General features: G+C 36.3%; 4 protein-coding genes and 1 long non-coding RNA gene across 6 annotated transcripts; 1 reads left to right on the forward strand and 4 right to left on the reverse strand.

Annotated features, from left to right (window-relative positions):
* Positions 1-1,756: 1,756 nt before the first annotated feature.
* LOC119075482 (RNA-binding protein 1) lies at positions 1,757-10,455 on the reverse strand. Of its 2 annotated transcripts, XR_005087405.1 has the most exons (5): positions 10,298-10,455; positions 9,030-9,255; positions 8,857-8,964; positions 4,563-5,743; positions 1,757-2,293 (listed from the first exon to the last, which is right to left on the reverse strand). XR_005087405.1 is itself a non-coding variant. In XM_037181933.1 (4 exons), the coding sequence occupies exons 2-4, from the start codon at positions 9,239-9,241 to the stop codon at positions 2,206-2,208; spliced, it is 408 nt and encodes a 135-aa protein (XP_037037828.1). In that variant the 5' UTR covers positions 9,242-9,255; positions 10,298-10,455; the 3' UTR covers positions 1,757-2,205. The 2 variants fall into 2 exon arrangements, 1 of the variants encoding a protein (XP_037037828.1); XM_037181933.1 differs by lacking the exon at positions 4,563-5,743.
* A 4,524-nt stretch (positions 10,456-14,979) lies between these two features.
* LOC119075437 lies at positions 14,980-43,863 on the forward strand. The gene is made up of 3 exons (XR_005087398.1): positions 14,980-15,138; positions 25,784-25,792; positions 43,853-43,863. It is a non-coding gene; the product is annotated as an uncharacterized LOC119075437 (long non-coding RNA).
* On the reverse strand, positions 16,135-27,419 carry LOC119075436 (rhythmically expressed gene 5 protein). Its single transcript, XM_037181875.1, has 3 exons — positions 26,938-27,419; positions 21,582-21,762; positions 16,135-16,932 (listed from the first exon to the last, which is right to left on the reverse strand). The coding sequence occupies exons 1-3, from the start codon at positions 27,037-27,039 to the stop codon at positions 16,277-16,279; spliced, it is 939 nt and encodes a 312-aa protein (XP_037037770.1). The 5' UTR covers positions 27,040-27,419; the 3' UTR covers positions 16,135-16,276.
* A 6,281-nt stretch (positions 43,864-50,144) lies between the features above and the next one.
* Positions 50,145-54,070, reverse strand: LOC119075438. The gene is made up of 5 exons (XM_037181877.1): positions 53,703-54,070; positions 51,996-52,288; positions 51,330-51,880; positions 50,528-50,768; positions 50,145-50,463 (listed from the first exon to the last, which is right to left on the reverse strand). Exons 2-5 carry the CDS (start codon positions 52,285-52,287, stop codon positions 50,435-50,437), a joined length of 1,113 nt encoding a protein of 370 aa, XP_037037772.1. The 5' UTR covers position 52,288; positions 53,703-54,070; the 3' UTR covers positions 50,145-50,434.
* Positions 54,071-63,418: 9,348 nt separating this feature from the next.
* On the reverse strand, positions 63,419-65,413 carry LOC119075439 (esterase B1-like). The gene is made up of 2 exons (XM_037181878.1): positions 64,970-65,413; positions 63,419-64,743 (listed from the first exon to the last, which is right to left on the reverse strand). Exons 1-2 carry the CDS (start codon positions 65,329-65,331, stop codon positions 63,462-63,464), a joined length of 1,644 nt encoding a protein of 547 aa, XP_037037773.1. The 5' UTR covers positions 65,332-65,413; the 3' UTR covers positions 63,419-63,461.
* Between the last annotated feature and the right edge of the window lie 6,676 nt (positions 65,414-72,089).

The raw sequence follows: 72,089 nt of genomic DNA on the forward strand, positions 1-72,089 counted from the left end.
ACCTAAGATGGTAGATATAGATTCAATTGCACACATGCTTCGTGTCAACATTATTTAAATTTAATTAACAAAACATACTTTTTAAAAAGAATTTCAAGGCGGAAGAAATAGTTATTTACATAACAAAGGATAACATTTTTCCCGAATTATGTGATGGATTTTACAAGCTTTTGAAACCTAAACCAAATTTCTTGTTTTCCCTATGTGTAATAAGCCACTTTCGACTCTGGGGAAAACAAAAGCATGTAAAACATATTAGATGTAATTACCGAAAAGTGAGGTTAAAATGAAATTTGTTAGCAATACTGTGTGTGTACACGATGTGTGTATATGTGCGTGTTATTTTGAAACCTTGACATTGGACTACGCATCTACATTATGACACCTGGCTCAAAATGTCGAACGCCTTAGGTGGTGCTTCCTGTTTACAAATAACTTTATTTCACTTTTGTGTTAGTAGGACGTCTGGCCACTGTCTCGATCTGAGAGAAAATACGTCCTTCGACGTTTTGCATTAATATATTGTAGAAATTGTTGTCGTCACTACCACAATAATCAGAGATGGCACTGCCTTCGAGTCGGTCTTTTGCTATACGAAATTTAAAAATCAAACTCGTTATGAAATTAAATTTTCGATCCATTGTCCATTGAAAGTCCTGGGAAATAGTCCTCAAATCTAAATGCAGTTCAAAAACACAATTTCTCATCAGGCCATGGCTACAGTGGTACTTTATACAATGCTCTAGGAGCACATATCAATTTGCACACGAACAAGTATAGCGAATTACAATCGAAATGAAATTACATTTCACCACTATCCTTGCAGACTCGTGGCAGTCTGTGATTGAGCCCCCACAAAAGCTAAACAAAGTTTTGACACTTGTGTGTGTACTCAGTCTCATACTATGTGTTCATCTTTTGGTATGATATGAACACGGAACCTTCTGAGTTGTCGAGATAATTCGAAGTAATCAGACGTTTTCTCAAAGTTAATTCAATTTCTAATGGAAGGATTAAATGTGTATACAGAAAGGGTTCCTTGTTTTATCTTGGATTCGCGGATGAATCCGTCAGTTCCTGTTTTATCCGAATCGAGCCGAACGGATTGACAAAGAAGAGGTCCCATAACGGCCTCCAAATTACTTCTAATAAATCTTTCAAATTTGATTTCCGATCAGAGATTCTACTATTCGAGGATTTGCGCTACAGAACTGCGTATTAAATGGTTTTGTGGAAGTTGACCTCTTCCCGGGAATTAAATCTTTCCAAGGCGACGAAGGAGATGACGCTGCAGCCAATCTTGTGGATGGTTACGGCGATCGTTTAATTGAAAAGGTCCACCGGGAAGTAGTGAAAGAAATTCGCAGCACTTTACAAGTGGACATATGAAACACGGGAATGTATTACTGGCGAGTGCCGGTGATTGAATGAATTTATGTACAAAGAATGCCCAGTATTTATAGGCTCTTTCTAGGGTTGCTATTCAATGACATGCTATGATCACCACAGGACCAACGGATATGTTTAGTACTCAGGGCATCGAGAGTACTATACCACCATTTGTACACATTCGGAAAGTGCCAAATTGTCGCCTTATCGTTCAATAAATGAGTCGTTGCTATAACAATCGATCGGTGCAGCAAACTAGAGTAGAGTCTTACCTTTTAGCTTCTTATTGGCTAAGACGTCAGATTCCTGGGGATATTGAAACGCCTGAAAATCGCTCCTTGCCCAAAATAAAAGCCAACAAGACCGATTTTTCATTAATTACATCACTTTTATTTATAAAATAATTGATGAACAAAAATACTCTCATGAAAAATATAAGATCAGCGAGTCAAATGGTTTGAAAATAAATTCATTTTGTCTGTCAATCCAATGAAAGTGTCCGTGTTATCCGATCATTGAACTGATTTTTGTTGGATATTTTTTCTTTGCTTTTTTTTAATACTTTTTTTTACCTAACGAAGTATTTTCTGATTAACTTAATGAACTTATTTGATTCTTAAACTAAGAAGAAAAAAAAAATTAGAGAAAAACACTTTCCCCATTCCAAGAGAGTGTTCGCGCTATTATAATAGTTTAAAATTACGTTGAATTTAGCCAGAAAAAAAATAGTTAAAAAAAGACGTCCTGTGAGCTGTATTCAAATGAAAAAAAAATTCTTTCTCTTTGTCCTCAAATTTTTCTCCTGCTTTGCATCCATCAGTAGCGATCCCTTGAATCGGATCGACTTCGACGCTCACGCGACAAGCTGCGGGAACGAGAGCGGGATCGACGTGGCGAACGAGACCTGTTATCGAAAGGAAGAGACAAACAGAAAACAATTTGTTAATTTCACATTAAATGTGTAACAGGCGAACATGGTCATGTTGTTAAATTTTCAATTTTTTTTTCTAGTTTTCCAGACGAAAAACAGTGTGCAGTGTATTTTGTGTGTATAGTGTGTATATAGTCGGTGTGTGGACTATGAGAATCTAAACAAAGAACGTAATTTCTTCGGCATTTCTTTAGCTTCTTCTCTCTTTTTTAGCTAAGTGTACTTGTTGGGAGCGAAGCGAACGACTGATCAATCATGAACCATCAAGCTTTATGGAGATTTTTCGAGCTTTATGATGAAATTGAATGGAAACTCCATTTCGTTATTGGATTTCAAAACAAGATGAAAGCTCTTGAAAGGAGCCAACAACAAAAATGCTTTAACGCTATAAAGCTTTTACGTCAACTGATCTCTTCGCTCCACAGCACTGCCGTCTTTAGCCGAAATAACGCATTTTGTATCTCTGCTTTTTAAGAGCTTTCGAAAGCTTTTAAGAGCTTTCGAAAGCTTTTAAGCTGCTTTTGGATTCCACTTAAATCTTTCCCTTTCCCTATGGAATACAAAAGAAACTGAAAAGCTTCCGAAAGCTCTCCAAAGCGCACATAAAATACGATATGTTATATCGGCTTAACACGTCAGAGCACGCATTCGTTTTGAAGAACTTTGCAGATTAAAATGTGTCCATGATATAAATGAGGTGGCGCTGTCATCTTTTCTTTTCTTTACTTGAAAAATGTAAACCTCGATTTCGAATCTACAAGTCCAGCGCCATCTCGTCTAATTCTAACGTAGAATTGGTAAAAGAAATGCCAAAGAAATTAGGTCAAAATTATCACATGAATTGGGCAAAAAAAAAATTCTTTTTTTTTGATGAGAAACATTTTTTGAAATTGAAATTAAAAAAATTCATTGCGGTCACAATAGCATCAGAACCGATACATTCCCCATTTACCCTTGGTAACAATGCCAAAACGAGTTACAACTTAAGTTGATTCAACGCACAAAGTTATTACGGGCTCTGAACTTAGCGTCCAAGCAGTTTCAAGCAACTTGAATTGTATTCCATTTGACGTTGTTAGCCCCCATCAACAGACATTTTCTTTTGAACACATTCAGACATGTCGCCACCAGTTTGAAAAGCTTCTTTGAAACTGTAAATATTTAAGAGTTTTCCAAGCTTTGAATAACCGACACGAACTCTAGCTGCACATAACGCGACGCGAAAGGGACCTAAATCAAATTTTTCTTTTGTTGTACTGTCAAACTTGACAGAGGGACAAAAGGAAAATTTGGTTTAGGTCCCTTTCGCGTACACTTTTGCGTTATGTATACAGAAGCTTTTACAAACTGGTGACGACTTTCCACATTGTAACTACTAAACGTGCATTACTCATGGCAGGATTTTAAGTATGTGACCTCAACCCACAAATGAATCAATATTGGAAAATTGGAAATTTAGCGATGTGAGTTTCTTGTTATTATTGTCTGAAAGACATTATGGGCCAAGGGATTTATTGATTCTTACACTGACAGGACTTTGTGCGGCAGTACGTTGCGCGCATAAGTGAATTAATGAGTTTTTGGTAGGGCCAACAAAACAGTAACAAATTAGAATAAATTTTGTCGGAAGGATTATTTTCCGAAAGAAATTGTTTGACGAAAAATTGGTCTGCAGACATATTTTTGTGGCTACTCTGCGCTGACATTTTACTTTACTGTATAGGCTTGCCACGGTACTTCGGAATTTGAAAAAAAAATATTTGAAATTTGAAATACGTTGAAGCCTTGCACAGCCAAGAAACCTTAGTTTTGAAGAGGTTCTCGGAACAGCTGCAGTTTTCTTAGGACTAATGGCCGTACTGGATGTGAAATGAAACACGAAAACGGGCTGTCTGCCAGACGGTGTCTGGCTAGTGTGTACACAAGACACTGGAATTTCCACCTCAGGCTGGAGGCTCATATTGGTGTGAGAATCTTTGTACCAAGGAAGCATTCATATGTCTCGTATTGTTGGCCCTAAAATCGTCCTAAAATGTTGCGCATGAATTAATCGATTTGGCTAGCCAGAGAGCGGACCCTACCAAAAATAATTAACTGACAAAAATTGTAAAATGTTTGATCCGTACAACATCCAACACGAAACAAATAAACAAAAAAAAAATGATTTTCAAAACCACAAAAAGAAAAATATTTCAAAAATTAACAAAAAAAAAACCAAAAAAAAAATAATGAAACAACAAACCACTAAAATGATGCCGTGGAAGAGTGGTTGATTTCGATGGTGTTGATTTTTGGTACTTTTGGTAGTAGTAGTATAATATAGTAGTAGTATAGTAGTAGGATGCAGTCAATTTTTAAGTAGAACATCGGGGAATGTGAATTATTTACAAATTTTTTGCTTTCTCATTTTTTTGCGATTTTTTTTTCTTTTTTTCATGTTGTTTGTAAAATTGTTGTTGAGGTGGTTGGTAGTAGTAGTAGTTGTAGTAGTAGTAGGTAATTACAATTTTTTTTTTTGATTTTGTAGTGGTTGTGACGATATATTGATGTTTTGTGGCTGATTATTTGGTAGTAGCAAAAAGAAGAGGAGAATTTGATTGATGCCCGCAAAATTTGAAAACTTGATCGGTGTGGACACGGTTGTTTATTGTAGCGGTGACTGTGGGGACACTGTACGTGACGCTGATTAAATTTTGTGACTTTCGGATCGCTTCCTATTCCCAATCGAATGAATCGACGGTTTATTAACTTTCTATTACGTCGACGATACATTCGGATGACGGACGCATACACGCGGCTTGTGTGGTGGTAAAGAGGTTATACTTGGCGATGGATCGTTGATGGATATCGTTGGTTAATATTAAGCGCCTATTTACGTTTCGGTTTGTTTGTTTTTTTGAAGATAAAAAAACTTAATTTCTAGAACGCAGGATGGGTGGTGGTTGGTTGTGGTTGTGGTAGTGGTGGTGGTGGTTGGTAGGTGATGTGTGATTTATCGCTATAAAGGGAATGATAGTTTCGCAAAGCGTTCCAGCTACATTTTGCTCTTTGTTTGTTAAACATTCGGTCTGAGGTTGAGACGAACACACAATTTTCGCATTTCGTTTTCGTTTGACTTAAATTTTTTCGGTCCCGTTGCAAACATCGCTATGAATGCGTATGTGTCATGTAATGCGCGCGTTGCATGTGTGTGTCTGTTGTGTGTGCTTCGCAAGCACAATGTTTTCAATTGTTGGAGCTTTTGATTTTATACATTTTGAGCTGATGGTGCGCTACGTTCAAGTAGGCGACAGAAAATTGAGAATAAAATGTGGAAAATGAAGAAGCATCGCTATCGATGGACTAGAAGGCGTAGTTGAAGTTGTGGCGGTAGATGTAAACTTGTGGATGTTGAGGTAAAGATGTTTGAAGATGGAAAATGCCCTGAAATTTTATAACACCACATCCATTTAATTCGATCTTTTTTTTTGATGTTGTTGTTGTTGTAACTAAATTTTTCTTTCTAAATCATTGCTCAGACAAATTCATTTTTAATTTTGACGAAAATTCAATTGCTGCAGTGTGCCCGTGTAGTACACACACAGTTTTAATACTGCAGAAGATGCGTAAACAGAGAACATTTCGGATAATTGATTGTGAAGAGCAGGGTCGGTCGGCTTGGCTAACCAACAGTTTTTTTGGGTGCTGAAAGACGCAAATTTGTGGAATCACCTTCGTTCATACAAAGAATCAAAAATCCCTTCGGCTAGCCAATTACCAACTGTGTCACCTAATGGAGAACGTATTCGTTTTCAGTTAATACTGTAATGATTAGAAATCGTAAGAGGCACTAACTTTGGAGTCATTGACTTGGTAGTCAGAAAGCGATGGAATAAATTCGAAAACTCTGATGCGGGTAAAAATGGCTTTATATGTCGATGCTGAAGGCAAGAGTACGACTAGACCTTAAAACCGACTCTGATACAATTTCTGAGATAGAAGTGAAGTGGAGACACAGTCTCTTCTTTGATCAAAAACCCTATTCTCCATAGGCTCCAAACCCGAACAGTTTTGAAATTATGAAAGAATCTCAGGCGTCGGTTGTACCTGTTATATGCACCAGACAATTAACAAGATGACTGGACTACACTTAGCATAATCCTCACACATCAAGCCCAGAAATCGAGCATCAGACTTTATCAATATATAAATGATACTTCGGACAGTTAGCACAGTTTTCGAACAGTTCATGCTGCTGAGAAAAATAGTTGTATATGAAGTTAGCACAGTTGACGCTGCGGGTAAACAATGCATTATCAACATAATGACAATTGCGTTATATCGACGTAAAACAATCAATAAAGTTAACTGTTCGAAAACTGTGCTAACTGTTCGAACTGTGACACTATATTACCCTGTACTGTGCATATTGAATCGGTCAGTGGAGAATGGAAGTCTTTTTTAACAAATGTTTTATTGACCCTTACAATACGTTTTTCCACAATCTAATCAACAACCGGCAACTAAAGAACAAATCGTTTTGGGGCCTTCTGCAGAAGTAAAATATGCTTTTTTACATGGAGACCTTAATTTTCTGCAGCAATTGAATTCCGTCAATTTAATAAATGAAAAAAAAAAGTTTTCGTAAGGGGCCGTTCATAAATTACGTAACGCTAGAGGGGGGAGGGGGGGGTATGAGGCAAGCGTTACGGTTCTAACAAAATTGGGTCAAACTTGACCCTTTTAGCGTTACAGACCCGGGGGGGGGGTCTGAAAAATGTTGATTTTTGCGTTACGTAATTTATGAACGGCCCCTAACAAACATTTCAAACCAAAATAAACAAAAAAAAATCATTTTTGGAATTCGATTCCATTTGCCACCCAATAAACACGTTTTATAACAACAACGCAACGCAACGAAATTTCTTTTTAAAAACGAGAAAAGAAACAAAACTAAAATCATTATTTTCTCCGGTTATCGATGGCTCTATATCCGCGACCCGCGCTTCTTTTCGTTACATCGAACATCTCTTTCCCCCTCAATTCTATTTTGAATATTTTTTTTTCTTTGGTTAAAAAATAAAAGCGAACAATGCAGAGTTATAAATGACACGTAAAATCATAATTGGGGAAAAAATTGCTAAGAAAAAGTATGGTCGATTCTGTCCAGACGCTTGTGTAACGAACAGCCGATCTGTGGTAATCAATTTTTATGTTCCATTCGATTGTCGTTGGTTGGAGGGTGTGAAGAGTCGTGGATTTAAATTTAATTTGGGTCCAGCCCTTCCACAAAATCAGTTAGAGACTCACGACGTTCATGCAAGAAAAATAGATCTCAGTTTGAGGTCACGAATAATGTTTGTTCGGGCACTTTAATTTCAGAGAGCTGGTAGAACCCTAACAAGGATATGTCTAGCGTATAACTCATGGTAATAAAGCCAAAATTGGTGTCAAAATGGCGGAGGTGACACATAAAGAACGAAATTTAAAATTTTTAACTTTTACTAAAAAGTCTGTCGTACTCATGACAAGTAGAAAAGGCACGTGTGGCTTGTTAGGCCGACAGTCATTCCATAAAAAATTTATTTTAAAATTTTCAAAACTTCATCTGGCAATAGCCTTTTGATTTTTGACATCAACTTGGTTTCACAATGGAGTGTTTAAAGGGGGCAAAAACCAGTTAAATTTAACTTGTCTCGCTGTCAGCTGTCAAAAAATCATGACTGAACGAAAACAGTAAGAGTAAGTCCACTCCGAATTTCTATACGATTTCTCTCATTAAGACATGACCCCGAGACCAGTTGTAATACACCAGTCCGAAATAGCTCTTCTTGAACACAACGTAGACTATTAACGGAGAGCGAAGATCAGTTAAATATAACTGGCCTTGAGGACAATGTCCGAAATTCATCAATGAAAATTAATCGAAATTTAAAGTTCGAATTTTCGAAATACAAATTTCATGCGTGTTTGACCTCTCATTTCGACATTGTCATCAAGGCCAGTTACGTTTAACTGAGCCGAAATATCTCTTCGTTAACGCTGAACCCATCCTCGTTATGGCCATGCAATAGCCGAAAAATCAAATGTCAGAGCAAACATTTCTCGTCTTAGACTGACTGATTGCCGTTACACGAAAAATGATTTTTCCGTTTCAACAGTTAAAGCTTGAAAAGTCGCGTAATGGGGACCGATGGATATTCAGGGTCTTGACACATCTGAAACTGAAACTGTGGAATCTGTGCTTACTGTGTCGCGTGACAACTTATTCGAATTAATTAAGAATGTCTTAGTGGTAAAAAGGTTGTTACTGGACCGAACAAGGACCACAACTTTTCATCGACTGACAAGGGATCAATTATAAAAATGAAACCGAGAAACCGAACTGAAATTATTATGATATCCTACACCGTTTGACACAAGCCTCTGGACACACAGTCAAAAAATAAAAAGATTTTTGAGTTCTGTTTAATATATCAAACCAAAAACAACGAAAAACATTTTCACTGTCAATTCGCAGTTAACTGACGGAAAAACAGACAATTGTCGCAACATACCTGTATCGATTACGTCCGCCGCCGCCACCACCACCGCGTCCTTTACGGTCATCACGTCGTGATCGACCCGATGACATTTCCACCCGAATACGAGTGCCACAGCATCGACTACATGAAAAGCAATCAATCATTTCATGGTTCTCAAAATTAATTCATTTTTTTCCAAAACTCACGATCCGTCCAATGCACGAACCGCATCTTCGGCATCCCGTCGATCCTCGAATTCAACGAATGCGAAACCCGGTGGATTGCGAGCGACCCAAACATTTCGCAATTGTCCGTATTTGCCGAATGCATTTTCGATTTCGTGTTTTGATGCTGACGAGCCCAGATTTCCGACGTAGACTTTGCATTGTAGGTCCCATTCACGGTAGCGGGACGACATGTTGATGGTTTGAGCTGAAAGATGGAAAAGGAAATTTATTTGGGGTGATTACACACCGGCAGGGCAAGGCAGAACCCAAATTTAGAAACCCGTCTATTACAAACTAGAGACACACTCGATCAAACTGCACTATTTATTGATAGTCTCAGTCAGTTGAGCTTTGACACTAGTGACATTGTGTACATTGGGTCATTGGAAGTCACTCCAACAGATGATACTGAAGTCCTTCATATCTTTTCGATACGAGATACTACAGTGATATCGTCCGGAAAGAAACGATTTCGGTTTTGGGGCCCAGTTTCTCAAAGTCGAGTTGAACGATTCGATTCGGTTTGCAAGCGTAGCTGCGTTATAGGTAAACCGCTAGGTTTATGAATCGGTCGGAAAATGACAAATCAAACCGATAGTCCTCTTATATCGTGCATATATTGCGATCTTGAAGCTGTAACATCATACCGATGGATCGTGACATTTTGAAAGATTTCTTTGCTTCCCTTCACATACACACCCAACTAATTCGCTCATATATCTATCCAATGCCGAACCGATATTACTCAACCCATCAGTTTAGATAACCGAATGTCAAAAGCGCGTTTTCCATAAATTAGCTAAAATATGAAACAATTTGCCGCGTCTTGTCGCCATCTCTCAAACGTGAAATGCCATTTTGAAATCCTTCTTCGTTCGTTCGTATTAACACCACACACAGGTTTCTCAAGGTCTCCAGCGATGACCTCATTAATACCAAAATGGTGAAAGTAAAGTTGTCCGAACACACCGATCCACGAATCGAATTTTGAAATGAAACGCTGAAAATGATGGCAAATTTTCGCCGGTCTATTTATAGGGACGCGATCCATCTGAATTAATTAACATTGATTTGCACTTTCTTGTTACAGGAGACTAACACACACAAGATTTTCATTCAAGAACGATTTTTTCCCCGTCCGAATAGAATTCAACATGGCCACTATTCGTGTGCAGCGTTGGGTGGTAAGTCTCCCAGGATAGAACGCAATTTACACCGTTTTCACGTGAAATTTTGAGTAGACTTACATTATGCAAATATGATTAACACTTTGGTTGTCAGGAAATCGACTTCTTTGTCACTTTTATTTACAGAATGTAGAAGCGACAAAAATATACAATGGACGACACGTCCTCACTGCTAAAATATATTCGCTACAATGACTGACACACAGACGCGTTTGCAATAAAATTGCTGGAAAAAATCCAAAGAACTGACATTTTTGGCATATTTGACATTTTGGTGGTGTCACCACTATGGTAACACTGTCATTGTCAAACATTTTACTGCAGTTGAAAGAGCGGAACTATTCAAATTCTTAACGAGATTTTTTAGGGAGAGATTATCTCGTTTGGCTCATTTTCATACATATTTTATTTACGAATCCGATATCAGTCAAGGGTCGATGAAATGCTATAGTAAAGACGTTGTTTGAACACGTACATTAAATGACATTATTGCTGCTGATCACTGTATAGTCGTTGTATGGATTGATTATTTACGGAACGTTTACGCAACGATAGACTTACGAATCAAATCGATTTTTGGCTTGTGTGTGAATGCATAAATATAGAGTTATCCAAGGTAGATATAGTGTGGAGGTAATGCCATTCAGACTAGCACATAAGCAGGCCTCTCACTCTAATTCCGGACTCCTTATTAAGGAATTAAGGAGGTTTTAGCTCAAAAATAAGGAGAAATAAGGAAATTGTTAATTGAAATTAAGGAAAAATAAGGAGAAAAATACAAATTTTTAACTTAAAATTTTCGCTATTTTACAAATTTAACGAATTTGTCATGAACTGCAAGTGTCTGTTCGAAAAGTACAAAATCGGTTTTTCATGTCCTTTGAAGTGTACTCGACTTCGGGCAACGAAATAGTTATTTATGAAATCCAGTGTATGATGTTGAGTGGTATAAATTGATATTTATCGAACCAAATAGGGTGTGTATGGTATCGTAAAAGTTTAGCAGTCAAAAGATTGCAATCAATATTTGCAGATACCAATTTGATTAGCAGAGGCTTTAGGCTCGAGCTGTTTCACGGGGGCGAACATTTTTTTTTATATATTTTGTCCGACACCTTCTGATGGAATCTTTACAGAATACGTTCAGCGGATTTTTATCTAAGAAAAATCCTGCTGAGAGCTTACTTGAGTCACTTATTGTAATGGAAAATTCAGTACGCACTATGCTACTAAACTTGCAAATGAACAAACAGTCATGTGGTTTTATTTTCATAGCATGCGAGATTGTCCACTTTTTTTGTCATGGGTAAGTTACGCAGAACTCTTTTATTGCAAGCCTCCAATTCCGATTGAAAATCGACCTTATTTTCGAATATAACTTCCTAAGATCAATCGGAACTAACCGGTGACCATAACCAACATTTGTGTCTATTAATGCCACCTAATATAAACTTAATTCATTGTCTCTTGCTTCAATTATATCGAAAAAACATTTTTGCAATCCCCGTTTTGAGGGAATGCCATTTACTTTGGCTTGGCCTCTATAAGTCCGAAAATAAGAAATTTAAAAAAAATGTGAAACAGTGTCTTTTAGAATTGAAAGGCGCATAAATGACTCATTCCATTCCATTTTAAAAACCGTTGTCTTATAAGTGATGTGAATGGTAAATAAAATAGTTCTACTCGAGAAGCAAACCACAAAAATACATGGTAAGTCCAGTAAATCAATCATATTGGAATAACTATGTGCCACCACTTATCTTTTCTATTAGAGTTCTTTGTGTTAAATAATAAAATTATAATTTAAAAATCAATTTTTGCCGCGCAGCGAATTTTTTTATTATTAATTTTTGATTTTTTGTCAGTAAAATTTGCGAAAAATAAGGAAAATAAGGATTTTTTAACAAAATAAGGAGGTTTTCATAAAAATAAGGAAAAACAAGGAAATAAGGAGGTGTGAGAGGCCTGCATAAGCTCGATACAAATGACAAAACCGATTCCATTTTCTGTTTTAAGGAGCTAAGTTTTGTATCGAACTTGCGTGCCACCGCACAGCTGATTCGGCTATTTCGTCGGCAACATAACTAAAGAGCGTATCTCCCATATCTCAGAAACCGATTTTGATAATTTTTTTTTTGCCTTGGAAGGTAGTGAGAAGTTATGCATTTTGAGTCCCACGTAAAGTCAATCGGCCATATAGTTCGGAAGATATTGTCGAAAAACTGAAAAAAGAGCCTTTTTTAAACAAAACTTGAAAGACTTTTGAGCTGATTTTGATAAAATTTTATTTTTCCGTGGAAGGTAGTAAAAAGTAATGAATTTTGAGCTCGACATGAAGTCAATCGGCCAAACGACTCAGAAGTTATTGTGGAAAAACTGAAAAGCCTCTAGAGAATACGACGAAAAGTGCTGATTTCACTGAACTTTTTTTATGCTCAAAATTCATAACTTTCATACCTCATACCTTCATACCTTTCACAGAAAAAAAAGTTTTTCTAAATCGGTTCAGTAGTTCCTGAGATATCGGAGATATGCCCTTTAGTCATATTGTCGACGATATATGACATTACCACCACGCTTTATTTACCTTGGAGTTATCGAAGCTTCTGAAAGAACAGGATAAGACACTTTCGAGTTGACCAAGAGGGCGGTTGCATCAAAATTTTCCTGTGGCGCCAACTAGGTTTGTGAAATGTATATGACGATTTCAACTTAACAAAAAAAGCTTTCAAAGTTGACTTTGTACACAATATGTAATGAGTGCGTTTAAGAAATTTTGTGTCACCCGCCTTTGTGAGTGTCTCAACCTGTTCTTTCAGAACCTTGCTCTTCTCCATGCACATTGTATATATTTTGTCTCGGTGAATATCATACTTCATTGAAGCGTGTTGAAATAAAACACAATAGGTTTCTTCCATCGTACGGTAAAAACTAATTTTGACAAGCCGAAAACAACCGACCGTCATCCGCAAAAGCAAACATAACCCCATCTTAAACAAATTTGTTCGTTAAAACTTCAAAGTGAGGTTGTGTTGGCGCCAAAATTTAAGTCCAAGTGCTTCGGACAGGATGTAACTCTATAAGCTTTATAGCATCCGAGATATAGGTGTGTTACATCATACTGTAAAAACGATATTTCACAAGCTGATAACGAACGAGAGCATCCACAGAGTCATAACCTCAACGCCTTTGCGAACAATTTGGCTCTTAATTTATCCCTTCAATTAAGGGTTTAGGTAGCTCAATAGTGCAAAGTGTTTTTCCAAGGTAGATGTAGTGTGGAGAGGTAATGTCGTTGTCGATGATTTACTTGTGGCTCACAAAATATTTTCGCTATCACAAAACAGATGGCAAGAGTTTCTATTCCATTTTTTTTGTTTTTAACAAATGGATGAGATGACGTTTCTATCGAAATACATCTTGTTCCACACTATAACTACCTCGCTTAACAGAAGTCAGCGTAATAGGTCTCCAAAATGTGTGAATAAGTCACAATCGTGATTTTAAAATATAAACTTCTAGCAACACCATCAATCATACGATTTGGAATTTGCAACATATGGTTATGCTTGGATAACGTCAGCTTTACTGTTCACTTTGTCCTATCTTAGCCCCTTCAATTAAGTTCCTAAGGCATAATTGTCACGCTGTCAAGGTTTGCAGAGAGTTGGAGAGTAGGATATGGAAAGTTGACACTTTTTTTAAACGATAAGGACGGGACTTCTTCCTTATTTTCCTTTAGTTACTTCAAAAAAAAGTCCAAAAATTTAATCGCAATTTTGTTTCTTTATTTGTTTCCTTTTAAATATTTTTAAAATTTAAATCACAATAATCGCTAAACAATACACCAAAAAAGACATCAAATTTAATCATTATAACACAAAAATGCAAAATTCCATTCAATTCTTTCATTTCGATTACAAATTATAAATTTTTCTTCTTTTTTTGTCATTCTGCAAAAATGTTCGTTTCCGCCACTTTTGCTTTCCAATAAATTTGGATTACCATTGGGTACCTTTCATCACAAAAGATACGTTATAAAATACAATAAAAACCTTTGAGTAAAAATTAAAATTACAAAAAAAATAATTTGAGTTCATAAATTAGCTACAATTAAACACCTAGAATAATAATCTTATAATTACGAAATAATAAATTTGAATGAATTTTTCCGATGTATTTACATAGATAATAGGATCGTTGAGTTGAGATGATAATTTTTTTTGTTCTTCTTCGTTTTTTTCAATCATTTTTTTTTTGCTTTTATGAATAAATCTTAAGATCTAATCAGAGAGAGATGATGCTTTTTTTGTTGATTTTCTTTTTTAATTACTAGAATAAAAAGCGCGCAAATATCTGAATAAATCTCGTGCATCGTTAAAATTGCTCTTTTTCTGTTTATTATTAACAAGTCACAGTGACTCGATGGTTGTACTGTACAATTAAACTTAAAAATTCAAAAAACAAAATGTTTTGTCTTCTATTGTCTAAGATAGAAATTGAAAAAGCAGACATTTCGATTCCATACCACATCCAATTAAAATTCAGATTTTTTGGTGACCCCCCTTTATGCACCACTCGTTCAGTTAAAGATTTTGATAAAAAAAGTTGGATAAAATTTGAATCAAAAAGTCAAGTTTTTCTGATAAAACTTTCGCATAAAACCCAATTTTTTGGGATTTTTGCAAAATCATGGAATAGATTATCTTCAAGGAACGGTACTTCCAGACATAACATCACTTAAGTTTCGTTAAATATTTCGTTCATTCAGTCACTTGCATGAATTTGTTTTACCGTGGATGACATTTCAAACGTCCTTGAAGATGATCTATTACACTTGACAGATGATCTGGATTTAGCTGTCAATTTTAAACATGTCAGGCAGCAATGCCTATTTTTAAGTTCCGAAAAAATTCCCAATTTTTTTCGAACTTCAGAATTACAATTCATTTAAATAAGCCCAGTCAGGAGGTCCATATTTAATTTTTGGGTGTCAACTACCATTAGCGCCACCACGTCACCTCTTGATTATAGCTCTATGTTTAATTCAATTATTGAACGGGCTAAAGGAGTTGTCACACTCACGGTTCTGAAAGAACAGGTTAAGACACTTTCGAGTTGACCACGAAGGCGGTGGCGTCACAATTTTCCTGTGGCGTCAACTAGGTTTGTGAAACGTATATGACGATTGCAACTTCACAAAAAAAAATTGGTTTTCAAGTTGACTTTTCACACAATGTGTAATGAGTGCGTTTAACAAAATAGATGTGACCTGCCTTGGTGAGTGTCTTAAGCTCTTCTTTCAGAACTTTGGTCACACTAACACTAATAAAAACTTTTATGTGGAAAACACACACACAATTAAAACGCTGTTTCGATCAAACCTTTGTTTGTTAAACGTCAAAAGTGACATTAAAACAAAGAAAGTTTTAATCGAAACCGATTTGCAATCCTTCTTCATTTAGATTCGACATTCACACTGTTCATTCATTTCACTTTACAAACGCTCCAAGCATATACTAACTTTAGGTACACTAACCAGTGCCGTCCTCATGTCAAATCATTTAAATTCCAGCCAGAATTCAAACATTAAACACTTGCGTGAGACAAGCACTTTTCATTCTTTTTGGATAGACTTACAAACTACGAATCGGTTTCTCTTTGCGTTGGATATTTTATCGTAAACAAAGCACTAGCCAACAAAATCAGACATTGATTATCCACAGTCTACATATGTTTGGGAATATTTTCGTTAAAATTCGCTAGAAATTATCAGAGGGAAATTAACGTTAAGTCTATCCCAACTAAATGTTAGACTGTGTGATGATCGCTGGCGCTACTCTATCATTTAACATAAAAACACTTTTTTCTTCCACTTAAATAAAACACCAAAAAAATTTGAAATAAATTAGCAAAAATGAATCATAAATTAAATAAATTACAAATTTAAATTATCTTCGGTGTTGGTTCATCTGTCATCTATGTATACGAATATAGTAAATGTTCCTTCTCCCTGTCGTCGTCGCCGCAACACAGTTTTCAATGCGAATTACTTAACCTTCTATCCGTCGTCCGGTAACTGGCGTATATCGTTCGTCTCGTATTCCGACCGGATGACGATGGATAGTAGCTGGTCGGTGCTGTTTGATAACTAGTCGGCGCAATGCGATAGATTCCCACCTGTGGCTGAAAACCGATCGGTGGTGGTACTTGGAAGTTGGCCGATATTTGCTGAGCCGTTGGCAAACGATTCTTGCCGATGGTCATGGCTTCGCGATCGTCATCACGCGGTAATGGTTTGTGTTGATCCTCTTCAACCGGTGTACCATCGGGTCGGACGCGAATGATCATCGGACCGCTCAAAAAGTTTGTCGTCGATGCAGCCGTTTCGGATGGATAGTCGAAGTGCAGGTCGATGTTGGTGGCGGCACCTTGAGCCAGATTATTCGGTGGATCGGCGAAATCACGTTCGGCTGCGGTTGGATAGTTTTGTGATGAGTACGCACTGTCCATGCCGTTGGCGTATGATGATTGTACAGACGATGCGGCCTGATTTTGCTTGTAATCGTTGTCATTGTCATCGTCGAACAATGGATTTTTTTCGTATTGACCGGTTGGCTCACGAATGGGACTGGGTGTACTTTCGTGTTTCTTCGATGGCCTTGATTGATGACCTTCCATCATTGAATCCCATACTGTAAACAAGAAGAGAATCTGTTAGACAACGCTTCTTCAATTAACAACAACAACAACAAAAATAAGTTTTTTCTTCTCCAATTTTTTTGTCCTTTCATTTAACATTAGAGAATTAGAATTTAAATTGGCAATTGACATCGATTGTATGTATACGACTATGACATCGAATACAATATCTTCTGATGAGAGTCTTATGATATTCAATGAAATAGTCTGGTGAGAGAAAGATCTTTTTTCTAGAATAAAGATTTGTAAATTAGGTGTTGAAAGTTAGCTCAGGAGAATCAGACGCAGACAAGAATTATTTTGATTCTTTCATATTCAACCTACAACTGGCGCTATGAGCCACCGTTAGTAAATTGTGAGACCGTTATCTTGATTATAGAGTGTTATGATGAAAGAGAAGAAGATATTTTGACAAGTACCCCAAGGCCAGTTAAAATAAACTGGTCTTCTGTCCTCTCGCTCTCAACGTACCACGTTGAAAGAGTAGCAAATACTTTGACAAGTACCCCAAGGCAAGTTATAATAACTAGTCTTCGGTTTTCTCGCTCTGATCATAACAGTCTATTAGCGCAAAAATAGTTCTTGTAGATGTAATCGACCTTCTTCTTCGATCTGTCTTTGAGTCAGAGAAAGTAAAATAACTAAACGGCGGTTCATAGTTCTAAGATTTAGCTACAGATTTCAAACAACGCACCAGACTACGAGCGACTGGTTGTTTCACTGTTTCTAAATAAGTTTTTTTTATTGTTGATAGATTCATTCAATCGTTGGTGTCAGCAGAGTTCAATGCTGACTGAAAATTATTAATAAAATTTCAATTTATTTTCAATTATACCGCTGATCGATGATCCAAGTACACACATAACAAAAGTATTAAAAAATTTAAAGAAAAAAAAATTGTATTTACGAGAGTACACGCAAAAGTATTGAAGACTGTTGATGAAATCACTTGAAGCAGTCGAAGATATATTTTTTTGAAAAATTATTTATGGGATGTGTATAAACGATGAGCATACGAGTGAAGAAGTAGAAAAAAATTCCACTTTATTATTGGAAAAATCATAAATTATCTTTTATTTATAAACATAGAGACATTCCGAGGTTACTTCCCGCTTTCCTTGTTCCGTTAAGCGTATTTTTCGCAATTCAAGTTGCTGTTTAAGAAGGTAATTTCAGTTGAATTAATCTCTCTTTTAAAAACGCAAATTTATTTTTCTGTTTTGCTAATTCTAACATAAATTCGCTGAAGATGTGTGCATATGCAAATCAGAATCCACATCGAAAATAGTCGAATCGAGATTTTATTTGAATTTTTTTTCTCTAATCTATTTTGGAATTAATTTTTCGCTTCAGAAATTGCATTTTAAATTGAACGACGAAAACATTTTGTTATATTGTAACGCTGATAGGCGTTTGGGTGTTGCTCATGCCATTTTATGCATTTTATGTTATGTAAAATACAAAATCTGTTAAATGCATTTCGATCCCCGGCAACAAAACACTGACCGAAATTTTACATCATTAAACTTGAGTGGCTGTGGTTGGTCGTAAAAAATAATGAGAGCCAACTCAGTACTAGTTGTTAAACAGCAGCGACTTGTAGAGGCGGAGAGCGAAAGCTAGTTAAATTTAACTGATCTGTGGTGTCGGAGGACCAGTTTAAATTTGAATGTGATTTCTCTCATTTTGACATGTGTCGTCAGTTAAATTCAACTGATCAAAAAGTGCTCTCCCAAAACTATATTTCGCCTCGATTCAAATGCACATTCTAGACTGCAACGGGGTGCTGCATTAGTATTTCATTGAATTCGATAACGGTGATGATTGTTGTCAAATAATTTGACTCAAATTAGAAAGAAGATCAGTTAGATTTAACTGATCTCAGCTGTCAGCTGTCAAAGATTTATGAATAAATTGAGAGTTTTACTTAACGATTTTTGAGGTGTGACCCCGAGATCAGTTGAAGTAAACTAGTTAGAAATGTCTATATTTAGCTGGAAGCTATGGGAAATCTTAGGAAATGCAATACTGGAGAGTATTGAACAACTCTAAGACTGTTGAACGGGGCATCTCTTTTTCTATATGTTCATCATTCCATATCCAATCACATATCAATATTTTTAGTATAATGAAAATAGATTCGAGCGCTAAAGGTCACAGCTTGTCACGATTTTCCATTTGAAAATGTTTCAATGAATCGCTTGGAGTATAATGTGCGCTGATGCTTCAATAAACGTTAAATGTTTTCTACATATTTAATAGACTAATGAAACGATGTGATGGGAATTTAATTTGAAACATTTTTGCGCGATGTGTTACTTCAATACACCTCTTTCGATACACAGCATTTTGAAAAATTGTTTTTTTTTCGTCTCTCGTTCGAATGTCAGATAATTTTCGGAGTATCCATTGAAGACTGAGCTTTTGTATGTTCCAATGTTTTGCATATAGAATACACTCTCATCAAACATAACAATAAATTCAACCGAGATTTTTAATTGAAAAATGAAACCGTGCAACCACAGAGGTGAAATCTGTAAAGGTTTGCTCGTTGTAGTTGTAGGACATAAAGAGACGACTCTTTTGTGTATCGATTTTAACGTTTGCTGAAACCGTCACAAACAATTAAAAGGTGTCTTCGTGAACAACGTAATTAAGGCAAACATTTGGATTTTAAAGGTCAATTTGTTGGAAAAGACATTGGGTTCACCTTTTCAAAACGATGTACCGAATATGCGATGTGATTGCCAGATAATTTGTAACAGATTGAAAAGGCAACCTAGACTGACCGAAAAATTAGTTTGAGGACTGATCGAAACTGGTTCACTAAGAAGGACTAAATGGACCATTCAATCCTTTAAGATGAATATCAATTTCAAAATGAAATTGAGATTATGAAATATTGACAAGATTGTGGTGGGATAAGAATGAAAATGAACTGCGCGATGATTCTCGTATTTTCGTAGCTCCAAATATTCGTTACTTGACAGTTGCGTGCATAAAATCCCATAAGAACTGTCAAGTTATGAATTCTTAAAGTTACGAACGCTACGAGAATCTACGCCCTGAAAAGGAGCTCAAGCTGCACTAGAGAGATTTAATTCAAATTTTTCTTTTGTTTTAATGTCAAATTTGACAGTAGAACAAAAGAAAAATTTGAAGTAGGCCTATTTCGCGTCTAATTAAACCTAAATGAAAAGCTCAATTAGTAATGATTCAACTGTAGCATTTGAAGTGGTTAGATAGGTTTTACCACAGATTGAGATTCAGATTGGAAATTTTATAAAACAAAAGATAGTGACCTTCACCTGCCAAGAACCTACTTAGACATGGTGCCTCTTGATGCATTATTATAGGAAAAAAACGAAACCTTCTAATAAGCATGCATGGCAACCATCATAATAACCCACAATAAACAAGATGATTGTGTTGCAAAATACCAAAAAACTCTCATCACTCCGAACATTACATTTTCCATGCCGATATGTAACAACGTGTTGCATCTAATAATAACATGATTAAGAATAAATATTTCTCAAAATAAATAAAAACCAAATAATTATGTGAAAGAGAAGAGTCTGATGTCGAAACGCATTTTTCGTTATTCAACGAACTGATGTGCAACACACAGAAACTTTTTACATTTTTATTTCAAAAATTGTTTTTTTTTTATAGATTTCAAATGGATCAATCCATTTTTGTCTAGATTTACAATATTGAATACATAAGAGCGCATTTACAACATAGACCAAGTTTGTTGCTTTTTTTTAATTCACTTCTCTTCTTCCATCCACAATCTCAGCGTAATAAATTCGCTTGGAATAAATTTGATCGAAAAAATGCTCATAATACCAACAAGTGGATTAGATAACGTGAAACAATTTTTTTCTTCTCTTCTTTCAAATCTTTTCACCTAGATTCAGTTCACGTAGTCGATACATGTGTCAAGAATGGAATAATTTGTCTACAGTTGAACTAGTTTCTGCATAAATGTTTTCTTGATTTTTTTTTCTTCTCTTGCTCGGTTCATTGTTTCCATTGATGGTGAAGATGGTAACAGAAAATTTTATCGAAGAAAATATTTTCATTGAAATGGAGAGTTTCACGCATTCATTGCATAAAAATCTCGCTTAACATTAACACGGTCGATTAGAGATAAGATCGTTTGAACTCCGGGAAACTAGCTGGGCATTTTTGATTGATGAGGAGCGGTATGAGTAAATCTTTTACTTCATCTAATGTTTCAAAGACTTTAGGTACTACAGTGGTAAGGTCAGAAGGCTGGATTTTATGATATTTGCACCCAGAAAATAGTTTCAATGAAAAACCGCCAGAGTCAAAACTTTATTAAAATCTGATGATCTGAATGTGTGGCAATTATGTAGGAATCGGAATAACGTAACTTAAATTCAGAAAGGAACGTGTCACATTGGCGAATTATAAGAAAAATGAAATTTCATTTATTTAGTTTAAATCCGAATGTTTCGTTGTCAACAAAAACTTCCATTGACATCGACAGCCCATTTGAAACGGAGAAACATTGAAAAACAAACGAATTCCCGCAGCTCCCAATTTTGCATTGAATATCCTATCACTTAGCCTCTCTACAGAAAAAGCGCCACTACAAATGCACAACACTTACTTATATCATTAGCACCGCGTTGATATGGATCCATTGCGTCCAAATGCAAGTCAGTCATGCGTTCCAATTTGTCGACACCATACACCAGCAAATCATGTTTACATTTCGCTACCGGTGTGTCGACGTTTGTTTTGCAATGTGAACTAACTTGTTTCGCAAACATTGAGTACAGGTGCGACATCTGGAAGGAGAAGAAAATCGAATTTGTTAAATTGAAATACCATTTGAATCACTCGAGTCTTATGTAAGTGGCAGAGGTTAACCGAAAATTTTGAAAATTCTTTAAAAATAAAAAAATCGAAAACAAAAATTTCATTTAGAAAGTTTCGTACGATTTAAATCGCGGTTTAACGGGTGAATAGACCGATCGACGATCGAATAAATTGATTAATAATAAACTGGTGAGGTGAATGATATTCCCTGCAACCATTCATGCATATGGTATCTCCTCCGACGATCTTTCACATGCTCACGTGTTATATCACACGATGAACTTTAATCGATCGATATCGTTATTGATCGTTGGATTAAACAAAATTTAAAATTTCGACAAAAAAATCAAAAATAAATTTCATTTATCTTATGGATCGCGCATAAATTGTCACTTTCAACGGTGCAATTTGAATTTTTTAACGTTCGGAATGGACGGAGTGTTTCATTTCAACATTTTTCGTTATGATACCTATTTACCACACCACAGTGTAATCGTGTTACAACGCGATGTCTGTGTTGTTTCGTTTAAATTTTTTTTAAATTAATTATCATTCCAAAACATTCTGAGCAAATATTTGCTAATACGTGACACGGGCGATACACACGCACAATTAAACTGATTTTCTTCTATTATCACATATGAATTAACAGTCAATTTTTAGAACGAAACTTCGGGAAGGTAGAACCAACGAGCTCCATAATTTAGCAATCATTCCATGAAAATCAAGAATCAGTCACAAATTGCCCCTCATCCATTCATGTAATTTATTTATTGATGACAACCCAGACGCATATGTAATCGATTTCAATTCTCGTCAATACATCGGTATTCGAAGAATTTTTATTAGAACTCATGCTGTTCGTTCAATATAAGTGTGTTGTCATTGATGGCCGGTGAGTGATTTATGTACAGTTTGGTACAGTTTTCATAATGTCTTTTGGAAGGTGTTTGAGTCATTCTGATAGAGATTTAGGTATCTTTGTGGAACACTTTAGTGTCATTTGGATATATTTAGGTGACATCAAGGTGTTATTTGTAGAAAGTTTAACTCTTTATATACATAGTGACGCGAGGGGGGCCTAATTCAAATTTTCTTTTGTTCTCCTGTCAATTTTGACAGAAGTAGGAACGAAAAATATGACTTTTCGGTCTCTTTCGCGTAGATTCGTGTAGATAGGGATGATATTAGGCTGATCAAACGATGCCTAAGTCCAATTGGGTCAAGTTGTCATATTTAGGATTCAGGTCAACATGAAAACTACAACAGGTCGAAACTAATACCAACCTGAAGCCGACCTGTTAGATGTTAGAAGCTTAACAATTGTTCGTCATTCAAACGGTTGATTTATTAAGTGAAGAATGTTTATTAAAGCAATGGCCATTATGCTTCAGGCTATGACCGCCAAAGTAGTGTTCCGTTTCGAATAGTTCACCATATCGGCGTAAGACTCTTCTTTGTGACATGAAACTTGTTTTTCTACTACGTTCAAGAGAACAGAAAAATGCAAAACTTGCCTGGTAGGTGCAATATTGTGTTCGAATTAAAATGCAACGTCTAGCAGAAAAATGATCTTGAAAAAAATGCATTTGTTTGCAACTTGACGAAATATCTTCACAGAGATTATCTCTATCCGTTAAATCGCATTCTTTCCATTCGGCTCATGAATAAAAAAGAATTTACTCAACACAAATGAAATACGAAATGTAATTTCGAATTAATAATTTCATTGTTTACAGTCATTACAATCGTCATACGAAGGGAACTGCATTCATATGCATGCATATTGCGCCAATTAATAAATAATGTCTGGTGTGTATGAGTGTGTTGATTTCATTGTTCTACGTGCACATTTCGATAAATACAAAATTTCGTTATCAACCGACGACGTGTGTGATATTCAAAAATGAAAAAAAAACGATTTTTTCAAAGTTTCAAACATAAATTTCGAATTTATGTAACTTTTTATATGGCAAATAAAAACGCCAAACGAATATTTTTCACCTATCCAAAAACCGATCCCATTACGTGACGATTTTCACTTGAACTTTTTTTTTTCGTTTAAATATACAAAATTGTCATCGTCTTTCGTCTGTTGACCACAATATTACATTGTGCAGGTTAGTGACTTCGGTTCGGGCACACCTACTCGCACTTTCGGTATTTGTTGTGTTAACAAACCTCCACTTTAACTTTGGCTTGACGGAGCGACGAGACAAACAGCAAATCCAAACTTTTCTTTGGTTGTTTGACAGAAGAACCCTAGCTAAACATTGTAACACGAAAGAAACCTAAATCAAATTTTACTTTTGTTTTTCTCACAACTTTGACAGTATAACAAAGGGAAAATTTGAATTAGGTCTTTTTCGAGTTAGATACAGTAAAGTACCACAATATTTTCCGACCCTAAATTCGACAAAGCCTGTGGCAACTAACTGTAGGTCTAGGTACACATGGCAACGCGAAAAAGACCTAATTCCATTTTTTTTGCTATACTGTCAAACTTGGCAGGAGAACAAAATAACGATTTGAATTAGGTCTCCTTCGTGACGAAGCAAAGATGAATTTCTACAAATTTGCAAGATTACAAGATTTTCAATTCTAAAATTTTTAAGGAAATTCCATTTTAGTAAATTTTATGAAATTTTGAAATTCCATTGAAAAGCTTCATTGCCACCAACAAAACGCAATCTCTGTTAGTCCCTCAACAATTTTGTTAAGGTCTAAATCATTACGCCACCCAACGCCACCTTTTTACATCAAAATGCACATTTCTTTCTCAAATTTTGTATTTAAATTCACGTCTCGTATTTTCGAAAAGAGAAATATTTCCAAATTCATTATTGCATTCGGTTTATTAAACTTCATTAAATATGTGCATGCGTTACACACATAATACGAAATCAAATAAGATTTTCTTTTGCGTCTTTTTTTTTGGTTAAATAAATTAAAAACCTTATGAGAAGCATTGCTATTGCATTTATAGTTTAATAAGCCGCTGGTTTTATTACATATACCACAAGGTGTGTATATATGCGATAAACGTTGAAACGAGCGCCTTGAGTGTTCACTCACTTGCAATGAATTCACATTCTGTCCAAGTTCATTCAAGTTTTAATATTGTGAAGAAAGAAAGAAAGAAGACGAAAAAAAAATCGAAAAGTTTCACTTTGCTCAAAGTATCGGAATTTCATTAATTTTAGTGCCTAGCCGTACCTTTTACAAAAACAAAAATATTTTTATTGAATTGAAATGGAGTTTATGTACCGCGAACCGACTGATCCAGCATTTTTATTGTTTATTATATCGAAGTGGTGTGGCGTTTAAAGTATAATTGGCTTTTGATTTTGATTCTTTATTAAATTGAAATGTTATTCGAAACAGGACTTTGGATATGGTTCGAATAATGCTCTTGGCTCCAGCTAATGAGATGAATGAATCTGAGATATTTTTAGGGTAAATACAACGCACTTCAAGCATGACAAGCATGAGTGGTACTCTAAATAGAGTATTAAAACAGGACAGTGTATCGAACAAAATTTGACACTGTAAAATCTGGAAACATTTTTCATACAAAAAAGTACTCTCTTTTGCTTGAAGTGCGTTGGTAATTAAGAAATTTCTACAGATCGAGATCCAGTTAATGGCTGGACTGTTTTCAGAACTAAAATTCATTAAATCTCTTCAATTTATCGGAAAGATTAGGAGAATTTCAAAAGTTCTGTTGCGAATTTTAAGATTTTTTTGCAATGCCTTTGCAACGTAAAGACGTTTTTAGGATTTGTCAAAGTTTCAACATTTTCGTCTACGATCTGTGCAAACAAACTTCCATTCAACCGAATTGATTCGTTTCGATTTAACGGTTTTTTGTTGATTCCTTTTTTCACTTCCAACAAAAAGCCAACACATTTGTTCCAGTATTGCAAATGAATTTCAATTTTCGGCTATAAATCGACAATCATGTCCATAGGTGATCACGTACTATTGCAGAAAAAAAAAGTTTTGATCGAAAAGTAATCTAGATTCAATAAAAACAATCAGAAACAATCGATAAAAAGGAATGAAAGTAGTCGTTGCCATGACCGACTAAGCTTCGGAATGTAAGGAACATTACATCTGAGTTAAACACTATCAAAGTTCGGTACTTTCAAAGATTCGATTTGCTCAGATGACTTAAATAAGAAAAATTCGCAATCAAGAAAGAACCGGACCTAAGGTCTGATTAACAATAACATTATTCCCTCGATCCTACATCCATAAACGAAGTCGAGAGCTCAAACCGCTTTTCTTTTGAAAACAACTGCTGCTTTCAGACCGTCTTTGATCTCAATTCTCATTTCGACAGTTCTTTGTCCTCCATGCTCTGTTCTAGATCAAATTTAACTTGCCATAATCCGGGTCATAAATTATATACACGAAAAAAACAACAACCAACAACAACCAGCCTCAACAAACCAACTCATCGTATCAATAAAAAAAACACTTCGAAAATGTGGAATGTTGTGTGCTTAAGAAATTCTCAAGTGCGCTAAATTTACGTATGAATCATTTTTAATCTTTGCCCAAAAAAAAAGCACACACCAAACAAACAACGACCGGATTCCAGCTAAGAAATGTGTTCGAAGCTTTATTTTTTCAGTCGTCTTCTTCCTCTTTTGTTTGTTATCGTATTATTAGCCATCATGATCACCACATATGACCATAAAAGTCGGTAAATCGATTTTTAATCGTTCTATTTTTATAACTGTGACTTAATCGATGGATTTGCGTAAATTGTTCAGAGAAATTCGTAAGCGAAATAAATTAATGCAAAAAAACACATCGATCGTTCGGTCAATAAAGTGTATATATATCGAATAGGAGATGAGCAGAGATCGCCGTTTAATCGTTTTCTCTTCTTTTGTATTAATCTTCGTTGCTAATGTTTGTTTTGTCTTCGATTTTTTTTATGATTTAAAATTTTAAAGACGAACTCGACCTTGCACAAAGTCAAAACATTTAAAAGATAAACAATTTTTCATTTCTCGTTTATAATTATGTTCCTATAATAACAGTTGTTGTTCTATGTTGTTGATTCTTATTCTCATTAAAATTTAGTGGGTACGGTACAACAACAAAGCAAAAAGAATTTGATTAAACCTCACCTTTTCACCTCGACTCAGAAATTCCCACATTGGAATCGCTGAACCGGAACAAAGTGTGATCAGCACAGTCATAACGATGATCATATTTAAATATTGCGCCATTTTCTTCTTCTTTAATTTGACTATTTAACAACAATCACTTTTTTCTCTACAATAGTCCTTTGGTCCTTTTGTTCCTTTCGATCCCAAATGGAGATCCTCTATTCAATTTCACTATTGTTCGATTTTTCTCAATCCACAAAAAAAAAACACTTTCAATATTATCGCTTTTCCTAGTCCACTAAACAGTGTAGCTGTTGCACAAAATCAAGAAAATCTTTTCACACAATTGTTAAACCAAGAAAAATACAAAAATTTCTTCTCTCTTTTACCAAACAAAATATCAGTACGATCAAACACACGATCGGTATACAAAATGATCACAAAAATTGTTTCCACAAAAACCTCAGTCGTTGAGTTTTCTAAATAAAATGATTGAGTTTGGTCGAATGCCAACCAGTTATATAGAGAGTCATTAGGAACGGTTGTGACGTTTTACGTATAAATAAAATACGAAAAACGACGCTTTGACGCCAGCCGATGATTATGGAGAAGCTTATGGAGAATCTTCTCCAATATTGTGTCGGAATTTTATTTTTTTCAAAACATAACATCCAATTGCGGCTTGAAGAGAATTTTTAAGATTTTTTTTTCTTCTTCAAATTTTTTGTTGTGCCTTTTGGACTGTAGTGAAATCATCATTTCTATCTCTGAGCTGTTGGTTTTTTAACACCGTCATCGTTAAGTGGTTATTTGGAAAAGGTGGATTCTCAACATCAACACCAACAACAATATTTATTATTATCAAAACAAGTACAACACCAACACCATGAAACGCAGAGGGGGAACGTAAATATTTTCAAAGTTTTTGATTTCAGACTTTTGAAGAGGTGTGTTGTTGTCGGATGTTGGAGAATATGAGAATATCAAACCATTTAAGTGTATGGATGTTGTGTGCATGTTATATGGTTTGTTGTATGGAATGGAGAGCCACAGGTATCCAATGTATTATATCCAATTTACCTGATGTTTCGATTAATATTTGTTGTTTATTGCAACATTGTTGTTTGGTTTTGGCCGATGGAAATTTTGTGATAGCACAACAAATTCCAGTAGTGTTCCATGATGTTGTCGGTGGAACTAATTAGCGATTTTAATTAAGATAAAATTTGATGATTTAAGGAGATTTTCTTTGTTGACTTCTCTCTTTTTCGATTTATTTGTTTCTGTTTTGCTGAATGGCTTCCGTGTAAACAAATCAATGATCTGCGGACTCCAGTCCAGTTAGAAATTGTTGACTTTTCTTTGGAAAGTGCCCATCTTGCATTTATTTTATGTCTACACCTAATTCGTTCGCAGATTTAGTTTGAAAAGTGTAGGGGTATTTCATACAAGCGTTCCTGAATCATTTTCCTCCAATCCCATGCTATTAGTGCAAAGGCTGCAAACTTTGGGGAGGTCACGATAACAATATGGCGGATTTTCATACAAAAAATTCTCCTCTCGTGATGCTTGTCATCAAAAAGAGTATGTTCCCGCGTTTCTAATAAAATGGCGATCTGCGTGACCTCTGCAAAGTTGACATCATTGATTAGTACGTCATCGGCTACTGTCAAAGTATGGTGAATTTCATGTTGAGAAATGCCTCAAGACAACGGCTTGGATCTTAGAAATGTCATATTATCAGACTTACATCACGCAGCGAAATACAGGTCAAATATCACACTGTAAAGATGAATTCCCATGCAATAATTCAAATTTTCTGATTCGACGAGTTGATTGCGAGAATCTCTCTGCCACAAGCTTATGCCGCATCAAGCGCACGGATCACATCATCATGTAATGGTAATATGAACTGCATCGCTCCGTGACACTCAATTCACTTTGACATAAGTCGGTGCCGCGATTGTTACGTGACACACATGGCAATGCCACGTTTAGTGTGACATAAGCTTATGTCAATTTTGAAAGTGTCAAACTGCTTGTTGTTGGTTATTCGTTTGTGAGCATCCATAATAAGCAGTCAACCAACAATTTCGTGCTTGTCAATTTAAAGGAAGTTTTTTCCGTTTTTTTAATTTCGTTTTGCAATTGGACGAGGTTGTCATGGAGCAGCCTCAAACATTAAACTCCATCGTGAGTCAGGTCAGAAATAGCAGACACTTTGTCGCTCGCCATTACGATGCTGAAGAAAATAAATTTTGTGTTTTAGACGGACGCCATACTTCCGATTGAAATGACGAATGCAACCGGAACGCACATCAACGACTTGAACGAGTATTGTCTCCTAGACATATTTTCATCGAATATCCTGACTCTGATCGATCTGTGCCCTCTGGCTGAGACCTCCAAACGCTTCAAACAAATAATTCAGCGCTTGTTCCCAAAGGAATTCGGCATTGTAAGTACAGCGTCCACAGACAGTTTCACATTCAGATGGAAGAACGGTTCAAAATTTATGAGCAGTGAGGACGTCGAACGAATTTTAAAGAATTTCGGATCCAATCTCCGTGAACTTTCAATATACGGGGATGAGGCTGTTGTGGATTTAATAGCAAAGTATTGTGGTGACGTCACGCTAAAGCGACTCGAGATTCACGGTTTGGAAAGTATTGAATGTCTCAGAGAACTGAAGTCAATCTTTGAACGGTTGCTGGTACTTACAGTGAACTATTGTACTTTCGATCAATATGAATTACCGGGCATTGCTTGTGATTCATTGATTGAATTGGAAATCACTGGTTCAACCGGTTGCTTTGCAATTCTGAAGACCAAATTCCCGAATCTGAAACGATTCTCATTTCGTCATTCACGAATATTTACTAGAGATTACGTCCACAACACCAACCATATTTCACAGTTTGTTGCTCGCCATAAGCGCCTAAGAATTCTCAATTTACAAGGAGATTTATTATACGCCAGCAAAGAGCTTGTACAAGCAATCAGCAAAAGTTACGAACAATTGGAAGACTTGACGTTACAAAGCTCTAAACGACCCAAAGTCTCATACAACTATTTCACACTGCTACGTCTTCCAAAGCTAAGAAAACTGAACGTTCACATTAACGTTGAAAATTGCGAACACATGACTACACTTTTGGGAGCATCAACGTCGTTGGAATCGGTGAACGTATTTTTTGTGGACGAAGTTCCGGTCGATATTTTTTATGTTCTTTCGAAACAGCAGCATCTACGTGAAATGATTTTGTATTTCTACTCCTTTGAACGCATTCCATGGTCAGCGTTTACTCAGCTAAGGAAACTTTGTCTGTTCGAAAGATTGGAATTCAGTAAAATTCGTGCCGCCGATCTACTTAACATAATAAGACAATTAACGAATTTGGAAGAGTTGTACGTTGATGGGTTTACACTGAGAAAAAGAGAATTTTTCGATATTGTTCGGATAGTCGCTCGTAGATCGGTTGTGCTGACACTGATGTGTAAGTGTGATTTCGATATCCTGGAACATTGTGATGCAAACCAAAGAGTCAGATTGACACGCATAACGGAAGTAGATTAAAAGTTGAAACAACGCACTTCAAGCATGAGTGGTAATCTGAATACCTAACTGAAATTTAACAGTGTGTCACACAACTGTGAAACACTATAAAAAACCATTTAATGCAAAATTGTACTCTATAATTGATGTTTATTGTTTAAACATGTCCTCAATAAAGGTAAAAATTGAATTAAAAAACAAAATCGTCTTTTCAATCTGCAACAACCGCTATAGACTATTTCTCAACACTGCAATCGGTAAATATCGTTGCTTCTAAGGTTCTGAAAGAACAGGTTGAGACAGCCACGAAGGCATGTGACACCGAAATTTATAAATGCACTCAGTACAGATTGTGTGTGAATACAACTTGAAGAAAATGTTTTTTAAAGAAAATTCGGAATTTTGTTTTTGTTAAGTTGCTCTTTTCATATAAACTTCGTAGCCGTTAACTCCAATGAAAGTCTACAACAGGTATGGTCGATCGGCGAATTCGTCTTAAACGCACTCACATTTTATGTCAAAATAATATGAAAATGAGTGCGTTTAAGTACGAAAATCAAATTTTTATGTCCTCCGGGCGGACAATAGATCATAACTGTTTTACACTTTCATTGGTTAACTCAATTTGTGTCACCGCTCGGTCCTCTTGAAATTCAACATACTTTGACATAAGCCGATGTCACACTAAACGCAGATTATGTTGCTGTGGATGTTACAGTGAAGTTGGTTCACAAAAACGTAGAAATGTTCTCTTACAAGTCATCAATGAAAGTGTAAAACAGGTATGGTCTATTGTCCGCCCGGAGAACATAAAAATTTGATTTTCGTACTTAAACGCACTCATTTTCATATTATTTTGATATAAAATGTGAGTGCGTTTAAGACGAATTCGCCGATAGACCATACCTGTACTAGACTTTCATTGCGCGTCATAAGATACTTTAAGGTGAAATGTACTAAGAAATGTAGTAGAATTATTAAAAAAAAACTATGGCATTTGAGCTTTAGTTCCACAACAGCATTTCTATATACTTACTATCCACTTAACATTATAAAGAAGTTTTTACCCCAGTCTTGTTAGATAAACACTGACAGCAGCACTAGCAAGTCCAAAGAGACCTATTTAGAATTAGGTCTCGTTCGAGTTTCTATGTGTAACTAGAGTTTAACAAGAGAATAATTTGAATTAGTCGCCGTAGTCAGAACATTTAGTACTCACTCTCACTACTTCAAAGAAGCGGCTATGGAGCAAACCTGTGTAGAATTATGACATTTAGCCCCCATTGTGGGCAACTAGTTCCCACATTTTGGGCGGGTCAGGTCCCTTGACTGACACTTTTCTAAATGTATTTTTGACGTATTCATGAAAACTTGTCACATTTAATACATATTTACTATATTAATGACTCCACGCAAATGACAGTCAAATTTGACAACATTTTTTTCTTGGAAACCATCGAGGGTAAGATGGAATTATTTTTGACCACTTTTTGAGCTCTCAATTTTCTTAAAAATTTTCAATTTTCTAGATTTTCAATCAACTTTAAATCATAAATAAAATATGACTCATGTAGATTATGACCCTCGCTTCGCTCTGGCCGTAAACTTCCCACTCGTATGAGCTGTCTATTATTCTGTTTGATTGCCTTTTTGTTACATCAGAGTAGATGCGAAGCTTGTTTTGTGAATGTGGAACGAGGACTTTTTCACAAAATAAAAAAATGCGATAGATGTTATTCTCTTACACTTTTGCGTAAAAAAATGAAGTTCCCCGGTTCTTAATATACCTTTACATGGTGACATGGTAATAAATGAACTTAATTAGTTTTTGGTTCATCGTTAAAAATAACTAAGTTTACCAATATTCTCGGTAAATTGGTACCACTCTAAAAGGGATTAAAAATATTTGTAAAAGGAGAAATTTATTGGTAGACCGAGAAAAAATAATCCCTCGATTTCCCATTCACAAAACCTTCAATCGTGAATAAAATGTCACGACTCGTGTGAATTACGGCCCTCGCTTCGCTCTGGCCGCAAACTTCACACTCGTAAAATTTTTACAATATTCTCTTTGATTCATTTAATTCCATGAGTTTAAAAAAACCTTCAGCAATTAGTTAAGATAATTCATCTTATATTGCCTGCAAAAATTTAACTTTCTTATTAAAATTTCTTACAATTTTAATCAAAGTGTGCTAATTTGATAACAGACATTTTGCTGGCGTAAGATGTGGTTCTAAAGGGAGTAAAAAACTACCTACTTGATAAATAACAAACAACTTGATAGTCGACTATCAAGTTGTTAGTCAAATATCAAATTTGATAGTCAACTATCAAGTTGTTAGCAAGAGATGTTTACACGTTAAAAGATGGGCATCGAATGATGAAATTATTCTTCCTACTAGTTTCATACACGTCACAAACAAACTGATATGATTTACCCACATTATCAAACAAAATCAAATTTCATCAAAATAATCTTTTTAATTGAGGCTATGATCAACAGTATAAAATCCCGTTTTTCTCGGATAGCTTCCAGATCCTTAGTCCTACATAGCCCATCTTCGAACTTAGCCTCTGGATTTTAGTTCCACATAGTTTTAAAAAGAATCATCCAAATTGGTTAAATTGGTTAAATTACTCAAGTTATCGTGCCTTCAACGATTTTTTGTTACACACAATATACGTTTTTCATAGCATTTCATACATTTTCAATCACAGTGAACCTTTTTGTTACCCACATTTTTCGGTATTTTCTGGTGTAAGACCCTGACTTTCATTCAAGGGAATAACGGTTACAAGGGCTGTAAGAAAATTCCGCCACAACTTTTCTGAACTATTTACAGGAATTCCGCTTTGAACAACAATTTGCAGACTCGTCTGGATGATATTCCATTTTCACCGGTTCCGGTTTATCCGTTAATTGATCGAAGAATTCAAAGTACGAAAAATAACACATACGGAACGAGATCTTCATCGATACGAGATGACTAAATTTATGCCGTGACACTGCAAATTAAATTACGTTTTTTTTTCTGTCGACTCATTTGGTCATCACGAGTGTTGAATGGCGATGAGTATAAGAAGCAAAATAAAAAATCGGTTCTCGGTCAGAGTCAGTGCGAAAAATTATTCTCTTTATTGTTTCAGTCTGTAAATGTTGTGTATCCATCCGTACGTCTATATAAATTAAAACTAATAAATTTTGTGCGTGGGGGCTCGCGATCAATTCACAGCAAAAATAATAAACAAAATGACAAATTCTTCACAACAACCACATGGCGTCTGTCTGACGGACCACAAAATTCTTTTCATTTTAGCAATTAAATGCTAAAAACTGGCACAAAATTAAATCCGGGGTTTTTTCTTCATCTTTCCATCGTTTCGGAATTTCAGTGCTCTTTTAATTAGATTATAAAAATTAACAGCTACCGGTACGACGTTTTAAGCGATTAGCTTCGTATAATTTAAAGAAAATGTTAAATTTATTAATTTACCAAATAAATAAAAACACAGAAAACATCGCCACTTACTACACGATGTTTTTGTGGCCTTTAACGACATGTTTAAAGATTATGGCGCAGTATATGGAAGAAATTCTTAATTACGGAAATTGTATTACACAATAAAGCCGTTTTTTGCATGAAAAAATATTGTTTCGGTCTTTGGAAGAGATGTGTTATGACTACAATGTAAGCTTACAGTGCAATTACCCGTAAATGAGGCCATTAATCACCAAGAAGTGGGTCGTTTTTAACTATTTTGTACTAGAGAGAAATGAAACGTTGCATTCAACTGTAGCATCAGCTCAACGCACTTCAAGCAAAAATGCTTCGATTGACACCTGCCAAATAGATTACTATTTTGTATGAAATTTTATCCCCACTCTTTTTACAGTGTAAAATGTTGTATCAGTACCCTATTTAGAGTACCACTTTTGCTTGAAGTGCGTTGATCAGCTGCATCACTCAATAGGTCTCTTCCAAGTGCAACATCGAAATCTCAATCGTCATCCACAGACAACATAACCAAACAATGTTGTTGACGAAATGTATGGAAGGGCGTTGTGGTTATGGCTCTGTGGGTGACGTTTGACAGAAAACTGCATTTTGCACCTGCACTTGGAAGAGACCTACTCATATCCTCATATCCTTCCGGGTAACACCGGATACGACTCTCCGGTAACAAAGTCGTAAAAACATAAGAAATAGGTTATGTCAAGTAGTTTTAAAGCTTATCCCTACTGATTTCGGCGGAAGTGCACACACATTCAAATTAATGTATTTCCACCGAAAAAAGACATTTTTATTATTATAAGAAAATTTGTGTTTAGATCGTTAATTTGCAAAGTTCGCGATAATTTCTCATTGCTAATTTCATATTCTATGTGGATTTATGTGGAAAAAGAGCGCAAATCACATTATTCTCATTTATAAAATGCAAAATCTTTTCAATTTTAACTTCTTTCGTCAAATCAAGTGATAGCTGCCTCTTTATTTTGAGTTATCAACTAGTTTATGCAAGAAAAGCGAAGAAAAAATTAATTTCGCCGTTCGGTACATATTTCGGAATCCAATTCGCTAAAAACCACCTTTCAGCATAAGTTAGCAACAACGTTTTTCCTAAGCGACGCCGGAATATGAAATCGCGCTATTACAACACTAGTTACAAAAATAACTATTTCATGTACGCGTTGTACTGTGTCTTATTTTCTCCCCTCAACAGGCAATGATAAAATTGAGTTTTCTTGTCGACTGGTCGAATGACATTTCTAGTCAGAAAAGTCCAGCTTCGGGGAGAAAATAGAACTTTTCTCATTCGAACTGTGTTGTTGCGAATGTATGTTTTCCTTTAGTGGAGAAAAATAGTAAAAGAAAACTTGCACGCATGAAAAACGGTGGGTGCTCTTCTCTGGGAGAAAAAACCCGAGCCTGGCAAACATTTCTCTTGTTGTTGACGGAATTGTTTATAAATTGTTGTTTTGTTGCACTTTTTATTAGGACAATCGAATTCCCATGTGATAGCGTAACCGCTAAATATAAATAAACTGAAGACTCATGTCCAAACTAATCGACAAAAATATAACACACAAAAAACGTGAAGCAAAATGTGGAATATCATTAAAGACGAGTCGGTTCATTGAGACGTAACGAAAAGCGGTGATGATGTTAAATATGTTATAATATACCCAATAACAATTATGATAATAAACTCTACGATGATCCACACACACGGTCGCCCGTCCGTCAATGCGACGACGAAGACGACAACAAACAGCAACAACAAAAAACTGATTTAAATAAATTCAACCAGTTTTGCTGAATGGATGGACAATAATAATCAACATTAGTTTTTCCAAATGGGTGTCTCAGGAATTTATCGACCATTCGCCAGCTATAATCGATTTACGTCATTAAGAATTTTTTGTAAAGATTTGTATGTGTACCACTTTACCATAAAAATTGTCGTAAAATACCATCGATTGCTGAAAGACAATTAAAAGTTACTATAACAGCAAATCGTTGTTGCCGAAAACTATAACATTCAGAAAATTAAAAAACGACATTCAACAGGGATGTTACAAAAATCAAAAATGTTCTAAGCCAGCGACAATAAAAATTGTTCTAAGTACACCCCTGTGGTACGCGCTCCGTGTCCATTGTGTTTATTGAAACGGATGAACCAGATTCTTTCTAATTCAGAGAGAGAAAAAATGGTAATTTATTAGGACAACGACGAATTAGGATTTTCTAAACGCAAAAAATAAATCGATTAAATTTGCAATAATGCCGGATCTAACGTCGATCTGAATGGACTTGTTTTTCAAACGAGCGAGCTTTAGAATGATGTTGACTTTGCGTTTTTTTTTTTTTGTTGTCGAGTTCGAACGAGATTTTTATTTTTACTGCGTAAAATTCGTGTTGTCGATATGCACAAATTGTATTAATTTTCCAATGGTGTTTGTTGTTTAGGATTGTGCTAATAAGGGGGAATGATGTTTGGCTAATTGAGACGATTTGTGAATGTTTCGTTTATTGGAATGATAAACATCCTCACCATTAAACGAAAAATTTGTTGTCCAAACACGAACGCATTCCGGTTGATATTTCTGCAAATTCATGATGTGTTGCAACATTCTGGTCAAAATGAACGATGCGATGGATCTGTTGATCTGTTGTATATTCTCTTATTACTCAGTGTCCATTATTTTGTATGTGTACTGAATATCGACATCAATTCGATGTCATCTAAATGTACAGTGATACCGCTATCAACACATTAATGCATTGATCGCATAGGACCTCGAATGATTCAGATAATCGAATATTTTTATCATGTATATATATATCACGCATGTATATGTAGGTGGCACGAAACAAGTAATATCTGTGCACAATAGCCCACGGTTTGGCTACATATACAAGTGTATACAAGTGTAACAACGGTTCAAAATTAGATCTGAAATTAAAATGTCCACGGTAGCTCAATTGGTTGATTTGAGGGTCATGCAGGTGGAAAATTGCGGTGCAATTTTGGAGAAGGTTTTTCCTGCACTGGAACGATTTACTTATTTCACGACACGCCTCAGGCATACTATCACAATCCGCCGTACAAAGCTGGTAAAATCTTTCGACCAACTGATGACATTCGTTGCACGTCACCACGACTTGAAAGTGATCGATCTGTGCTTCTATTCGGATAACAAATCGTTTATCATTCTTTTGGAGACAATTGGCAACAGTTGTAAGAATTTGGTTGAACTGTGGATCAGAGTGATACTCTCAACGTTTACGAGTGCTAATCTTATGTCACTGCATGCATTTAAATCGCTCCGACCGTTAGGACTATTTGAAGTGTCCTGTGGGGATTTTCAATTTATTTCGACACTGACTGGATTACGAGAGCTGCATTTAGGTAGATGCTCGTTGCCAGGACCAGGAGACTTTGACGTTTTGTCTGGATTAACAAAATTGGTGATCGACGGTTGTACCACTTCTGACCGGTTCGATTTGGTTCAAATGATCGGTCGACTGGGGAAGTTAGAGGAATTGACAATTTCCTACTTCCATATACAGTCGACCAAATTCCAATTGAGCAGAAATGCATTCGACCAGATCGGGACTATAGTCAAGAACAGAAAACAGGTTCTGACGTTGAAATGTGAATTTTATTTTGATCTGGCGAGTCCGGATATGTATTCGAAGATTTTGTTGCTTTACTATGTCGCTAATTGATTATTGTTGCTGTTGCACTTGCTGTTTTTGATGTAAATATATTTTGTGAGATATCTTTTGGACAAAGTTATTTGCGTTTTCATTTTCTTTTCTTAATCGAGAATTGACATCAGGACGGTCGGTATGTTGAAGATACTCTGCGTAAAGGCAAAACACTTCTGTTTAGAACACACGCTTAACTGCTTCCTGTTAATGACTATAAACTTAATCACTTCGTATTCAACGAAAGATCACAAAATTTCAACTCAAATTTGTTTAAGATTTAATTAAAAAGTTTGGGTGAGTGACATAAAAACTCAAGGTGGTAACTGTAAACACGAAATTTGACTGGCCGAACTAATACGATTTCACAGAGCTCGATTTTCATACAAATATTGATGAGGTTATGTTTATATGGATGAAATTTGACAGTTATTTGACAATTCGTATGGCCCTGAAACAGAATTATACCCTTAAGTGTCCATTCCACTCAACAAAAAGTACTCCGTGAGAGAGCCGTGAGAGAGAGAGAGCTGTCAAATAAACAAAGGAAAAATTGAAAAAATTCAATTTTGTCTCTCACACTGAGTACTTTTTTGGTAAGAGGAAACTAAGCATTAATACCCTATAGGTTTGTTCCAAGGTCATTTCGAAATGTCAAATTTCATCTACAGAAGGAAATTTAACCAAGGCTGTATACTTTGGGGAGGTCACGCAGATGCAGATACGCGGGTTACACACCACGTTTCATACAAAAAATTCACCACGCCATACAAATTCAATTTTGGTGAATTTGTTTGTATGAAAAAGGTGTGTTCCAGCGTATCTAATAAAATGGCGATCTGCGTGACCTCCCCAAAGTATACAGCCTTGAATTTAACCACAACTTTCAAGTTGACGAAAATTTTAACGAAAAATTTACAAAGTCATTTGTTGACGTTTAGGCTAAGTTCATCTCTGTGAATGAAATCGTCGTCGTTCGTGTTGTCAAAGTTCGGATTTACAGTTATTTGGAACAAACCTATGTGTAATTAGGGGGAAACATGGATGCGAATCATACAGGCTTTAACATTTCAAATGTCTCACTGTCATTTTTTTTCTTCAAAGAATGTCATCGTGAATTCTCAGAAAAATTTGACAGGGAAACATTTGAAATGTTAAAGCCTGTATGATTCGGTCATTTATAAAATTAAATATCTTTGCAGTATCAAAAAAGAGTCTATTCAAATAGTACGTACGTTCGGCGGCTTTAGTTGCACACTTTTTCCAAAAGTAATGCTTGATTTCCATTTACCAAAAAATGACACCGTGTGAGAGACAACATTGAATTCTTTCAATTTTTGCCTTGTTTAATAAACAATGTTTATTTGACAGGTCGCTCTCTCATGAAGTTCAGTTGAAACCATACTTAAGGTTCATGCAATATCTTTTCTATCTTTCCTTTCCTTTCCTTTCCTTTTAACGTTGTACGGCAGAACAGGTCCACAGAGATTTCTTGATCTCAACCACAGCACTGTTGTGTCTCAACATAAACAAATTTGATTCACTCTGCTCTGGATTCACGTCGTAAGTGTGCAGAAAATTCAAAATGTAAAGCGAGAAGAGTATTATTAACGGTATCAAGATGTCACACCGGCGTGATTCATAAAGTGTTTTTTTTTTTTTTGAATCGGACACACCATATTTGTATCTGGATGTTTATAGCGCTATCGATACGGAATTTCAACTTTAAATTGGTTTAAAGGATGATCATTTCGCCGAAGATCTTAAAAAAGACAGAGAGATGCTAAGATGACGGCTGGGACCCAGATCTTACCTCTATCCTTCGAAACGGCGTCCCAGCCGTCATCTTAGCATCTCTCTGTAAAAAAAACGACGTCTAGCAGCTTCGATTCGTGGAAAATTTCAAAATCAAGACTTTTTCCAACTTAAGCGATCCAGTCAATTTTGATCTAATGGTAGTTTGTAGAGAATTGATGGACGTTTATTATAAAAGTATCTTCGGGAGATTCGGCATCAAAGTACAAATTAAGTCTTTTGTCAATGAACACACTAAGTTAGTGTCACTAACACGACAGAGTAAAATAAACCAGGCAGGAGCGCTTGATTTGACTATGGACCTCAATTTTCTAGCAGCCTTATAACTTGGCAATAAAATTAATTGAATTTAAGTCAGTGTTCATTTGAGTTCATCTTCATACTGTGTTAGGTCCCTTATTTGACATTCGAAAAATGAACTTCTCCTGCCTGGTTTTACTCTGCCGTGCCTATCGTAATCCATGCTCTTCGTCCAACTTGGTGCTTTCTACAAATGTTTTAGTGATCTGTCGAAAGTAAGTGCTCTGTAAGTGTCATGCTCTGAGGGTCATGATAAAGAGTCTTGATCGAAAAATTCATTTTTCAAACCAAAGTTACATCCATCAGGTCCACTTGCTCTCGTGCGACTTATCTGGATATTTAAATCAAACAGAAAAACAAAACAATAAACCAAAAAAGCAATTTTTGTCTTAAACTTTCTTTTAATTGCTGCTCGACTGTTACATCACGTAGCACAGGTGTAATTACACACGAAAACCATATATGCAAAATTGAAATGTAATCTAAAAAACAAAAAAATTAAAATAAAAATTTCTTTTCTTTTCACTTGTAATAGTTCCAACTGTTTGTTCAAAGACAAGCGTTTGGGTTTAACGATGAATAATTAATGTTTGGATGTAATTAAAGTTTTTCTGTTTTTATTGTAATTTTCCTTTTGTATTTCTGTTCAGCGTTAAATTGTTTTTTTTTATGATTTTTGTTTAAATGTAATTCTTTTCGCCACTTTTAGCATTTACAACAATAATAACAAACGAGTGCAAACAATTTTCGAGCTCATTTAAATTAATCCAACACAGCACCGTGTGTTTAACTTGTATATGCTTACACCGGTGCGGTGGCATGTACTTGTATGGAGTGCAAAATAAATCGTTTAAATGAATCATCCAATGTGTAATTTGGAATAGTCCAGTTCATTAAACCCGAACTGTTTTGAAATTTAAAAAAGAATCTCGTTGACAGTGTAACGGTAAGATTTACACTAAGCATTATGCTGTTAGTGACACTATTTCAGAAAGTTAAATATGGTTTCCACTCAACAAAAAGTACTCCGTGTGAGAGCCGTGGCTAGAGAACAAGCTGTGAAGTAAACGATGCAAAAATTGAATAAAATTTAGTTTTGTCTCTCACACGGAGTACTTTTTTGGGAGGTGGAAATCAAGCCTTAAGTGTCGTAGTTGCAGAACCCAAGGCTGCATATGAAAAGGTTACGCCGATCGCTGGGGCCATTATCGCAAAAATCCTACTGAACTTTGTTGTAATTTATAAACGAAAATGTAGCTCAATTTCAGTTCAGTTGAAATTACGTATTGAAATGCTGTTAGAGTTACCGATATCCGACATGTTTCTTCTGCGATACGTATGATCTGCATAACCTCCTCATATTTATTTTATTCACCGTATGGTATTGTTCAGCCGGGAGATCACACTTAAGTGACAGGTTCGGCTGCCAATGCTACTGCTGCTACGTTAAGAAGCAGCGCGTAGAAGTGCCGATGAATTTAAAAAATGCCCAAAGCCAAATCGCCAAAATTAGGAAGAATCTGTTCCAAATTCCATTTTTTCTCGATTCTTTTTGCCAATTTTTCTGACTTTGGCGATATGACTTTGGCTTTTTTAAATTAAATCGCCAAAAAGAATCAACAATCAATTAAGATTCGATGACATCTCGAATTTCCTTTAGACGTACTCTTTTAAATATGAACTGTTGTATGTGTAGAATATAGGCTTCTCGTTGTAAGTGACCGGTCTCATCAATCTCTGTATGGCTGATGTAGCCGTCAATCTTCTCACAAAAAGACTTTTCCTAGCAATTCTTCTCATTTTGGAGATTTGAAAAAAGGTAAAATCAAATTTTTAAATTGCAAAAATCATCAACAGTATTTAAGTGAATAGTATTTTTGTTGCAATTCACCAACAGTAATTTTAAAAGTTTTAAGAATCGCCAAAAAATCGCTAAGAATTGCCAAAAAAACATCGCTATAGTAAGAAAAGCTTTGCTCTTCTGGCATTTCTGAACTTTTTCTTGGTGATTCCAAGGTTTTGAAAGAACATGTTAAGATAACTCTGAGTTGATCACGAAGGCGGTGACACACAAATTGCGTCAACAACTGCGAAGTTTATATGAAAACAGCAACTTAACAAAAACAAAATTCCGAATTTTCAAAAAAAAACATTTTCTTCAAGTTCACACAATCTGTGTACTAAGTGCGTTTATCAATTTCAGTGTCACCAACCTTCGTGGCTGCCTTAACCTGTTTTTCGTATCTTAGTTGTACTTCTACAGTTCAAAATTTTAACGATTTGACTGTTGTTATAGATCAAGTCCGAGTTACTGTAAATCCGAACACTGACAGTTGCACCGTCATCCATAGAGAACCCTAACCTCAACTCGGTGAAAAAAATTTGAAATTATTGAGATGCCGTTTAATTTTATGTTTTGTCCGGATCTACAAAAACGTTTAATTTAATAGATTTCCAATGTATAAAAGATGAAATTATGATTGTTTCTTTAATGGCGTAAGTGTTAAAGCTCAATATTTTACAAGAAAACTATTCAAACATTTGTTTCTATTTCAAAACATGAGCGAAGTGCCTGCTCATTTTCACTGCACATACGTTGAGGTTAGGGTTCTCTGTGGATGATTTTTGACATTTAGAATAACCTTGGACTTGATCTATAGGTTTGTTCCGAGGCTGTATCAATTGTCAAATTTCATGGACAGAACCATAACCTCAATAATGTTTCAGTGTAAATCGCGTCGGCGACGTTCCTCGATTTGTATGAAATATCACGTAAGCGCTGTGGATGAAATTGTCGTTGTTCGGGTTGTCAAAGCTCGTGTTTACAGTTACTCGTAAGAAACCTATATTCGACAAGAATAGTATTCCAGGATGGAAAATCAGTGGAACTTAGGATTTGAAAATCGGGTGTACAAACGTTTCTCGTTTTATTACCCCTTCTCATGTCATACCCTGAATGAAGATATATCATTATTGTTACATGTTTCCATTTCTTGTAGTAATCTTAAATATTTTTGTGTTCAATAATGGCAGGATCACACAGACAATATTTTCAAGTACAATTTTGATTTCTCAACAAAAAAGTTTTTAAATTTTGGAGCTTAGAAGCCCAACTCGCAGGCTGCGCCATCGTTGATATTTGCGGTAGTGTCGATAGCAACTTCCACAATGAATTTTTGTTTGTCGAAAACGTCAAAAATCACTCTCCACTCGACCGCATTTTCTTTGCTTTCAGCAAATTGTTGTGAATCGTAGGAACCGTATACAATTGACATTCTAATCTGGAACATTCGCTCACAGCGACTGGTGTGAAAACGAGTGTGTCAGTTGAAATAATTGAGAAAAAAAACTTATTCGAAAAGGAAAATGTCTCTCGAAATGGCTGAAAACTATCATTCTGACGAGAATACTATTGATACTGTGCTGCAAGCTGCGCACTCTCTTCAAAACCGATTTTTGGCGATAATGAAAGAACTTCAACAACAAGCCACGACAATTATTCGTCAAGGCCAACAAGACACTGGTCTCGCACAAATACCGTTTCAGTTCGAGTCGCTATCTGAAATCATGCACATGGTACTGGACATCGATGCCATATACGACGAGGCATTACGAATGAGCCACAGTCCGGCTGACATGAAGATTCTTCACGATTTCGCTAAGGAGCGACAACAGGAACGGATGGTTGTGATTCGCGAAATTATGGATAATCAAATCGTCCGAATTGCATCCGATGATAAGCTGGCAGCTGAGATGAAAGATTTCATCAACTTTGTAAGTTCGCTCGATTGTCCAGGGTGTCGAAGTGGTGGTTTATGCGGTGACCAGGAAATGTGTGGCATTGCTGTCATCGAGAATGCGGAGGTACCGACTGGTGCGGTCAATCAATGAGTGGCAAGGAAACTTGCCATTATTAATTGCTGTTTTTTATGATTTCGTTAATATTAAACTGCATTGATACGCATTCGAAAGTCAGTCGAGTTTTATTTTGATCTAATTTAGTTGAGCCCTCAACCCTTACAAACAATAGACCCAGTAATCAAAGAAGCCAAGTCAAGTGATTCCGACTTTACTGTCACTGAGCAGCAATGTTAAACATCATTGCACTACGGTCAAGGACAATTTTCATGGTAAAACACTGACGTACATCATCTTGGCATTGTCGTCTTCGGAACTTGCTGAAGTTATGATCTACCGTCTACCGTGAATCTGATCTCTAATCTAGATCTGTGTCATTAAAGTGATCGTCCTACCCATGTCTTCCATTTCACTTTATGTGTACCAAGTCACTAACCAGTTTGAGAGCTTAACAATGACATCCCTTTTTGGCATACAGAACAGTTGTTCCTTTCGCAGGTGAGTAAAGAATATTGAACTGAAAAATCGACGACACGAGAAATTACGACTTTTTGAAGAAACGGCGAGTTCCCGAAAAAGACGAGTCGTTCAAGCACCCACCTTTTCGTTCAGGAAGTAGTCATGTTAAAAAACGGCGATTTCCTGAAGAAAAGGTGAGTCGTTGAACAATGAACAATCGGCGACTACTCACTAGCCCTATTCACGTTAAAAAAATGTGGTTCAGATCCTTCGGAGGAATGTCGATTTCGTTTCATTATCGGACACTAAACAATTCTCTAGAACATCATAATTGACAAAGAATTGTTTCTGAGTTGCGCGACTCAGAAACAATTTTTTGTCAATTATGATGTTCTAGAGAATTGTTTAGTGTCCGATAATGAAACGAAATCGACATTCCTCCGAACGATCTGAACCACATTTTTTTAACGTGAGTAGGGCTACTACTCACCGCTTTATCAGGAACTCGTCGCTTCTTCAGAAAGTCGTCGTTTCTCATGTTGTCGTTTTTTCAGTGCAATTTGTTCGAGGCCTTGGTTGTAGCAAAGGTTCGGAAAGAACAGGTTAAGACAGCCACGAAGGTGGGCGACACCGAAATTGATAAATGCACTCAGTACAGATTGTGTGTGAAATCAACTTGAAGAAAATGAGTTTTTAGGAAAATTCAAGATTTTGTTTTTGTTAAGTGGCTATTTTCATCAAGGTTCTTTCAGAACTTTGATTTTCATATACACTTTGTAGCCGCTGACGCAATTTGTGTGTCACCGCCTTCGTGATCAACTCAGAGTGGTCTTAACATGTTCTTTCAAAACTTTGGGTTGTCGATGCTATAGGTTTGTTCCAAGTAACTGTAAACACGAACTTTGACAACCCGAACAACGACAATTTCATCCATAGCAACGTCGCTTACGTAATATTTCGTACAAATCGAGCAACGTCGCCTACGCGATTTACACAGAGATATTATTGAGGTTATGGTTCTGTGTATGAAATTTGACAATTCATATGGCCTTGGAACAAACCTATGCCTTGGATGCCTTGGATCAAAGCTACGCATCGAACACGTCGAAATGATTTTTAGCAATGATAGCAGATGGCGTTGCTTCCGCTCCACAATTTGAACGTTACAAATCATTTTGATATGTTCGATGCATAGGTTTGTTCCAAGGCATACATTACAACCAAGGTCAAGGCCTCGAATAGGTGAATTGCTGCCAAACTTAATCCGTAGAGACATAACCTCATACATATTTATATGAAAACCGATCTCAGTGGATGAAATAAATTCAATTTCCACTCCGTTTGCGTGACAGTTCTTTTGTTCTATTTTACAACTGTCATGTAGACGGAGGCTAAACGGAGTGCTCTTTTTAAGTGGAAACTATACTTTAAGTCATAACTCTATGAAAGGTTAAGTTACTAGAGCAGGTATAATAACGTGAGAGCTGTAGGCGAAAATATCATTAAGTCACAGTAAATGTGCAAGAAAAAAAAACGAAAACAAAAAGCTTCTGTGATTTTTATCTATTATAAATTGAATTTATAATTTTGTTTACTGTTTATCTGGCTACTTTTGCGTATTGGTTCTAATATGGAAAGTTTTTTTTAACCTTTCCTGAGAACTGTAGTTCTACTCCACTCATCGCATCCATTAAGAATTTTTTTTTTCTATTTTTGTTTCACCTTTTTTTCGAATTTAATTTATTTGTTTACCAAAACTAAAATTTAACATTAATCAAATCTACGATAATTTTACGTCGCCAATGACTAATACAATGTTCTAGGGATTAATAATTGTTCGGTTTGATAAATCAATTTTGGCGACAATGCAAATGCTCACAGAAATATTTTATTGGCAGCGAGACCCGTACAGAAAATTGTACCTGATGGGAAAGGTGTATCAAAAGTATATAAACACTGAAAACATTAAGGAATAGTAATTTGCATCACTTGGTTTGAAACCACGAAATTACAGTATACAAACGCACTTCAAGCAAAAGTGCTTTTAATGACAGCTGTCAAATAGAGTACTATTTTATATGAAAAAAATTTCCAATTTTTTTACAGTGAAAAAATTTGTTCGATACACTGTCCAGTTTCAGTACTCTATTTAGAGTACCACTCATGCTTGATAGGAAGAGTTATCTCCGCTTCGTCAGATTTCTCTCGTTGAGAATAACACATACAAACACAGAAATATTATTAACGTTACAAAAAATAAATTCATCTGAAAAAAGGGATCTGCTGAGGGTTTGCATTATCTTCAGTTTTATATACTTTGAATGTACATACACTACCATTCAAAAGTATTCGATCATTGTGTGTTTTCAGTGTAAACTGACAAACTTTGAGAGGGAGCCAAAACAAAGTTGTTCCTCGACTATGCAGAACTTCGGAAAAATTAAAAATTCTCCAAATTTTCATATTTGGTAAAAATATTTTTTATATTTTTCCCTTAAAGATTAAGGATCAAGCTATCGAATGCGCCATCTTTCGTGAAAATCCGGTACCAATTCGATTTTTATCGCCCTCTCAAAGTTTGTCAATTTACAATGAAAACACTCAATGATCGAATTCTTTTGAATGGTAGAGTGTCTACCTCGAGGTGTTATCTTAGACTAAATAGAAATAGACTGGTCCTGCATACAAACATTTGGTTCGAGCGCTGCAACAAAAGCAAATTCGACATCTGTAAGTGAGTACCATTGATTTTTGGTCCTCCCTTGGCGTAAACGCTTATTCGTATGGATTATTTTTCAAATTTTGTTTGACGTTCGATCGACGTATGAATGTGTTTGTGCATGTTTATACTATTATACATTCGTAATATCCAGAGAAATGATAAGCACGGCACCTCACGGCTGGGATAGAACACGCCTGACGGATTTTTTCTGAAAATTTTGAAGACGATGCGATCAGAACGTCAATCATATAGTCAAGCTATAAATGTCGTTAACGAAAACGAGATATGTCGTTAACGAAAACGAGATATGTCGTTATTAAAACCAAACTGTCAAAATTTTACATACAAATGTAAAAAAGTTTGACAGTTCAACCGTTCTATGAAAAAAGCAGTCAGGCGTGTTCTATCCCAGCCGTGAGGGGCCGCGCTTATCATTTCTCTAGTAATATCGGTTTACTTTGGTTTCAGCCGACGTATTGCTAGTCATATTTATTTAGTCTAAGGTCTAAGGTTGGTGTAGTTAAAGAAATTAAAAAATTCCACGTCCAGACGATCTTAGACCTAGTTTAGTACTGAATCGGATAATTTTCATCTTCAGATTAACTTCGCTTAACTCACGAGAATGTTAGTGCAAACATGTTAGACTGGTATACCTTGCACGGGTCCCACACATAAAACAATTTTAAACTTTGATTGTTTATTATACAAATAAACATCAAACCGAACGAAAACAAAATTGAAACCTTCGGGTTTTTTTCTTCTTCTACAATTTCTGTAGGTCAACAAACGCGACTGGTTAGCTTTGTATTTCGCTAATTGCTAATTAAAATATCTGAATTTGCGTTTCTACTATTATTATAGGGTCAAGAAATTAACTGGCATTACGATAAGTGAGTGTAACAGTTAACCAGAGTTCAATCGTTTTTGGACGGTTATGTGTGACGAAGATTTCTTTGAACGCCGAAGTATTCACGACACCAGTTATGAACAATTTCCAAGTCATTTAATTTACAATCTGCACGTAGCAAAACATTAATACCACTTCGCAAGCTGTCAACGCTGAAAAATCTAACTCGACGAAAACACATAATTTTCGTCAAGTTAGATTTTCTTGTAAATAAACGTTGAAAAAAATTGAACTACCCCTAATCTTTGAATAAAAATGAGGAAGAGGGCAAGGAGCTGTGAAATGATTGTGCAAGAAACGCTTGATTAGGTATCCCAAATCGAAACAATGTTCCTCTTTATCGATGTAGAAAAACTTCTAAAATTTGCTTCAGACATACCATGATCCATGAGTTTGCTTAAAAGGCAAGGACTTGCGTCACAGACCTTTTTCTTCCCGTTTGTTCCATAATTCAATGCAGTGTCTCGTTGATTTAGGATTTTGCAAAAATACTTTTATTTCAAGAAAACATTAACCGCATTCAAAATGAACTTTTCTTTAAATTAATTTAACAGCCCGTGTACAAACTGAAACATATTCTGAGAAAGTACCACACATTCTTCGTCCAGTTTAATGGCGTTTATCTTTTAGTGGTATCGCCTAATTGTCGTTCTTTACTTTTGTTTATGTAACTGAAAAGAAAGGTCGTCTGCTCATATGAGTGGATCGAAGAAAGTCCAAAATTTAACGAGCATTTTATTGTGTATACGAAAAGAATGTGAAAGAATAACTGTTGGGTATTTTACGATGCCACTTCTTCTATAACCGCGCTGTTTATTTTGTGTGTTGACGAGTTTTTGATAGCCGATTGTTTTGCAATGTCGATGAAATTCGATTCTAAAAATAACTTTGTCTTAACAATATACGTTCGAGTGGTTCCAGTTTACTTATATATGGGATAGTGCGGAATTTTTATGGCATTTTTGTTAAATTGATCTTACTTAAGGCGGTTTGTTTAAACAAAATACTTGCTCGTTTTGGATAACAGAACGAACAAGTTTCACATAAAATATTCTCGCATATCCAAAATAAAGGCAAAAGGAACACAGCTCGTGACAACATGCAAAATTCCAGAAAAATGAGCGTTTGCATGAAAGACATTTAAAAGATGGCACGGAATGTACATTTTCTGTGATTTTTTTAAAATCATTTTGCAAGGGTCTATTTATCAAGCATTTTTCCAAACAGATTTCACGAACTGTGTAGTCATCTTGAGTCAACTTGAATGAACGAAACATTTAACGAAACTTAAGTGAGGTTACGTCTGAAAGTACAGTATCTTGAAGATGATCTATACAACCAGTCGGTGAAATGAAATTCTCAAATATTTTTTCACAACGCAGGCGAAAAAATAGCCATTTTCTTCCCTCCGCTGAAACTTCGGGAGCCTTTGTTGTGAAAAATGTTGTGTCTAACTCGGGAAAAGTTGGAAATTACATTTTCTCGGGTGAATTGTGGTCCTCGCTTCGCTCTGAATACTCTGAATGCTATCAACACCCTAGAAATGCAATTTCTAACATTTCTTCCATCGTGGAACAAATAATTGTTTCACACTGGCTGAAACGTTTGACAGATGACCCATACATTTTGTGTCAACATTTCTAATCATGCTGGTTGTATACTTGGCTTTAAATCCATGTACCAGGGCCGTATCTAGATGGGGCGCAGGGGGAGGCGCCCCTCCTAGCGAAGTCATTTTTTCAATTTTTTTTAATTTTTCCCATACAAAATAATTTTTTTGGACCTTGCCCCCCCCCTAGCGCACTCAGATTTTGAAGTCTGGCTACGGCCCTGCCATGTACAATTCTATACCCGGACTGTGAATTCTGGTCATTCCTGAAGACTTGCGTCTGGGCCCTTCACTAACGTAGGGCCATGATCCTTTCTGGATTTATTAATAAAAAAATGTAATTTTCGGGCCCTTTGCCTCTCATGAGAGGTGAGTTTGTTTATATGAAATCGCAATGTCCTCCACTCCATACAAAGTTTGACATTCGACCATACCTTGTGTTGACGTTCATTGATTCCCTGAGGGTCTGCGATACCTTCAGTGTTTATATACTTTGATCAAAAGTCGGTCCATTCCATCTGTCAGAGTGACGTTTCAAACGTCAAACCAAAAATTTTTTGCCAAATAGTTAAGAAGTCGCCTATTTTTCCTCAATTCTGTCAGTGGAAGATACTTATAGAAAAATAAACGATTTTGTAATTATTTGGCTACAAATTTTTGGTTTGACGTTTTGATCACAACTGTCACATTTGGAGCGTTGCCTTAATTTTTGATTTTGTAATTAAAATATTGATTTCGATCGTGATGACCGCCAATTTCTTTCTGAGTGACTAGAGCCAATATTGTTCAATTTGGTCATGAGAATTTATTTAAATTTTTCTTGTACATTTAATATCACATTTATAAGCATAAAAGTCTTCCAATGATTCCATTCAAAAAATGTTAAGAGTTACCGGACACCAACAACAGCAATCCACTTGTTTTTATTATTTATATAAAAAATTCCAATAATAAGGCATAAATTGCAGTGTTAGATAAAACTTGCTGTAAAAGCTATATTAATCAAAGCTAGATGGAAATTCGGGAAAAATAAAATATTTTTTTAAATTCTTTACTGGATCGTCATTGTGGCTCAGTACAGGTCATCATAACCGGGAGGTTCTTGAAAAGGGTTAAAAATAATTGAAAGAAGAATCTGTTTTTTTCCTTTTTAACTTTAACTTACGCGTCTCCAGTGACAATACCGATCCCGATCTGGACGAAAGTGTGGAATAAGGCGGAGGTAAGGTCATCAATGATGATGCTGAGTCACTTCTGGACGCTAGTGTTAAATTGTCAAAACGATTTGCAATCGCTGACGTTGAACTGCTGCTTTCAGATGTGGTTCCTACTTTCACTTCAATAAAACCAATGCCATCGATGCAAATGCCATCCTGGTCGTTCAGTGGTTTGAACGTGGCTTCGTACTGAGGAAGAAATTGTATTTTTTGACCAAGGGAAGGAAACAATGATGTGCGCAGTTCAGCTAATCATTAAGTCATAAAGTTAATCTAGGCTAGGCTACACATATCACCAGTTCTTAATGTTGATCACTTCGCGACGGCAGGTGCCAATAGTCAGTTGACACAGCGAAGTGATCTATTGTTGCCAACGCACTTCAAGAACATGCAAAATAACACAATTTCAAGAAGAGGCCTCCACGACGCAGTTGTCCAAAGTGATCTACTGTTTCCAACGCATTCCAATAACAGGCAAAATAACACAATTTCAAGAAGAGACCTCCACGACGCAGTAGTCCAAAAATTTCATATAAATTCAGGTTTTTATGTTGGTATAATGTCACTGCGTTACCTACGTTCCATACAATATAAGAGGCCAAATGACAGTTAATAAAATCTGCTCCCTTGCCTGTTCTTGTAGTGCGTTGCTATTGTCCATATCACATCAAAAAACAAACTCGAAACAGAATGATGGCGTGCGTCGCCATCAGCTAGCACTCGCAGAGCAAAAGATCAAATTGCAATTACCTTGGCAAAATATCGCACCGAATAAACAGGAGTCAGTTCATTCACATATGTGGCTCGTGATATATTGGGGACGTTGAAATTCCAATTAAATACCGTCGTATCGTCGCAACAGTCAGTCTGTTGCTTCTGTAGTATGATAATCTCTGCTCTAACGTTTTCCGCACATTTTGCCCGTCGTTGAAGCGTTAACGTGACATCCACATTGTAGTCGCGAACCCCTTCCAATTCCAGTGTCGCAGTCAAGTTTGTATCGCGTCCTATCAACAGCACCGGTTTATTCAGTGTGAAAATGGCGGTGATTTTCTCTTCGAAAAATTGCTTAAAATCGACCGATGGACCCAATTCCATGCCACTGATGTTGTAGTATCCTTTAAAGTCTAGAAGCAGTTTGTTGGCGATCACAGTCCATGTAACGTGCTTGTCGCGTGTTATAAGTGCAACAAGTCGATACGTAAGGCTTCCTTGTGATGAGATGAACGATGTCGGACATACTTGATTTTTGGGAATATCTAAAATGAAGTTCAACCGTTTCTGTGCACGAAACACACCACCTGGAAGAGAGGCAGTACATTATTCTGGAGGAAGGGATAGGGTTCCGAGATGACTTAAATTCTTGAGGACAAATCGGACAAAATTTATTGTTGTCCCATATCATCATCAACTTACCGGGTAAACTAGTTTCGATTGGACAATGCTCAAACAGGTCTGTCTCACCACCGACAGCATTCACTCGATCGGTGATTACTGGTTTCAAATGTAAATTTAGCCGAATTTTAATTCCATCATAAGAACATCGATGTAAATTGAAGTTAAGGAACAGCTTTCCGCTGATCCTATCGCAGGCAGATGAAATTTTCAATTTCATAAATTCTCCGCATAGCTCTGGCGGTGCTATTGGCGAGGGCTCACTGCCGCCATGTCTGGATAGCATGTATCCGCCTAAACCGACCAGTGGCATCCTGCAAATATTTTACAATGTGATGGTTGAAAAAAAGGATCAGGTCGCGACCACGAAGGCGCTAAAAATTTAAAAATTTGACTTTAGCAAAGCACCTAGCATAATAGTAAAATATTGCTTATGTCAAATTACGACAGTGTACCATTTCATTTTTATATTGTTTGAAGGTCACGCCGTATTCTTTTTGACATAAGCAAATTCTACTACTATGCTAGGTGCTTTGTCAGTGCTAACAATATTGTTTAATTCTCGAAAACGGCATGGTAAAATGTCCCATACAGAGAACTTGAAAATTGGCACGTCACTGACGAATTTTCCTTCAAACAAAAGTATTGCTCACACGCCTCTTTGTAACTCAACAAGATATTATCATGTCTTAGTCCCACATATTTTACATCGAATTCTTTGGAACTGAGCGTTGAACTGTTTAGAGATTAAGCCATGTCCTGAGCGAAGACCGTTCAACATGTTCTTTTATCTATCGGTAGTGGTAAAACCATATTAGTTATTGTCTCACCATGTGTAGGAAAACATACTGCGAAACATGATTACGGCTGACACGTATAAAGTGTGATAAGGAAGTTATACGCCAGACCCATATGCGTGCTAACGTACGACGCGTATTGTTATACATACGCCTTGTATAAAATACGAGTGGCATGTTTCTTACCTTAGTCATCGTATATTATACAAGAACTATGTATGGAAATACGTGTTGTGCGTATGTACGCATACGTGCCTGACGTATAACTTCCTTACCACACTTTATACGTGTCAGCCGTAATACTTTTTCTTAGTGTATGTACCAGCTGGAGAGTTGAGCTGAGGTAAACATTGATACAAAACTGACTGATGACAGCTGTACGAAATGCCCATAGGGCCAGCCAGACCTGAGTGTTTCGACTTCAATCTTTTGCACTTCTTCAAGAGTTTTATTGAACCTAACATTTCGGGTCATCTTTAAAGTATGGTTAATGGTTCAGATTCTTCTAATCTGGATGCTATGGCATGGGAGTGAAATTTAATTCATAATCTTTGCTTGATATCATGAGGGCGGCTCCACCGAGAAAGACAAAAGAATTTCTGCAAATCAAAGAATTTCGCACGAAAATGCCGATACGATGTGAAGTCAATCGTGTCGAGACCGGATGTTACTTGCTTCCGAATTTCAAGCAACATGTAAGTGATAACCGAAGTATTTGCGTCTCTATTTAATGTAAACAATGAAAACTACTGCGTTTTAACTATTGCATGAGCATACGTGTTATAATATGACACACAGCACCAGATTTTATCGATTTTTCGAATAAAATGAATCTGAACTAGGGCAGCAGTATTTTCATTACAACAACGACAATGTTTGGTAAATCATCAATCCATCAATTTTATTATTCGTTTACGAACTGAGTGTGTACCTTTTGAATTTTTTTTTAAACTTCCAACCGGCACACAAAATCACTATACTGCCACCGCAATATTGACGGTAAAATTTTCTTTATTCCAAGTTACACACTAAACATGTAACCGAGTGCAAATTGTCCGTTTCGTGTTCCGTTTTTTTCCTCAATAGCTTTTCATATAATTTATGTCCTTCAAATTAACTGCATTCCCCTGACGCGCCGTTTATGAACGTTATGGCCTCGGTTATGATAATATTATGTGCACACGCGTGGTTTCGAGAGCTCTCAACTACCAAAATTGATGTCTTGTTAATTATTGTAAACAAATTTCGAGAAAATTCAGTTTGCATTTTCCTGACACACTCTACGTACAATTTATTGTGTCATCGAATGTTGGGGCATGCGCGTTACACAAACCGGTAGAGAAAAGAAGGATAATGAGTAACAGGATGTTTACATTTTCAGTGTAATAATGTCAATGGGTAGTTAGTAAAAGAGAACGAATATTATAATCACGATTAGAATGATCAGTTTCTTATCTTACGTCGATTCGGGGGTCATATTTATCAGCAAAGATGTCAATGATAAAGTTCAGGTCCGTCATTTTTTAGTGAATCATAAGCAAAATGAAGCAATTGTTTGTAAATATTTGGGTTCCACTAGGTAAACGATTTTCTCGTTATTTGGGGTCAGGTTAAGTTAAAACAATCGCTAGGGTGTAGCTACGGACAAGGGGCGTGCAATTTTATATTTATGGTGCGAGACTATTGACGGAAAACAGATTTAAAACGAAATCAGGTTGAAACATTCAATTATAACGCCCACCGATTTGAGGAAACGTAAATTTTTCTACTATAAGTGCGAGGTTATCGATGGAAAATAGATTTAAGCCCGAATGAGACCGAACATCTTTATGATAATGACGGCAGGTTTTGTATGTCTGGAAACGGATTTGCGAGGCATTAGCTACAGCTGGACAGTCTGTTAGAATGTATATTGGAGTTTCCTTATCATCCTAAGCACTGAATGTACATTTCGTCCTGAGACAGTACCATACTTTGTAAATGTTTGTTTAGGTTGCAGTGTAGTAGGAGGGTATTTCGTCAAAAAAACATAGCTAACGCCGACCCGTACGAAACACCTATTCGTATCAAAAGCCTTTACTGTGAAACTCTTCATTTCTTTTACTTCATTCTCTACTGAAAAGCTATTCGCCCTTTAAAATCACTTACATTATCTTTCTTTGCCTTGTTATCATATACAAATAAATTGCCGGAGGCAATATAGACAGCCCCGTTTGAAGTCAACTTTCATAAATTCCTATTTAAACAGCTATATACCGCTATATTTACCTATATTTCACTATAAATAAACATTTCACAGATAAATATATGCTATTATATAGCTCTATATGCCTGTATATAGCTCAATATAGGTGAATATAGATATATATAGATGTCCATATATGGAATGCCTGAAACACCCCACACACATAACAAATTATTTCCATGTTAACAGAAACTCTCTAAGTACCATTTTTCCCAATATATATCACTTTTATTAAAATCCAATATGGCCACCGGCAGCCATTTTGTTAGGAGACCGGAAATTTTACCGACGTTTTACATTCGTTAATACCTTTCAAACAAAACAAAATTCATGAAATTCGGTCAAAATTTACTCGAGATATTGACAAAATACTCCACATTCACTGTACGGCCGAGTAGCCAGATAAGAGCTCACTCCAAGAGACCTAGCTCACGCTCCGGAGAACATAATTTCAAAAACTTTTTTTTCCCTGATTGGTACGGTCAATACCTATCTAATAAAGCTAAAACAGACGAAATATGTTGAAATGTGGCCGACCTACAAGCAAAAACTGCTTGCCGCCCTGTGCCTGTTTCACACCAAGGGGTCTAACTCACGAGTCGGTCATCCGCTTTCCATAAACTTTTCTTTTGTCGATCGGTATTGTAAATACCTTTTATTTGACGTATCACTTACAAGGTGAGATATCTTCGAAAAACCGTAAAGCACTTATTGGGCCACACCTCGGGAAGGGTCGATCCAAAATCACTCATCTTCGAATTTAGCCTGTCTTTTGACATTACCAAACGGGAAAAAAAAGAATTTTCAAAATCGGATGCGTTTTACTCAAGTTATCGTGCAGACGGACAGACGGACATTTTTTTTTTCACTGATTTGGCATCTCTAGACAACCACAATAGGTTTCCCCTTACTCAGGGAGTCCAATTCGACGTGTTACGGATGTATGCGTAAACGCATAAGACCCCACTACTTCGTACGGGTCTAAAAAGTGCAGAAAGAGCAGAAAGTACAAACCAGGTATGGTTTTCATTGAACGGTGAGTTTGTTTATATGAAATCACTATTTTCTCCGGTTTGTATGGACAGACCATACTTGGTTTGTACGTTCATTGATTAATTGATTTTACAATGCTCTTTTTTATCTCTTCCCAAATATTTACGATAGAGGGTTCTGCTAGAGTTATTGTCCTAGTGACGTGGAGATTTTTAGCTGAAGATCCAGCGCATAATTCCATTTTAGATCCGTCAGTAAAAAAAAAATTGTTTCTAAAGCATCTATCGTAATTCCTACTTCCCATTCAGATCGCAGTTAGATATGTTCATTAAAGTTTCCACCAAATCGGTAGATGACCGAGCTTGTTCCCAACTTTACAATTTCGGAATTAAATTCCAGACTGGAATTTTTTGCAGTTCTACCGAAATAGTTTTCAACTAAAATTTTCCAAAACTCAATTTACATGTTGAACGTAAATGTACGTTCATAAATAAGCATACAAATGTCCAATTTATAGCAACCTTTAGACGCTTCGGAATGAAATAATCAATTGGTGCTAATAGACAAACGTAAGCTTCGAAATATGCAGATGTCTTTGGCTAGAAAAACACTCCTGCTGACAACAACAAAAATGCCACATTTTATTGCCTCTAATGAGACGGATATGTCACCAGAATTCTCCTGCTCATTTAATTATTCGAAACCATTTGCATGTGAAATAGATGATAATTTGAATGAATAGAATTCGAAAGAAAATAGTCGACTCAAACCAAATAACATCTTCACTTTTTTTCGTATTTTGTTAATGGTAAATTATTGTCTATCTGGCGCCAGATACACATTTGAATTTATGCAAAATTTGCGGAGAAAAAAAAACAAAAAAGTTTTAACAATCGATTGATTCAGAAAAAATCGATGAACTTTTGTTGAAAAACGACGAAGAAGAAGCAGCAGAGAAAAACAACTACATTCCGGTAAAGTACGAATTTCAAAATAGGAAACGTGTTTAACTCATAAAAATTCTTTTGAGCTGAAGCAAATACACAATCAACAGATTGAAGATGACGATCAACACCTTAAATACCTATTTGCGATGAAATCTCTTTTCTGTTCAAATTATTGCGAACATTTTACCAAATATCGCGCTAAGTGCTCGGTGTTATGGCCATTCAGGCTATTTTTGATGTTAAATCATGGTCTGAGTGCTGAGTCATTAATCTATGAAAAAAGAAAAGAAATTTCATCGACAACAGGGCCTATTTTTGCGAACTTTTTAAGGAACTTTTAAGAACTTTAGAAACTTCAGGAACTTTATGAACTTTTGAGAACTTTTTAAGAACTTTTTGAGTATTGGGTCATCAGTACCAATTTTGGAGAAATTAGTTCTTAAAGTTCCTAAAATTTTTTAAAGTTCGGAAAAGTTCTTAAAGTTCCGAAAATTTCCTGAAGTTCTTAAAGTTCTCAAAAGTTCTTAAAGTTCTGAAAAGTTCTCAAATTAGTGGTAGAATTCGAGACGCGTTTGTACTTCTTGCGAGACATACTGGCGCCTACGAGTTAAAGTAAGAAAATATTGTCAATTATAAGTTCCCTATGCAATGATGTGATCATTTTACTTTTTCTTAGAAGAGATTTGCGCCTCTTTACGAATTATAACGCTGAACTGAAATTCAAATCGATAATTGAATCCTTGTGGCTGTGCCACACAATATGAGTGATGTACATACCATCTTAAGAGTTATGTAAATCAGATTAAGAAAATATAATAAATTAATTTTAAGAGTCAATTCGCGAAATTTTCGACCGGTTTATATGGAATCAGGATTGACTCCATATAAACCAGTCGAAGATTTCGCGAATAAGTATCTTAAAAGTTTTTCATACGATTTGTACGAAATATAGGCAATATATAATTTGTACGAATTTGTAGGTTTGTGGCATGGGTTTACGATTTCGATCCAAAAATTTGAGAACTTTTAGGAACTTTTAAGAATTTTAAGAACTTTAAGAACTTTTTGGAACTTTAAGAACTTTAGGAACTTTTCGGAACTTTAAGAACTAAGTTTCAAAAATAGGCCCTGATCGACAAGAGGTTATTCAGTTTCGTTTACCTCTTTGTCATCCTTTAAATGATCTTGTCCTAACTATCTCACTCAATGCGATGACCTTGACCTTGCGATGACCTTGACATAATTTCAAATAACCTTGGTCCGGATCTATAAATTATGTCGCACAAAATTAGCTTCAGACTCGGTCAGTGGGAATTGTTTTGTCACAGAATTTCAACTAAATCTTGCGAGGCTTAATAGGCTTCCACGACGCAGTAGTCCGAAATTCTCATATAATAGTTATTTGTTAACCAAGGGGAGAAAATAGGAAAGTACCTCAGCTCTTCAATGTCAATTTGTTGCTTACACATTCCTACAATCGATTTTTAACCGGCACATATATTTGGCCAAATGGAGCAAAATGTAGATCATGCTCAGGGTTCCCATTTTTCAATTTTGAAAAAGAGGACATTTTGGCATCAAAAAAGAGGACAAAAAGAGGACACCTTCACATTCAAAAAAGAGGACGAAAAGTGAATTTCTGACGCGGAATTACAGCGACTGTACATGCACTTTGTGCAACTATTGTGTAATTTACACCACAGTTCATGCTGAAAACAAAAAAATCAAAAATGCTCTGTGCAATATGCACTGAAATCTTCCTGATATTCTTTTGGATTCCTTCTCAGTGATAGCATCCACTTCATATTACCTGAATACAGACTTCGTTTTACCTTATCCTTGCGTGATCTTTGGTATCTCACACAATGCTACACTTTTCTTGTAAAATGACTAACTTTTAATTTAATGTATGAAAGAATGAGGTGGTAAAGAATCCGAGCGTAGCGAGCTAAATTTTTTTTTTGTGATGAAGAGTTCGTTGTATTACCTTTCAGAGATTATCTGACAAAGAAGATTATTAGTTAATGCCGCGCAAATTTTTTTGTTCTTTAGGTATGAGCTGTATCAAATTTACTTAAAAAGAAGAAGACCTGAAAGAGGACAAAGAGGACGTCTTCTTCAAAAAAGTGATGTTCTTAGAATTTTTGTAAAAAAGAAGAACAAGACGAAAAAAGAGGACATGTCCTTTAAAAAGAGGACGAATGGGAACCCTAATCATGCTGTCTTCTGCATTTTTCTCCATTTGGCCGAAAATGTGCCATCATGGCTTCTCGGTTAAAAATCGATTTTAAGGATGTATAGGCCAAAAATTGTGGTTGTTTCACCACTCTGGCCGCAATACACTCAAGGTGGAATTTCCTATTTTTTCTCACCTAAAATGAGGCCTCTCAGAATGACAGCAATAAACACCATTTTCACAACGCTTCACAGTCAACAAAATAAGGATTTTCACGTCGCTAGCATGAAAATGATTGTTGTTAGTATATGTAACTGCGTTACAGATGTTCCATACAAAATAATAAGCCAAATGACCATTAAAAAAGCTGTCCCTTTTCTTGTTCCTGGAGTGTGTTGATCCAGGGGTTAATTAACTGTTAATACATCTGTTTAAAATCGTATGAATTTCCCGAGTCTATCAAATTTACAAAGTTCTACAGCAGAGCTCGTACACCTTCGTTATCAACCATAATAACCTGTTACAGACGACTGTCATCTGTTATCAAACGGCAATAAATGCCCATTCAAATGATCAACTTTGCTTTGCTTTTGACATTATGAGTCCCTTTACTTTTGACATTAAGAGTCCCGTGTACTGTCTGTACACGGAGCTGTCACACACACATTCAAATATATGATTTTTCATTTTAATTTGTCAGTTTGTTCTATTGAGAGGGCCCTTGCGACAAGCTCTGACTGCAAAAAGCAGGTTCAAAACAAATGAAGTAAAAGATTTCTGAAATCAATTTCTGAAAATCTTCGATCAAATGAAGTAATAGTTTTAACAGTAAAACTGTTAATATCACGGCAGAGTAAAATAAACCAGGCAGGAGCGGTTCATTTTCGAAACGTCAAATAAGGGACCTAATACACGGGATGAAAATGAATTCAAATGAACACTGACATAAATTGAAAAATTTTGTTCGCAAAAAATATAGGGCTACTAGATTATTCAGGTCCCTAGTCAAACAAGCGCTCCTGCCTCGGTTAACTTTACTCTGTCGTGTTAATATGCTTGCCGTCTGTGACAGGTCAATGATAAGACGTACAATAAATAACGCCCTTGCAAGAACGATAAACAAAGCGAACGAGGTGAACAGGGAGAACGAGCCGAAAGATTGATCATCACTCTTGTTTATTTGGAAATGTTTCCAATTTTAATTGCTGTTGTCGATGGTTGTTCACGAAGAGATTTTAGCCTCTGAACAACAATTTTCGACTTTTAAAAACAAAAAGCAGAAAACAAAAAATTAATTTCAACAAATAAATACACAAATCCGTGTCCAGATAGAACCGATTAATTATAAATTTTTGCATGAATTGATCGGAACGAAATCATTGCGAAATGCTTCTAAATATAGCAATGACTTAAGGAAATCGTCAGACGTTCATTAATTAGTGGTGCCAGGCCAGGTATGGTTATACGATATGTGACGTTCATTTATTGAATGCCATCGATTATTCATTTTGTGGCTGTTGCTCTGAACGATCGTCCTATGTTAATCCTAATGCGTTGGCAGTTCTAGTGTTTTTGATTCATACAGTTTCGTATTATTCTGATCAAAGACACACTTCGACACCATAACCGAACCTTTTACATTAGTGTGCGATAGTGATAGTGATTTGAGTTCCCGTCTCTTAAAGTGCGGAAAAATTGGGACGTGAGGTGCCGTCGCCCCTGGTGTAAAAAATAATGGGATGAGAGAAAATAGAGAATTCACAAAATTAAGATACGCTGCGATATATGGTGTTAGTTCACTAAAAATGGCGGGGGTTTTGAAACGTTTCCGATCGTCTCTGGTACAATGGGAAGCCACTGACTCCGGTCACAACTTACGACCTTCTGACCATTCCGGGTTCTTTGCAAGTGGAATGAGTTAATTTCACATGAAGTGAGTTTGAAACGTTCCGCGCGTCCTTTTTATGGTGAACAATGTTGAGGTCATGGTAACCGAGCCCGTGAGAGCCAGATGAAGATAGATCGTAGTATCGTAAGCCCCAAGCCCGCAAACTTTGTGGAGGTCACGTAGACATGGTTGACTCTCTAAAGCTTACAGCCTTGGTAAACCGGAGCTAATGCTAATTAAACAAAGGCATCGAATGTGGAATCTATATATTCTAACCGTTCATAGAAAACATATTTGGCTTTGATCAGCTAGCAGAGCTAATAGTGAAACCAAACATCTTCATTTTAAACATCTTTTATCCACAGCGTGTGCTCATATGTTTGTCGTGTTCGTTGTTACGATAATTTTATTCAAATATTCAAAATACAAAAATTCCTTAATGCAAACGAGAGGCAGCATTTTTAGCCAATAAACTTTTTTTTTCCGATCGGCAAAAATGTGCAAACACCTCGTCATACCGTATTCTTGTCATCTCTGACGTCAATGAAATATTTTCGATAATCGATTCTATTCTCAACTCATCAAACAGAAGATGGAAAAAAAATAGAGAAAAAAAACAATTTTTTTTTTCTGATAGAATTAAAGATGTTCGGTGTAGTGTACTATATGGATGGATGCTATCCGGAATCAGAAAATGTTTTCAAATAGCGAGAAAGACGCACGGTTAACAGTTGAGTGTTTTGATTGATATCTTCAACATACATTATGCTGATGATGACATTGCACGATTGGCGGTATAATATCGGATTGCGCGGGGCGTTTCGATGGAATTTCGAGGAATTTGTGATGGCATTTTTAGATCCGTGCACCGAAGTCTAATTTCTGTTTCGCAATAGGTTTCACAATGATGTTGAGGAACGGTCAATTGTGACGTATGTTGTTGATTTGAGGTCGTCTACAAGGTCACATTTAAAGTTACCGGTATTTTGTGTGATCTTGTGGTTTGTAGGAGCACAAATCATTTGAGAATTTTAAATCTGTATACAGAGGAGCCTCCCGGATTAACATATTTTTCGTATTATCGGTTGATCTGTTAAAGAACCCGTTTTGCTTTTAAAGTATCCTACAGTACAGTTACATGCATTTGAGTCATTGGGAATATAATTTTTACCAATTACTAAGTTCTAATGCCATTTTACAACCCTCGAAGAGTCTTAACTTTGTAGAAGTTTTACATCTTCGTGAATTTCAAACCAAAGAGATTTACCATCTTCTAGAGACTTATTGCCACTACAGTTTAAGGTCTACGGAAGACTTTTAAGTCCAGTGGACAGTTTGAAGTCATCTGGAGAGTTTTGAGTCCACTTTGGAGTTTATAATCCACTGGTGAGCTTTAAGTCCATTTGAGTGATTTTTGTACACTGTAGAGTTTTAAGTCCGTTTGTGAGTTTTAAGTCAACGGTACAGTGTTAGGTCAATGGTAGAGTTTTAACTGATCCGGAGAGTTTTAAGGCAACTGTGGAGTTTAAAATCCAATGTGGAATTTAAAGTCCATGGGAGAGTTTCAAGGGTTTCAAGTCATCTGGAGAGTTGTAAATCAACTGTAGAGTTTATAATAGACTGGAGTGATTTAAGTCCATTGTAGAATTTTGAGTCCATTTAATAGTTTTAAGTCCACTGGAGGGTCTTAAATAATCGGTAGAGTTTTAAGTTCATACTAGAGTCATCGGAAGAGTTTTAAGTCAACTGGAAAGTTTTAAGTTCACTGGACAGTTTAAAATCGACTGTAGAGTTGAAAGTCCATTGGAGAGTTTTGAGTACATTGGATAGTTTTAAGTCCACTGGAGAGTCCTAAATACTCTGGAGAGTTTAAAATCCATGGGAGAGTCTCAAGTCATCGGGGAGTTTTAAGTCCATGGTAGAGTTTAAAGTCCGTTGGATATTATAATATCCGTTGGATAATTTTAAGTCCATGATAGAGTTTAAAGTCCGTTGGAGAGTTTTGAATCCATTGGATAGTTTTAAGTCATCTGGAAGAGTTTCAAATACTCTGAAGAGTTTAAAGTCCATGCACTGACAAAAAAGAATTGAAATTTTTACCTGTAGCAGGTAACTTTGTCTCCAGGTAATCTAGAAAAGCTACCGCAGCTGTAGTGCCTCATACAAAAACTACAGCTGTAGCAGCTATTCTAGATTACCTGGAGACAAAGTTACCTGCTACAGGTAAGAATTTCAACTCATTTTTGTCAGTGTGGGAGAGTTTCAAGTCACCTGGAAGAGTTTTAAGTCCACAGAAGAGTTTAAAGTTTCCGGATGACTTAAATTCGTAAGACTTTCAAGTTGAGAACACCGTGCGATATAGGAATATTGCAACGAATAAATAAAAAAAAATCTTTTATTTAACGATTCCGTTTAATAAACAGATTGGAGACATCCATCAACTACAATCTTGCCCAAACAAAATCCTCGCTCCAATTAAGGTGCTTCCTCCAAAAATCCATCCGGTCTTTGTTCAAATTGCTCACTAATCCGATATCGTCGTTTATAACAAGATGATTGATCCCATTTCCACCGACAACATCCGCTCCTTGCACCGCAAGCCATTTGAATGAAAGCGGATTATCCTTATCCGGAGTCGGATCACCATACTTCGCAAAATTCGTCCACAATTTGCACATCGTTTCTCTCATTTTCCATTCTCGTGAATCTTTCGCCAATTTCGCTCGGTCCACCAGTGTTCCTCCGAACAGATAGTACACATCGTCAGCATGTGACGCTAAGGGAATGTTCTGAATTTTCATTTGTTTCTTCATCATGTTCAACTCACCGACGAATTGAAATTCGTACAGGAATTGTTTTGCTTGAGGATGGTATCGTGTCAAGAGTTCATTCGATTTGGTTTGATCGATGAGATATTGGAGATCGGACAATAGTGTCACTAGCTGTTGAACATTTTCGTCGGACAATTGGCGATTATCGAAGTAAAATTTGTGAATTAGGCGTAGAAGGTCATCCGATCGATCACCAAACTTCAAGCGAATAGAGCGAGAAATCAACGGTTTGATGTGTTCTAAGCTAAACAATTGCCGGGAAATTATTCTCATTGCCGTCGGCATTCCGTCACCATTATTTGTTCCACTCATAACCGATATGTTAATCTGTCCGGCTTGACCCATCATCAATTCCAGCGGCGACTTTGTAATGAAAGCATCGTTCGATTCCTCCTCGATCACCATTCTCCATTTATTTTTGAAACCGGTGTTCGGTTCCGTTTCCAACCGAATTTCACAATTGTCATACAGATCGACCGCTCCGGCTGTCATCAACGTTTCGTAAATATTTTCCCACGATTCACTGGTGCAGCCCAATCGCTTCGACAAAATTTTGATCCGTTCCTCCGGCTGAACTTGCATGTATCGTTCACTCAGAACCGTTCCACTCTGACAAATTGCTGAGCTCAGGCACTTCCTCGACCTTTCGTTCAGCACTTGAAACTGGACACACACGGCCCCAGCCGACTCGCCAAACAGACAAATGCGGGACGGATCACCGTTGAAGTTAGAAATGTTTTGGTGAATCCATTCCAAGGCCAGTTGTTGGTCCTTCAAGCCAGCATTGCCTGATATTCCCATTTGGGGTAAACTGAGAAAGCCCAGAACATGCAAGCGATAGTTGATTGTGATGACAATGACGTTTTCCATTAACAAAAATTCTGGTGAATGGCTGGAAGGATGAGGTGAGGAGTATATTAGTAACGGGCAAGGTAATCATCTAATATTGGGGACTTTGCTCAAACATACCCGCCGCTATAAGTAACGGTACGTCTTGTCGAAGTCCGTTAAGTTTAAATTTGTGAAAAGAAAAGAACTTAAGGAAACTCGAAAGTAAGGTCTGACATGACCTCGATACGTTGAGACTCCCCGACTAAAAAAATCAATTTGCTACTTACAGATCCATCGAATTCGAATCATATTTCAGCGCCCCACCATGAATGTAAACCATGACTGCAAGTTTCTCCCTCGCATCACCGTCCATCACCGGCACATAAACGTTCAGATTCAAACAGTCCTCCGATCCGACGTACTTTCCCGTCAAAGTCGATTTGTGTATACAAGCATCCCGTTCCCTTGTACAGTCCAACTCTGGTTGCTCGAACTTTGTTAGCGGTTGCGGTGCACGAAATCGAAGTTCGTTGATAGGTGGCTTTGCGTACGGAATGCCCGAGAAACGGAGAAACGTTTTACCATTTGGCAATTTCTCTTCACAGCCACACACAATTCCTTGATTCACTTTTACTTTAAGCGACGACATTATTGACAACCGTTCATAATCACTACGATTACGTTACACGACTGAGTCTCTTATCTTTATTTACATTTTTACTGTGACCAGCTGATGCAGTTTGACAATGGAAAAAGTTTTGTTTACTCGATCAAGTAACTTAAAAGCTCGGAAGCTAACACAAAGCTCGTCAAGTATTTTTTGTCTGATGTTTACTAACATAGCTAAATGGGGTGAAAAACGTTACTCCTGTCGATGATCACCATAACTAATGGCAAACTTATAAGTCTTTCACCCAACAGCGGTCGTATGAGCCTAATAACTCTTTTGTTCTACACTTAAATACTTGCAATAATGGCGCCAAATTTTGAATTTTTTGTGTTCTTTTTTTAAGTTTTCCATCAAATAAAAATGCATCGTGAGTCCACACACAGACCTAAGGTCATCATATCCGATTCATTTTTCAAGGGAGATACTTAAACTAAAAAAACCTACATTTGTATTCCGAGCAGTAAGTGTGTACCCATGCACTTCCAAAGCATCGTATCTCGCCGCCGGTGTCACATTAGATATAGGCCAAAGTCGGACACTTGCAACAATAAAACAAATCACTCAAAAACGAAGTTGCGGGAAATTGTTTTATTTTGTAAAACATTCTTTAATGAAAATGAGCCACATTCCTAGTTGTCCTTTAAAAGCTTTTGAGGAATAAGTAGAGACGATACGATAAATCCATAATCTGAAATGGAAACTTTTTTAAGCCCAATAAAAACAAATTTGTTTATAAAAGTGAACGGAGCCTAAAGTTAGTAATGCAGTGTATTGAGTAAGAAAAGTTCTGAGATATCAATCAGTTTCTCAAAAACAACACCTTATACCGTTTTATACAACACTGTAAGCTTGGGGAGGTCACGCAGACAGCCATTTTAATGGGAACACCATCCATAAAAAAAGGATTTAAATGAATCTGTATATGAGGTGGTGAATTCTGTGTATGCATACTGGTGTGTCATAATAATTCGTGTGATCTCCCTTGGCCTTCTTACTTTACAACTTTCTTATAGGTTTCTTCCATCGTACGGTAAAAACGAATTTTGACAAGCCGAAAACTAACGAGAGCATCCACAGAAGCAAACATAACCGCAACTTGAAAAAAATTTGTTCGTTGAAAATTCAAAGTGAGGTTGTGTTGCCTTCTCTGTGGATGACGATTGACATTTTGAATGGCCTTGGAAGAAACCTATTATTGTCCTGTAGGTTTCAATTTGTTTAGAGTGTGTTCACTTTCATAACTTTATTTTACTTCATTTTTCCGAAGGCTGTAAACTTTGGGGAGAGATACACGGGAACACACCACCTCTGATGATTTTACATTAAAACAATTTTTTTATGAAAATCCGAATATTATCTGCGTGACTCGACAAAGTTTACCCCCTGAATGAAACTTACTTTCGAAAACATTTGTAAATTAAGCGGAAACAGATTTCCAGCGAACATTTCCGATTTTAGCTTAAGACGTTCCATAAAGATAACCAATGTCTGTCCCAGTTCTGGCAACATTCTATACCATTTCGAAAAATACATCGCATTCGACAGAGCATTACTCGTCTCGGAAATGCCATTTCCGTAATAGGTGTAGAGAAATGTTTGAAATGTAATGGAAAATAGGAAGGCCAACAGATATGTAAATAGGAAAATATTTTCCGATGGCGATACCTGGGAGGAGAAATGATTGGAAAATAAATTGAAATGACTTATCAAATTAACGAAAATTACCGTATTCAATTGATAGATCGACGAGCTTAATGTTGCGCCGCTTAGACAAATTTGCGTAAAAAATTGAAGGGAAAAGTAACGCTTGATATCTGACACCAGGCTATTTGAAACAATTTAAATTATACAAAAACATTCGCAGCTATTGGTGGTGTTGGACTAGAGTTGCATAAAGGTTGAAGTTAAGAACCTTGAGAACTTTATGAACGGGTCCCTAAAAGCTATATTTTATGTTATGTGCTATGATTCTACTGCATGTTGCCATAGAGATGTGGCGTGAGGCGCAATTTAGTCAGTGTAATAAGAAACAATTTAACTCTGACGGTACATGTTTGAAGTATGACAAAAATTCGTTCAGAGAGACATCTCGCTGGGAGCAGAGAAATACCGCATCTGCCCTTGTAAGAACTAAAATAATTGAGCGTCTGTCCCTTTATTTTGAATTGACACCATAAATGCGCCCACTTTTTCAGTTGAGATTTACTTTTCGGTTCATTCGTTAGTTAAGAGGTTCGTTCGTCAATTAGAAGGTGCTGTTGAGGTGTGTTTTGGGCAATATCTTATATTATAGGGTTGTGTAGACCTCTCTGCATTTCAGCAACAACACCGACACTTTCATGATCTGTGAACCCTAACAGCCCAAGTAAGAAAATTGTGGACTGTCTAATCCGATTCATGCCCTAAGTACGCTGAAAATTCAATGATGGTCTAGCGCAACAGCAACATTTACGTGAATTGATCTTGTATTATTACTCATTTGATCAAATAAGGGGTCATTCATAAATGACGTCCACTACTTTTGGTCAGTTTTACACCCCCCCTCCACCCTCTTCACGCAAAAGTGGTCAAATTTGACCCAATTTTGTATGGAGTGTCCGAAATCGTAGACCCCCCTCCCCCCTCAGCACCGGACGTCATTTATGAATGACCCCTAAGACCGTGCAACTCACGCCGTAAGTGCGGTCGAAATTCAAAATGGAAAGTGCGGAGGTCTTTCTGACGCAGCGTCATTTTCATACGTTGAAATGTTTCTGTTCACTTTTTCATTGACTCGTTCACTTGAAATTCAAATCTTAGGCACACCTACGGCGTGAATTGGCAGGTTCGTGTCGGAACTGAATTATAATGAACAGTGCGAAAATAACAATGAATATAAACTACCAGATATGGTCAACCTTCACCGCGGAGGACATAACGACTTTAATAACGGATCCAAACGCAATCATTTTCAAATTTTTTTTGACATAAATAATGAACTCGTTCAAGATAATTCGACCGATTTTGAAGAATGTCCATACCTGTTATGTACATTCATTGGAAAATAAGACTAGAACAATGCCTGTCAACTGACTTCAAAATGCTCTGATGTTCTTCGAAACACAATCTCGCCGACTCAACATTCTTCCCCATTGCCACTTTGCGTGATAGTTTATTGTCATCCACTTCATTGAAATTGGTTCCCAATTCTTCGATTCGTTCGTGCAGCATTTCAAACTGTGCCGTTACCATGCCCATTAAGTAGTAAGCGTAACAATCCATTGTCACATTAAGATTCCCCACAATGAACGCTCCAATCATATTGTGAGCGTATGCAATCCAGTAATCTCTGCGATTGTGCTTCCAGTCGAGTGGATACCAACTGGGAATCGGTAACTCAAAGTCGGTAGCCAATAATGTTTTGAATATGGCAGCGAGAACTGCGGAATTGGCACCACAATAGAACATTAGCGACAGACGCTTGAGATTGTACAATTTTGCGTAGAAAACTTTGTCATTCGGTTGGCTCTTCCGTTGGATCTCTGACAGTTTCCCATAGCATTCGATTATGTTGGGTTTGTAATAGCTGTAGTTCAGCAACTTGAAGAATGTAGACAGAACAGCCAGGGTCGACGTCAACGTTTCCGTGAAGTGGTCCATGTCGTTGATATTTTTCAAAATGTTCACAAACATAAAAACACTGTAGACTAGAGGTATACTGATGTGAAGCAGTACGGAGTACATTTTGTACAACGGATGTTTGGTTGATTTAGGCCATAAGCCAAATATGTACAACATGCGCCTCAGACTTTTACTCAATTCATTTTCGCTGTAATCTACCATGTCGTTCTGGTGGTTACACCTCTTAGAAATTACTGAACTGGTCGTAGCGTGAATTCGATAGCTTTATAAATTAGTAGATACATAGTCGCACCGTCGTTGAGCGTTTTCGATAAATCACTTCAAACAACGCACTCTCATACAGGCACAAGAACAGATTTTAAATAAGTAGTCTACTCGATGCAGTAGTCAGAATTTTCCATATAAATTGAGTTTTTTATGTTGGTATAATGTTGGACCAAAATAAGAGGCTTTTGATGAACTGTTATGACGAAAGAGAAGGATATATGATTTGGATCAGTTATTTCAACTTGCCTTGGTGTAGATGCCAAACATTTATATGAAAATATGCAACGACAAGAACCCAAAGGAAAGTTATAATTAACTGGTCCGCGTAACTCTAGCTCTGATCATAACAGTCCATAGACTTATGATGAGAGAGAAGGAAATATAATTTGGACCAGTTTAACTTGCCTGGCGCGATGTGTCAAAATTTATTTGAAAATATATAGTGTTCAAAGAGAATGTCAAAAAGAGTGTTCACCCATCGAGCTCAGTTAAATTAACTGGTTTTTTCCTAGTTAACTGGACTTTTACATACAAATTTTGACGTATCACCCAACGGAACCAGTTAATTTTTCTCTCTTTTACGCTCTTTGAACACTGTATTCAATGACAAGTACTTCATCTCTCATGGCGAGTTATAGAATTCACGGTAATTCCTCTCATTTTGACATGTGACACAGATATAAGTTACAAAACAGCTGGTCAGAAATCGCTCTACGTGAACACTGTATAATTAACTGGTCTTCGATATTCGTGTTCTAATCTTTAAATTCTATTCGTTATAACCATAGACCCTAGACTTCCCCTGAGTTTCACACCGAATTCTAATTGCCTAAATCTACAATGGTTTTTTTCTGTAGTTTGGAGCACATATTTGATATTTTTTAGAGTTTTAATGCTTAGTTTCCTCTTACCAAAAAAAGTAACTCCGTGTTAAAGACAAAATTTAAATTTTTCAATTTTTTCTTTGTTTATTTGACAGCTCGCTCTCTCACGGAGTACTTTTTGTTGAGTGGAATGGACACCTAAAAGTCTCTGTTACAACAAAGTGTTTTGAGGTAATCATATTTTGGCACAAAATTTGAAAATCCCTAAGCGAATTCAAGTTTCACGCCTTGACTGGGAACATCGATGACTTTTAAAACTCTGATAAATCTGAGATTGTGCTTTTTAAAGATGAACCAACTGTAATTTAGAATACGATGTGCTTTTGGATAATTGATACTTGGAATCACGATTCTTACTGCACCGTTTAACATTTGCTGTATTTTGCATTATAGCATAAGTCTCATCCTTCAATAAATTATTTGGAAATTTTGAATAATTTATTTTCCACATTTATATGTCGAACATCCCGTCAAAAGTTTGGTTTTACCCACAGATAATCAATTCTGTTCAATCAAACTGTTTAGAAAGTAAAAATGGTTTTCTGAAAATTAGTGACCGACGATTAACGGTACGAAATATAGAATATGTTCATTCTCATATTTATCAAGGTCATACCAGTCCTAAACTTTCCTTACGAGCGAAGCGACGTGTGCTGAAAAAAATCCATTTCCTGTCGAGATACGAACAACGTTTTGTGCACTGGCAAAACACATCAATTTTCTTCAGTCATGGAAAAATTCATGTAATTCCTTTCACGCACGATAAATCGTAAAAAAAAGTTTTTTCCCGCACAATACATCGTTCGGGAAAAGCTGTAAATTTCTCTACGAAAAATCATGGCAAAATATGTCGTATTTCAGCTGTCCGGTGCACAAATATGTAATCGACTGGACAGGGCACTTTGTATATGGGTCGAAGAAAATTTGTGGGACAGGTCGTTTCATTCATAACTTTTGTGGAAATCTATTTTTATCTGTTCTTGTTATTGTCATCCATTGACAATGCCCATAACTGTGGTGTGGATCTATCGATCCGATTTCTATAGTTTTAAGAGAATATGAAACAGTCTTTGCTCTATTTGCATCTTTTATCGAATTGCACACTCAAATTGCTAAACATGCTTGCATTCATTTTTGCATTCGATTCGTCTCTAAAAGACGGAAACAGAGCAGAAACATTACGATTTGAATGTGAATTCCCACATAAATGCTGCAATCAACACGTTTGGAGCTACATCGGCTTATGCCAAAGTATACTTAATTTCATGACGTGGTGCATAACCTGTTGAGCAGATAATATGTTTTGTTTTATAAAAGATGCATCGCGTCATGAAACTCACTATACTTTGACAGAAGCCGATGAACCACTAAAATATGGTGTTTTTTCTCCCTATGCGCATCGGCTTGAAAGCCAACCATTTTGTCAATTTAACTCACATTTTTCAACAAATTTAAATTGTGTTAGAATCAGAAGAAAAATTGTCATGGCCCATCAAGCAAATGCAGACGACATTTTATCTGATGTAGAAGATTTGAACCAGGTCAGAAATTGCCGGTCATTTGTCGCTCACCATTACGGAAGGAAATTCAAGGAAATAAATTTTGTGTTTTAGATGGGCGCCATAACACCGATTGAAGCAGCAAAAACAATCAACGATTTGGATGACATTTGTCTGATCAAAATATTTTCAAACAAATCGCTGACCTCGATCGATCTCTGTTCTCTGGCAGAGACTTGTAAACGTTTCAAACAGTTAGTCCAGGGTGTGTTTCCAGAGGAATTTCACATAACAAGTCAAACATTTATCAGCAGCTGGCTCACCTCTATGGACTGTTGCACATTTTTCTGTGGGTGGGATTGCGAAAGAATTTTAAAGAATTTCGGATCACGTTTGGTAGCATTTCGTGTAGACGAGACGAATGAATTCGTTGTGAATTCGGTAGCAAGATATTGTGGCGACGTCA

This window comes from Bradysia coprophila, unplaced genomic scaffold (genome assembly GCF_014529535.1).
Source record: "Bradysia coprophila strain Holo2 unplaced genomic scaffold, BU_Bcop_v1 contig_211, whole genome shotgun sequence".
NCBI classification, from domain to species: Eukaryota; Metazoa; Arthropoda; class Insecta; order Diptera; family Sciaridae; genus Bradysia; species Bradysia coprophila.

Excerpts from the sequence above, each read along its gene's own strand:
- LOC119075482 (XM_037181933.1), bottom strand. The coding sequence starts at position 9,241 with ATGTCGTCCCGCTACCGTGAATGGGACCTACAATGCAAAGTCTACGTC. Across the intron at positions 8,965-9,029 it reads GTTCGTGCATTGGACGGATC|TCGATGCTGTGGCACTCGTA; the intron begins GTGAGTTTTGGA and ends CTTTTCATGTAG. Across the intron at positions 2,294-8,856 it reads GGCGGACGTAATCGATACAG|GTCTCGTTCGCCACGTCGAT; the intron begins GTATGTTGCGAC and ends TTTCGATAACAG.
- LOC119075439 (XM_037181878.1), bottom strand. The coding sequence starts at position 65,331 with ATGTCGTCGCTTAAAGTAAAAGTGAATCAAGGAATTGTGTGTGGCTGT. Across the intron at positions 64,744-64,969 it reads GATTCGAATTCGATGGATCT|CCATTCACCAGAATTTTTGT; the intron begins GTAAGTAGCAAA and ends TCATCCTTCCAG.
- LOC119075436 (XM_037181875.1), bottom strand. The coding sequence starts at position 27,039 with ATGGCGCAATATTTAAATATGATCATCGTTATGACTGTGCTGATCACA. Across the intron at positions 21,763-26,937 it reads TTCTGAGTCGAGGTGAAAAG|ATGTCGCACCTGTACTCAAT; the intron begins GTGAGGTTTAAT and ends TTCTCCTTCCAG. Across the intron at positions 16,933-21,581 it reads ACGCGGTGCTAATGATATAA|TATGGGATTCAATGATGGAA; the intron begins GTAAGTGTTGTG and ends TCTTGTTTACAG.
- LOC119075438 (XM_037181877.1), bottom strand. The coding sequence starts at position 52,287 with ATGCCACTGGTCGGTTTAGGCGGATACATGCTATCCAGACATGGCGGC. Across the intron at positions 50,769-51,329 it reads CGGTGCGATATTTTGCCAAG|TACGAAGCCACGTTCAAACC; the intron begins GTAATTGCAATT and ends TTTCTTCCTCAG. Across the intron at positions 50,464-50,527 it reads GGTATTGTCACTGGAGACGC|AACCTCCCGGTTATGATGAC; the intron begins GTAAGTTAAAGT and ends ACCCTTTTCAAG.